Below are 72,089 nucleotides of genomic sequence, written 5' to 3'. Positions count from 1 at the left end.
TTTGCTTGGTAACTGACATTCTTCCAAATATCTTTGTGTTCAGCAGAACAAAGAAATTTATACAGGTTTGGAACAACTTGAGGGCGAGTAAATGATGACAGAATTTTCATTTTTGGGTGAACTATCGCTTTAAGAGTGACAACTTACCATCTAACTGGCTGAGAGAACCTGAAAAGAGCGAGAAACCAAACAATTAGATGAACACGTACAGAGCTGATAAACTGGTTTGTGTAGTCTGAAACCTTATTCTTTCACCTATTATGTAAGTGTTGGCACATACCATTAACATGAATCAAGACAATCCTTTCACGTGAATTATAGTGTTTAAGGATTATAACCAGGTTGCTGAGATTATAATGTGACTTTACAACACACACAGCACAGGAGACTCAAGGAAACAATCTTTAATGAAAATAAACAATCACTCAGGAGAAATAACAAGTCCTAACACACTACAACATTAATGAGACAGAACACTTAACAGAGAAAACTAAGGATACATCCAGACTATCTGATAAAAATCCAATCAGATTTAGCAAGTGTGAACGGCCAATAATCACATGAAATGCGACTTTTACAAATCTGTTTCGAGCTACATTCATATGTCATTTGAAATCCTTTCAAATTGCATTTCTGGAAATCCTTTTGAGTCTGACTGCTCTTACATTACATTTTGTGTGGTTTTTCTGACTTTCTAAATTAATTAATTAATTTTAATTAATTAATTAATTAATTAATTAATTCAAAGTGCTTTACATAAAGAACCAAATACATAATAATAAACATGGAACGCATAAGAAATAGAGGTCACACTTTATATTAAGTGGCCTTAACTACTATGTACTTACATTTAAATTAATCATTTGATACAATGCACTTATTGTGTACATACATGTTTTTACATTGTACTTATATTTTAAAAACACCTGCATGTAATTACATCTGTAATTAATTTCTGTAATTACATTTATAATTACACTGTTGACCCATCCCTTAACCCTTACCCCTACCCTTAAACCCACCCATACCACCAAAGCTTTCCCTAACCTTACCCATATCCCACCTCAATAGCTGCAAATGTGTTTTGCAATTCAATATGAACCCAATAAGTACATTGTACTTTTTTTTGATGTAAGTACATAGTAGTTAATGCCACTTAATATAAAGTGGGACCGAAATAGAAATAACAGTAAAAACAGAGAATTCCGCTATCTGGATGGAAGAGTTAGGAAGTTTGAGGAGTTTTTTGTTGTCCGTCAGAGCAGATCTAAATGGATCTTTCTCACACGTCACGACCGCGGTCTAGCTCTACCTGTTAAGGCACTTAGAAATGATACACAAAGTTTCCTCTTTTGCCAAGACACCTCAAACTGCACCACACAGATCTCTTAACTATGCAATTTCCCGTTTGGAAAGTGTCCTGACTGGAATCCAGAGATATCTTAACTATGCATCACAGCTCAAATTTCCCCTTTGGAAACTTCCGTCAGGTAAGAAATTGCCCCAACTAACGTGTTTTGATTTCCGGAATGTGTTAATCATGTTGCCTTTGCAAGTGATCACAATTCCCCTTCCACGTACCACAGAGTCAGGTAGCCCAACCATCATGGTTTGTCCCCTTATCTAAATTTACCAAATTTTAACCTAATCACAAATGTTTACTTCCTAATTCTCCCAGCTCTTTCAACCAGACAGCAAGATTTAAAATGCATTAAAAGTCAGAAATAAAAAGATGATACATAAAAGATATAAAATGCATTAAAAATGAAATAAAAACAAGAAAAGGAATAAAAAAAGATAATACGTATAAAATAAAATGCAAACAATTAATAAGGGCTGTTTCACACCGTGTGAAGTAGCAGTGCAACTACAGCAGCAGATTCTTGTGATTTTACACTGATAGCATCTCTATACAGAAAATACAGGGATTTCTGGGTTGCTGCATTGATTATTTGTTTTAATAATGGCCATAAATCATAAAATGGTTATCAGGGATTGGCCATTGAGTGCTACAACTTGATTCAATCTAATTTATGGAATTAAATTGATATCCAAAGGGTAATTAATTTACAAAAAGGTTTTCAGGTTTTCACTTTTTCCAGACAGTGGGTGAGTAGTTTGTTAACATAAGTACTTAAACACACCCTATATACTTGCTTCTTACTTGTGCAGCTTTCAGGATTTTTTTTATTACCCTATACTACCCTATTTTTTTTTATATACCCTAGAGACATACTTTGACTCTACATTAAAAAATAATGATGCTTTAATACTATCATATTTCATAGATTTGACTTATAACCATTCAACAATCAAGCTACAATCTTAAAAATAAAGGTTCTTTATTGGCATTCCATGAGGAACCTTTAACATCCATGGAAACTTTCCATTGCACAAAAGGTTCTTTATAGGTTATTTAGATTATTAAACAAGTTCTTCGTGTTAAGAAATAGTTCTTTTAAAAACTGTTCACTCAAAGGTTCTTGGGGAACCAAAAGTTGTTCTTCTAAAGTATTGCTGCAAAACTTCCTTTTGAACCTTTATTTATGAAATATTTATTATTAAAATATTAAAATATCAAATAATTACTATTATTATGCTTAAAATAGTTGTATAATAGGCAGTTGAATGTTTGGACACTATTCATTCTTTATAATTTTAGAACAATACTGTTTGTCTAGATTTCATTTCTCACTTTGAATATTTTGCTCAACCAACTTCATGAGGCACACCCTGAGCTGCTGTTTAAACAGTACATTTATTCATTTACATTTATTCATTTGGCAGACGCTTTTATCCAAAGCGACTCCAAAGCGACAGTACTGAATGAGTTCATATACATTAAACTCATCCATTAAAATTACGTATATAAATAAATAAATCTTACGAAAGCACAATGTATATTTATCTCCAAATCCAATTTCAAGCATTTAAACAAACCTTTAGAGAAAAGGTATTTACAATCACTTGTTTGCAGTAACATCCATTTCAGGTATCAGTGTCTGTGAGTTACAAAGGTCCTTAGCAACAGGAATTCAATTGAATTGTCATTATTAAACCATTATTAAATCTACACTTAATTTTATAGATTTTAAGATTTACCTTCTATGCTGAGAAGTATGGTTCCAATAACACTCAAAGCTGTGTTAAACTTCATACTTGTGCTCTGGTCTGTGTTCTGACTGCTGTTTCCTCTCATGAGTCCCTGACTCATCTTTTTTCAGATGCCTTTATTCTGTCAGTATTTACAGAACACATCCTGGTTACCTTAACAGGAAATGTTAATGATTGCGAATTGAGCGGCTTTCAGTTCAAGGTCATTTCACTACACATTACAACATTTCAAGTGTCTCTAATTTGATTTTTAAGACTGTTTTGTATGCTTACAATTTAGCATACTGAATGGGCATGACCTGGCAGACCTACAGTATATTAAATATGTAGTCCCCCTGTAGTCATTTTATCCTTTAAAGCTCATCTTTGATCACCAAAATTACACATTTAAACATTTTTTTTTTCCTGTGGAAAAAAGTTGTGTTCCTGTGGGAAAAAAAAAAAAAATCATGCCTTAAAAATAGCTTGAATGTAGCTACATCCTTGCTTCATATAGCATATGTGGAATCATGAATATGCAAATTTGCCCCACCTCCACTCAGTCACATAAGCTTGGGATACCTGATCCACTTGGTCAATACTGCAGTAAACATTGCATAATGTTAAGTGGAAATACTGGTTTAGACATATATCACTGCATGAAAATAGGTGTTTACGGACCACCACAGATTTTTTTGGACGAATCCAGGAGTATTACTAACCAAATATAGGAAATTCCACATGTCTGTATACTGCCGAAAATGTACCTATTCGGATGTATGTTACTGAGGTATTCTTCTGTGTAACAGCCATTTGTTGCCATGGTAAGTAATCCTCTTTTTTTTTTTTGAATACTGTGGAATAATTGTTAAAATAATTTTTGTGATTGGTTTTTGCAAAAAAAAAAAAAAAAATCAAATAAATAGTTTTAAAGGGAACCCCTGGTATTAAGACATGTATGGCTTAATATAACATAAATGATGTCTCTTACAGAAATATGTAGTAGAAAACCCATGAAAGATTTATGTTACTTAAAAAAATCCATGACATATTTGGACAATGGGCAGCACCATTTTGTTTTGGTGCACAGTGCGTTCAATGTCGATGACGTCAAATGGTTGCACTCGGTGAGCTACTGACACTACCCTGTTGCTATTTTTACCGCAACACAACTCAGAATATAATATACGTGTACTAGAGCATTTAAATAATCATTTAAATATACATTTCATTAACTTAAAGGTGCAGTATGTAGGATTTATGTCCGCTAGAGGTCACTAGAGGCCTGTTCAAAACAAAGCCATAGCTTGATGACGCCAAGTTTGAGTGTGGAATCTTGGGACATGTTGTCTCCACCTCAACAGCTGGTGGAAAAGAATAGGGATAGGACTCAGAAAGAAATCATGTTCATGGATGCGATTATCAGCGTTACTGTAGTATGAAGCCGAGCAGGACCGAGTGTTGTGGGAGCTAAACAAGGCTGCTGGAATGATTGCGCAACACACGCCGCGAGCAGCTGAGCTTTTTTTATGCCACAGTCGCCCGCGCCGCTTCCGCTTCTGCTTTTCCGGTCATGAGTATGAGGTAACGCAGCTCTGTTTATCATATTAGATACATTTGAGTGTGAAAATTTTATAACGTTACTCTGTGCATTCACTCAAAGAAACTTTTTTGAGACACACTGCAGTAAGCTAAATCGATTTTAGAATATCATATTAAATGCTGGATGGCTTGTGTTGATAAATGGCATACAATTCATTTTAAAACGTATTGTATGATGGAGAAAATTCTGTATTACTGTTACTAAAAATAAAGCTGCATCTGATTATGCGATTATATCTGAGGCATGGTAAAGCATGGTACTCGCAAAAAATCTGATTTAAACAATAAGGCTAAACGTGTTGAGATATAACAACAATTAGTTTTCTGTCTATAAATATATCAAAACAGTCGTTCCTGTCACAAATGTGGCTCCCACGGCCCTTCCTCCGGACCGCCGGAGGGAGCCATCACCGGAATACTGATCAGTTATCATTCGGACTACATTACCCATAGGCCCTCATAGACTGTTTATTCTCTGAGACCCTTTGCCGCCTGCCCTGATCTCTGCCTGTTTCCTGGACTTTGATTGTGTAGCCGCATGCCCTGATCCTTGCCTGTAACCTGATACTGTTTGTCTGCCGCCTGCCACGACCACCGCCTGTCCCTGTTTACGCCTCTGCCTTTGCCTTGTCTGCTTTGTTAGTCCTTTTAATAAAAGCTGCAAATGGATCCACATACTGTCGACCCATCATTACAGTTCCCTTGTCTATTAAAATGTGTAATATATTAAAGCGTCTTTGGTGTTTCTATGGTTTCTAATTAAAACCAGAAACCGAGGGCAACGCGGGTATGACGCAATTGACAGGCGACTCCTCACACGTCCCGGAGCCTTGGTTAAAATTGCAATTTTCTCACGATTTACAAATAGTTGCAAACATTTGGGATATTGTAAGTACTCAAGTGAACAAAATATATAACACTGGCCTAGTGTTTTTTGGATATTTTACTGCAAAAATCTTACATATTGCACCTTTAAGATTTGATGTGCCACACCAATAAATAAATTCTTTTAAAAAGGGTCCATGACTGTCCCCATCCCCTGTAAGGATAGTAACCAATGCAGTGTCATCTGCAAATTTGATTAAATGTCTCCCTTGACAAGTGCTCCTGCAATTGTTTGTGTATAAAATAAACACAACCTTGTGGAGAACCAACATTCATAATTTGTTTTTCAGACAATGGAGGTACCAACACATACACGTTGAACTCTATTACTTAAAAAGTCCTGTAAACACAAAATCAGTCCTTCATCTAGAGAGAAATCTACAGATAGTCTTTCAACCAATACAGATGGCAAAATGTTATTAAAGGCAGAAGAAAAGTCAGCAAAGAGAATTTTTACATGATTTCTGGGACCCTCAGGATGTGAATACACAATATGCAACAGTGTTAAAATAGCATCATCTACTCCCTTATTGGGCTGATAAGCAAATTGAAACGGATCCAATAAATGTTCTGTGTTTTCCACTATATATCTCTCAACAAGCCTTTTGTAACATTTAAATACCAAAGACGTCAGTACAATTGGATGATAATCACCAAGTTCTACTGTTTTTTTAATTTTAGGAATAGGTACTATAGTTTTCCATAAGGGCGGTACTACATGCTGATCAAGAGACTTTTGAAACAAAGCAAAAACTGTAGATAATTGCTCAGCACAGGTTTTTAATACATAACCACATATATTGTCCGGCCCAGGACTCTTGTGAGTATTACATTTTTGAAACATTATTTTGACATCAACTTCTGTAACAGAAAAATTATTAGTCGATGTCAAAGTATTTTCTTCATTTTTATATCTCTCTGCATTATTCCCCTCAAAATGAGAAAAGAACAAATTTAACCTGTTTGCTTGTTCATCTGTAGCTATCATATTTATATTTTTCTTCCCTATTCTCTAATATGGGACATTAATCATCATCCTAATTCCCTCCCAGGCCTGTTTAGAGTTTCCTTGTGACATTTTAGCCTCAATTTTTTGTTTGTATAAGGCCTTATCTACTTTAGTTTGCCTTTTGATCTCTCTTTGAATGTCTTTTTTAGCTAAAACATCATTATTATAATAACCTATTTTCTTTGTAATTAATAGTTGTTTTAATTTCTTTGATACCCATGGTTTGTTATTAGAATATATTTTATACTTTTTTGTGGGTATAACTGACTCCACACAAAAATTGATATAGTCTGAAACCACAGTTGTATGAGTGTCTAGGTCTGGGGAGTCAAAGGTGTCCCACAAAGTACATTCAAAACAACCCTGAAGGCACTTAATACTCTCTTCATTACAAATCTTAATAGTCTTAACCTGAGGTTTCGCCCTTTCAAGAAGTCTTTGATATTTAGGTTGAAGATTAACAACATTATGGTCAGATCCTCCCAATTGTGGCAACCTGGAGGCAGAAAAGGCACCCTTAACGTTGCCATAACACTTGTCGGTAACACTTTAGAATACTGATCCTTCATTAATGAATAACTACACAGGAACAAATGAGTAATGCATTATTAAAACTCTAGTAACTACTATTAACTAACAAGAAACTCTGATTAATGAAATAGAAAATAATAGTGCTCAGTTGAATGTGGTACATCACTATTAGCTAATCAGTAACTACTAATTTTTTTTTCATACCTCCTAGAGAACTACTAAGAACTACTATATACAGGTTCATAATTAATGTGAATAATGTATAATTAATTTTAAAGTGAAGGTCATGGTAACCCACTAGTAATGAATGAAGTATTACCAAATCCTTCAGAAGGAATTACTAATTATTTGGATCAGTATTCTAAAGTGAAAAACATGATAACTCTCTAGTAACTACTGAAGTCATTGTAAACTTTTGATGTTTTTGTAAAGTATTGGATAGTAATAACTCAAGAGTTACTTCATCCTTCTAAAGTGAAGATCATGGTAACCCACTAGTAATGACTAAAGTGTTACTAAATACATCAGAAGGAATTACTGTACAAAACTGTACAAAAACCTCAAAAGTTTACAATTAGTTAGTTCAGTAGTTATTAACGTAAGACCGTTAATCTTCGGAATGCAAATTAAGATATTTTTGTTGAAATCTGATGCCGCAGTGAGGCCTGCATAGCCAGCAATGACATTTTATATTGACATATTATATTAACTGATATTTAAATCAGTTCATGTGAGTACAGTGGTTCAATATTAATATTATAAAGCGACGAGAATATTTTTGGTGCGCCAAAAAAACTAAATAACGACTTATATATTGATGGCCAATTTCAAAACACTGCTTCATGAAGCTTCGGAGCGTTATGAATCTTTTGTGTCGAATCTGCTGTTCGGAGCGCCAAAGTCACGTGATTTCAGCAGTTTGGCAGTTTGACGCGATTCGAATCATGACTCGACACACTGATTCATAACGAGAAAACAGGTTTGGCACACAAATTAAGATATTTTTGTTAAAATCCGATGGCTCAGTGAGGCCTGCATAGCCAGCAATGACATTTCCTCTCTCAAGATCCATTAATGTACTAAAAACACATCTAAATCAGTTCATGTGAGTACAGTGGTTCAATATTAATATTATAACGCGACAAGAATATTTTTGGTGATCCATTACATATGTACCTTGTGCTGCTCACTCACATTGAATTTACTACTCACCGATGGGGAACAGAGTTCGCAAAGACAAACTTAACATTTAAGCATTTGTCTAATACTTGGTGGTATTACCAATACTCAGGCTGATTCAGCCAAATCTCTTTGGAAAATTCAAGTAGTATAAGAGGCCTTAAGCAGTATAGCTGAAAATGAAACAGAAAAAAGGGAAATGCGCAACGAAGCATCAGGACTGTGTGCATTGATGGACAAGCTAGAAACTGCATTTATGGTGCAGTTCTGAAATACTATACTTGAACGTTTCCACGTGTCTACAAAAAAGGGATAAGGATCTTGGCACAGCAGTGCGACTTCTTGAATCACTGCACAAGATGTATCACCGTATGCTATTTGAACACACTGAGAGGAGTGCTTTAAGTATAGCAGGTGTATGCCAGTCTTATAAGCATAAAGTACAACAAATCAAGAAAAGAAAAACTTTTGCTGACGAGACAACAGATGGTGATGTAGGTCTTAGTGGAAGTCGTAAATTTCAAGTGGACATATTTAATGTTACCATTGACAATCTTGTCAGTTGCCTTGATCACAGACTGGATGCATAAACACATGAACAGTCTTTTTGGTGTTCTGTTCATGCCAGATGCAACATTATTACAGGAGCCCATAACCTTTCTTCTGCTTACCCTGATGACTTGAACAGCTGTCTTGCTGATTCAGTTCAGATCTTTATTTCAATGGAGCCGGACAAATCACCATCAAAGATGCTAAAAAAAAAAAAAACAATTATTGATTATGGACTGCCTTTGGTTTTCCCCAATGTGTATGTTGACCTTAAAGTGTTAAATTATTCCATGATTTACTCACCCTCAAGCCATCCTAGGTGTATATGACTATCTTCTTTCAGACGAACACAATTTGAGTTGCGTTTAAAAATATCCTTAGTCCTCCAAGGTTTATAATGGTTGTGAATGGCTGCCCAGATTTTGAAGACAAAAATAAATTAATCCATTCATAAAAAAAAATTAATCCATATGACTCCAGGGGGTTAATAAAGGCCTACTGAAGTGAATCAATGCATTTGTGTAAGACAAACATCCTTATTTCAAACTTTATTAAGTAAAATAACGAGCTTCTGGCGTGAAAGCCATACGCATTTGACTTGCATCTTAAAAGCATTAACTTCTGTGACGTAGTACACAATGACGTGTACTGTGTCTGTGTTTTGGGGTTTCATGACCCTATAATGAAGACAATTTCTCCACTATTGAAGTACTCATTAATTATTTCCAGTCACAGAGAAGTGTACTAGTCTGTGGAGACCTAAATGCCAGAACAGGTGAACTGGACACACTTAACTCTCAGGGGGACAAACACCTGCCTGGAAGTGACTAAACAAACCCAGCTCCACGCACTTAGAAACACATATAAATGGAAACAAAACAGTAAAGATAGATATCCAAGTACTATTAGTCAACCAAAAATTCAAGCCCTATTAGATGAATTCCTCACCACTTCTTTCCTGCACAACAAGGAAGGTGTAAATCTAGCAGTAGATAAGCTGAACAGAATATTTGAGTCATGAGTAACATTATCCAATTTACAAACAACAAAAAGAAAACCAAACAGACCACATGCCAGTACCACTGAGAAATTGTTTCACAATGACTGAAAAAGACTATTCATTGTCCTGGCCTGTTAGTCTTATCTCTGTTCATGTTTCTTTAGGTGTGTTCAACATCGGCTGCGGCTGGATGTAACCGTTCGACGAGAGTAGCCGTTTGCAGTCGGGGAGGAGCTAAAAACAATGAGGTGAAGTCAGACACTTTCTGCTTCCTGCAGTGAAGCTTGCACTGCATTTGAATACTTTATCACAGCTGATGTGAAATAAACACAATATTTGACTAATACACAGATGTTTCAAACATATTTTCATTCAATACTTTATGTACTGCTTACAGCGTTCTGTTTAATTACCAATGTAGTGGGGTCTACGTTTTTTATCAGTTATCAACATGACGCAATATAACATTACGACTATATAAAAAGGGCTTTAACTGTTGTAAAAATACAGATTTGTGAGCATTAGTGGAACTGAAAGTGTGAGAATAAACATGAATCCGGCCAATCGTGAAACAGCTGTGTCTCATCAGAGTTTGTGCAGCCGCTCTGGAGAAGCTGCGCAGAATGAACCAGCCGGCTGCTCTCGAATCACTCTTGCGGTACTTTGATACCGTAAGTCACAGTCACATGGTGTCGCCGATGTCTCACGACGGACAAAATTTCTAACCGACATGCACTGCTTCAAGTCAGATACCGATCGGTCTGCACAGGACTGCATGAAGCCTATTTTTGTCTTGGCTGTCTCTGTTTGTGTTGGCCATGTGCTCCTCTTGTCCCGCCTCTTTGTTTCCAGTTACCACGCCCCCTCGTTTAGTCCTCATTTGCCTGAGTGTACTCACCTGTTCCTCATGGGCTCTTGCTCCCTTTATATTGGCTGTGTTCCAGTTGGTTTTTTAAAAGCTCTTCCCTCGTTAACTTCTCTCAGTCTCGTTGACTCGGATGTACTTCATTGCTTACGTTGCATGAGTGCCCACTTCTGACGGAACCTTTGCAATGGGCTGAACTGGAACGTCCTACACCCTTGATCACTTGGAATCCGCAATGGAGCTGATTTAGTATTTATTTTTTCCCCTTACAAATTCGTGTTGCATTGTGGCTATAGAGCTGCCTGAAGTGTACATATGAAGTAGACTCGCTCCCTCAATTTTAACCGAGTCTGTCCATATAAACTTCCCCTCGTCCACGTCATGAAGTGGAACGCACTTCAAAATGGCGGAAGGGATTCCCTCAAGGGGAAGTGCTTAGGGAAGTTTGCGAGTGCGTGTCTAAAATTCGAGGGGAACGCAGCCATTGTGCTCCATTCCCTCTTGTCCTTGCCGGTTCATTGCTTGCCTTGTGTGTTTATTTTAGGGTACGTTTACATGACAGCGATGTTCTAAAAACAGAATTTTTTTTCTTTATACAGATGACAACTTTATCAAAACTATCCCCGTTCACACGGATCTACGCAAATGACTAAAAACGCTGTATTATGCATGCCAGACAAGTAGTTGGCAATGTCACTTTGTAAAGAAAGACTACGCACCTGCGCAAATACACATTCTTCTAGAGCGCTCATCTCGCGCATGCCTATCCACCTTATTTTTACAGTTTATGCCACTTTGATATTCTTCTCGTTATTTCCCTATTGCGGCTAATAAGTCTCGAACATTCACAGAAAAGACCTTATTTTCATGTTGAAAAATAAGGTGGATAGACTAAACATGTAATACGCACCTTTTTCACAGATTTGTGTTTTTGCAGTTTACACGGCGATGACAACAGTGTCGTTTTCAAAAACTTGCGCTTTCAAACCCGGTTTCAAAAGTTTGCGCTTTCAGGCCACCAAAATGTTGTTGTCGTGTAAATGAACTGCCAAAACGCATAAAGTTTTCCATTTTTAGTTGAAAACGGTGGCGTGTAAACAGCCCCTCAGAGCGAAACCAAAACAAACGCAACTTCCCATGTGAGCACAGTTAACAAAGTTTCAAAGTAATGAGAACAGATCTAAAATCAAATGAGAAAAGCACAAAACACTTACAGTATGATGTTACAGTATGTTGTTCTTTCTACTAAAAGCTAAATTACAACTGTTTAAGTACTTTAAGGCCCATTCACACCTATAACGATAACTATATTTGCATCCGCACCAACGAATGATAACGGTCTGTTTTAAAGTGTGTACAACATGTTTTTGCTGTTCTTGTTGAATTTACATGGCTTTAGCCAGCAGATGTCCTCAGCATGCTATGTTTCGAGTGAATAGCTAGTGTAATCGATCTAATCTAACAGTGAATTTAGGTGACAGTCAAAAGTGGAATAAAACATCGCCTAGACTTTTTCAAAGGAAGCAAGACAATGTTGCCGAAACTAGTGCTGGACACCTGAGGTAATTTTATTTTAGATTGTTTGCTAGCTTGGCATAATGATCTCATCGTTAATACTTCCCACAATTTATTCCAAGGGTTTGAACGATTGTTTTACATATATCCATTTTATTTAAACTATCCTTTAAAAGGGGGTTTGACTTGTCAAACAGTGGTGTTTTTTTCTGGACCTCGGTGATTAACTTCTCTGCAATGTCGCAAGCCCTTAAATTAGAATGGATTCTGATTGGCTGCCAGTGTTTTATCGTTCAACTGCTGGAGAAAAAAAAAAAATTGCTCTAAAAGTGAACCCAACAATATCGTTTTTTAGATTTAGAACAACTATATCAAGAGTAACATGCATGTCCACTGGTCACATTTAAGACAAAGTGTACAACTGTTAATTTGTGGAAATGACAAGTAACTCCTTGAATTATAATCATGATGGTTTCAGTGGAGCACTGGTTATTTGGACTACTTACGCATTCAATCTGTCCGCTATTGTCTGCAGCAGCCGTACTTCCCTTTGTACATATTATATGTTTCACCTCTTATTATATGTTTCCATTAGAAGCTGTTGCTCAGTAGGAGAGAAGTATGCCGCACAAGTTTTAGCACTTTTTGCATTGATTCTGTGATCGATCCCATGGTCTGTTTAAGAATGCTGTGAATGTGAACTTATCCCAACTATCTACACCTGGCTTGACATTGCTGCACGTACTCAGCCTGGCTCAGCAAACGTGCAACAGACTAAGCCAGGATGCGTTGATTAAACTAGGTCAAGTCACATGCTCAAGCAGGAGATGCTTTTCTTAAATGTATTTCATCAGAGGCACCTGGACAAAGTTAAAGAGTGTTTTCTGCAGCTTGAAAATCCCTTCACACTCCTCAATACTAAGGGAAAAGAGACAGAAAAACTTTAAGAATAAATGGAAAATCATTGAACCAGTAGAGTAAGTTACTGGTGTGTCACGATGTGAGATAAAACTACTGATATATACAGCCAAATTCCTGTCAATGACAAATTTATGTTCCTGGTACGACACACTCAACAGTCACAACATAACAAGGACACTTTACAAAATGGGTTTCAATAAAGAAAATGTAAGTTTATTAATAAATTAAGAGGGCCATGTTGGTTCATCCAGGCATGGGATTTCTGGAATTCATCAGATCAAAAACCTGTTTAAATGTTTCCAAGACTTTATATGTTGGCTCACAGCCAGGAAACTGGTGGAGCTACAGGTGTTGCTTACAGAACCTGTGAGGATCTGCCACACTGGTGCTGAGAGTCTGTGCAGCAAGTTGACTTTAGCTAAGTCTGTCTGTCAGAGTTGGATAATGCCACCTGGTGTCATAACTATAAGGAAGGGAAGGGTGAATGCCATTATGCAACATAGGAAACAACACATGCCACGGGACAGAACAGGAGAGACTGTAATGAAGCTGTGGGCCAATTTTAGACTGATCATTTGTGATTCAGAACTAATTTTGGATCAGGTCGGTGTGTCTTAAGGCCCCCGATATACTTCAAACGAAGTTCTTTTTCATTCTTTGTTTAGGGGTAAACAAAAATTAGAAAACAGCAAGCATTTTTATAGAAAGCATAAGAAAAGTGTCTGATCACAACATGGGTATGTTAGCACGAGCTCTGTAAATTAGCACTCCAGTCACTACACGTTTATTTATACAGCATATAGAATAGATGTTTATTCAATAGATTGCTTAAAAGCAAGCAGCTTTACAGTATCAAACACGAAAAACAGTGTCAGTGGCTCATTTTATCAGAAGCACAACTTCATTTTGTACTATAAAGCGGCTATTCAGTGAACTCAACAGATCAAATGAGTCAGAGAACAGTTCCATGTGAAAGAAGGCGGAGCCTCAGCGCACACTTCCTATCACGTTATCGTCACGGACCAATGGTGGCATGAAGGTGTTTTGCAGCCTTAGAGAACTTTTCCTGAAAGTTTGCTTTTGGCAAGCTGTTTCGAACTTCCAAAAAGAACTTCGTTTTGGCCTGATTTTGTTTGAAATGTTCGATTGGAAAGAACATTTTCAATATCAGGTTCAAGTGTAAAATTGTACCGGACATGAAGCCACTGCATACTCACTCCTTATTCTACTACATGGAAGATCTCCCAGGTTGCCAATTGACCTGATGTTTAACCTGAAACCAGAAAAAGAGACACAAACATTTGCTCAGAAGTGGGCATCCAGAATGCAAGAAGCTTACAAGATTGCATCCAAAAATAGCCAAAAATCATCTGCTAAAGGAAAGAAGTACTACAATAGGAAGATGAAAGGAGTACCTTTTCAGCCAGGGTTTTAATATGGAATCTTATTGAGAGAGGAAGTCTTGGTAAGCTTCGTCAATACGGGAAATGTCAGTACACAAAGTAGTGGAAATAGACCAATGTTGGGCCTGTCTACAATATTCAACCTGAAACTGGTAAAAAGACAATTCGGGTGTTGCACAGAAACCTTTTTTTACCACTGAACAGCCACTTTTCCTTACAAAGAATGTTTATATAGATATATAGATAAATCTAGTTATTTGTATAGTGCTTCACAATTTTGCTTTAGTTTGGCTCATAACCACCTGAGCACTTTAAAACGTTTTAGGGCTGGGCGATAAATAACAATGATACAAATAATCATCCAGATTTACATCTACCTATATTGTATTTACAGTGTTCTCTAGGAGATGAAGCATTCACAGGCTTTGCTTTATGCATTCCTGTGGCATTGAAATCAGAATGTCAGTAAACCAGATTCCTGGCCACATGTCAATTAGAGATGCTCCAATCTAATATTTGTATGGGGTATAGAATACCTCAGGGATGACGTGTTTTTGTAGGCCAAAAGCCTATTCATTTTTCCCATAGACTTTTGGAAAATCGCAAAAAATAAGCTCTAAGTTTAACAAAGGGTTATGACACTTACACGTTTTGTCTATCAAGATAATTTTACAATTTGAAGCCTAAATAAAGTGGCCAGATATGAAAAGCTAACAGTATGCTATAAACGGACTACAGCACACCATGGTCGCGGATCAACGTCACCACCAAGCTTCCTCAAACTTTATTTAAAAAACAACTTTATTTAAAAACATGCTTGCTAAAATGATCTGTGCTGTGTATGAATACTTATCGACTTTTTCATGAGAAATGCTGTCCAAATGTCATGATGACGTCTAAAGTCCCCGCCAAAGGAAGTAGTCCCTTTTAGCAATTTGTTAGCAACCGCCATTTTTAAGACACAATAAAGGTTTTTAAAAAATCACAAGCGGGTTATAACTGGCGATTTAGCAAAACCCATTCAAAAAACCCATTGACTTCGGGGCGATGGAACCATAAGTCCTAAAATGCTATCTCGCTTCCGGGTTTTGCCTACAAAAACATGTCATCCCTGAGGTACTCTATTGGCTCTGATATAAAATTCTAGAGCAGGTATCAGTGACAACGGGGCCAATCCATAGAGGCCATTCTATTCAGTCTAAAGGTGTGTTCAACTTCAAGCGACGTTGTGAAGACAGATTGGTGTATTACATAAAATTTAATTCTAAACATTGTACATTGGATTTTAAATTTCTATTTGCAATAAACCGTTATAAAGAGATTTTATTTCTGTTTATTTTTACATGTTGTTTTACCAAGCTAGTGATGGTGTTGGTTTATTCAGTTGCTTTTGTATTGGATGTCAAATTCTTATTTACACTAAACCGTTATAAAGAGCTGGTTCCTGTTCATTTTGAATGTCTACCAAGCTAGTGAAGCTATTGGTTTATTTAGTTAATCAATAATTCACTACTGTGGCAAGGGGGGCGTGGTTCAGCGAAGTCTGCAGCGGGAGAGAGAGGCAGGAGACGCGCGGTGAGTGGATTAGGCGCAAATAACGAATACCTGTCTCTTGTTTCAGTAATTGGCGTGGAGAGAGTATTTAACGCCAGGAGAAGCAGGAGCGAGCGAGAGAGAGAAGGACTACTGGCTGTTCAACACTCCTGGATACCTGCCTGTTCGTGTTGGAGTGAACTGTTATTGATTTTGACTGTTTTGTGCCGGTCTGCACACCTTTCTGTTGTCTTCACGTTATTAATAAACAACCAGTAGTCAAAGCCGACCCAGTCCTCTTCCTTCCTCACATTTGAACCCTATTACAACTACATTTGTGTCTGTTTGTTATTTTGTTTTCACAAAGTAATGTTTAAGTCAAGCCTGATCCAAGTCTCCACACAGGCATACAGTTTATTAGGTAATTCAGCACTGTTTTGTTTTATTTTTTTTATTGTAGTATCAGATCAGTACTTGATAAATTCTGAATCCCAGGTATCGGAGGCGGAAAAGACAGATCAATGTCAATGTCCATGGACCACTGGTTCTTTGGTAAATTGTATGGTTCACTGTCGAGTCCAATCTGATAATCCTTTGTTTTACTCCCATTTTAACAATTCCCCCTACTATAGCCATCATGTTTTGCCACTCAGTCTGGCTGAGGGTGCGTGTCCCAATGGGAAAGTGACATCAAAGCATACCATATATTAAAGGATTAGAACACAAATTAAATGCTTCCATATTCTTCAAAAAGCTTACACTGTATGTCCTACACCTTCCCTATTCAACTTATGGAACAAGCGTGGCGCCAGTTCCGTTTTTTCCGTAAGTTGAAAATAAATATCCATATTTTACAAGTTATGAAGTAAAATATCTAGCTTCCACCAGACCGCCTTCCGTATTCAATGTACGAAGAAAGAGTAAAACTCTTGGCGTTCAAAAAACTTACGCTACATCCTACGCCTTCCCTCTTCACCTTACGGAAAAAGCGTAACTGATGCAACACCAGTTTACACTTCGTAACTTCAATACAAAAGGTGGTCTTATCTATACTTCTCTCGTATGTACACCTTGACTTTCAAATACATTGGGATTCACTGAAACACTGTACTTGTATTGAAGTCCACTAAAGGCAAGTTGCAGTGAGAACCCAAGTGCAGTTTTAATCCAAGAAATAAATGCAAAATAAACAAAAGACTAGGGTAAAACTAGACTGACTTGACAATATGGGTTACATGAACAAAGCTGGACAAGATAACAAAGCATGAGGGCTATATATACAAAGAAACTAATGACAAACAAGGAACCCCTGTGAACAAATGAACCAAAGCAAAACACACGAAAACAAGGAAGCACATGACATGATCGCATGAGGAAAAATGAATCGCATGACATGGGAGCACATGGTAAACCAGGAAACATAACAAAAAAAGCAATGAAACATGAACAACAAAATAAAACATGAACATGACACCAAAACAAGACATTACAGTACTGGGCAAGTTAAATATTGATCACATCATTAAAGAATATGTAATTAAATAGGATATTCAATAATAATTGAGGTGTAGAGCATCCAACAATTGAAATGCAATGCATTTGGGTGTTTACATTTCATTTGTGTGCAAATTATCCCTAAAAAAGCAGATTCATGTACAGTGTTTAATAAAAAAAGTGATATAAGACAACATTGCTTTTCACTGTGGAATGATTTCAGTAAAAAAGTATTTCAATAAAAAGTATTTGTTTTGCACAGTATAGAAAATAAGACGGATGGTGGAAGTTAAAAGGGATTCAGGAGAAGCAGTAACTGTATCAGATCCGGTGGCAGGAACACACCAAGTTGGCCGTCAGGCAGTTTTTGTTTGTCGGCCAACTAAGTTTTCTCAGTGTGTTTCGCACCGTCAGCTGAAGTTGGTCCTCGTCAGCTTTTTTTCAGCCGATTCGACATGTTAAATCGGCGTCGGAGCTCGTCGGTCCATCGGGCCATCTGATCATTCTGATTGGCTCTTCAGCTACTGCCACCTGCTGGTTCGGAAAGGCATTTCATCTTGAACAAAGCATCTTCCTCCTTATCAAGAATGACTGGAGCAGCAAATAAAACATTTACATTGTGCGCTCATCAAAATACATTTGATGAAGATAATTTAATGCATAAATAATAATTTACTTGGACAAATGTTACAATGACAATGTAGGTACTTACCTCGATATTTTGTGAAACAACACTCCAGTTGTCTCTTGGTTGTCTTCTTGATCATTGTTCTTGTTTGGTGCTCTCCAACTGGATTACTAGGTGAATTACATGTACTAGGTGAATGTTTGTTCACCCTGGTAAAGAAGTACTGTAACAGCACCAGACTAGCAGTGATCAGCATGGCTTGATGTTTGTTGAGAACCAGCTCAATCTTCTAGACAACCGTGCAAACCTACTCTTGCAGACAATCTTGCAGATTGAATATATCAGCTGAATTGTATATGCAATTGAACAGAATGAAACTTGTAGACTGAATATTGTTGTCAAGCAGAAAGAATCTTGCAATCAAGTAGATGGACTACTGTATTCAACTGATTCAGAACAGAGTAATGGAGACAGCCAAGCAGACTGAGTATTGTATAAGCTGTGTCTCATTTCGGAGGCTTCGTCCTCCGGAGGTCGCATTTGAAGGCTGCATACATCATCAAAGATGTCTTATTTAAGAAAAGTAACCATAATGAAATTGACTGTTATTCCTCAGAAAGTGTCAAATACTGTAATTTCTTTCTTCGCAATCTAATGATTACTTTTCTTAAATGAGGCCGCTTCGATGATGTATGCAGCCTTCAAATGCAACCTCCGGAGGACGCAGCCTTCGAAATGAGACGCAGCTATAAAATATGAACATTCAAATCTTTTTAGCCATGATGTCACTGCGTTTCAGAAACTATCACCGTCTACACTACACGGCTGAAAACGCATGTCACATGACTGTTCATGCACACTGGGCATGCGCGTACAAGAGTAAACAGTTGCCTCTTGCACATGTGGGCAGCTGCAGTATTAAAAAATGCAGTTTAACTGCACAGTGGCTGCTAAAAATTACAACAAAGCCATCAAAGATTGCAGTTCAGTCTCCATGTTATTGTTTACACAGTCGTCAAGGATACGCAGAGCGAATGTGTGCAGCCACGCCATTGTTTTTAAAAGTCTCCAGTTTGACCCGTGTTTTCAAACTAAAACGTGGTCTGCAGCTGTGGCAAGGGGGGGCGTGGTTCAGCGAACGCTGCAGCGGGGGAGAGCGTCAGGAGACGCGCGGTGGATGAGCGGGTTAAGCACAAATAACAAACACCTGTCTCTCGTTACAGTAATTGGCGTGGAGAGAGTATTTAACGCCAGGAGAAACAGGAGCGAGCGAGAGAGAGAAGGACTACTGGCTGCTGCACTCCTGGAGACCTGCTGAAACTGCTGGAGTGAATCACAATATTATTTATGACTGTTTTTGTGCCTGTCTGCACACCTTTTTGTTTAATTGTATTAATAAAGCAGCCAGTAGCCACCATAGACATATAATAAACACTAGACGCCCTATTGGCCGCTTTGGACTGTTGCTGCGATACGTCAACGAGTCCGCCATATTGTGCGGGGCAAGACTGCGCTGTTAACAAACACAAGTAAACGGACGAGCTGCGGTTTTTCTGGATAAAAACAAAAATAACGTTTACATTTATCAACCAATTTCAGTGGTTTATAATGTACGTGGTGTACAAAAAGTTCTAGTTACTTAAGATCTCTATAGTTAGACATATAAAATATTTATTTTAATAAAAAATAGTCAAAGCTCAGGCTTGTCATGTATTTGACTGCTTCATTCTTGCATAAGAATTGTGAAAACGCCCATACTAAGATATAATTTAATTTTCACATTAAATTAAATAAAGTTTTCTTATTGTAAAAAAGGGATTTTCTGTATGTAACGCAATTTGAGCTTTTCTTGAACTTAGAATTGACCACCATTGATAAAATGAAACAAAAATCATCAAATACAAATCACACAGGCTGCTTTCTGTATTTTTATAGCACTAAAATGATACAGATAGATACTCCAAAAACATACAACAACAAAGATAACTGATGGATCCTTTATGGTAATACATATGATATGGTACATCTACAGTGCAATGCAAATAAAGAAACTGAGAATAGTAAATAGTTTGTTATACACTATAAGAAATAGATTATGTAGTATATAATATAATAATATAGTCAATAATAAAGTATATAATATTGTCAATAAACAAACAGTATACAACAAATAAAATAGTAATGAATAGAACATTTATAAAATAGTATAAGTACAATAATATAATATCATAATATATTGATAATAGCATATAGTATAATAATATTATAATAATAGCAATAGAACATGTAGTATCATTTACAGAATATAGACAATAATATAACAGATAACTATAGGCCTAATAGATTGATAATTATAGTATTGGTATAATAATAATCGCAAATACAATGTAATATCAATTGCAGAATAATATAGACAATAATAAAAATAGTAAATTAAATAGTGACTTGTACAATAACAACATAGTATTGGTATAATAATAATAACAACAAAAGGCTATATATTTTCCATCAGTCTCTTGGAAATGGTGAGAACAGTCCACTGACAGGCTCTCAGCTTTCCTTGAGGCTTGTGTAGCCCTGGTTGCAATGGGCTGAAAAAGAAATAAAAATATAAACAAATCACCATTTAATGGCAAACTTTTAAATAATGTAGATGAGTCGGGAAACTTCCCTTCTAGCTACTTACCACTGTCTCCTCAACTCGTTGTCTTTGTGAAACCTTAAATGTGTGAAAAGCTAGCCCACTAACTAACCTTAAAGTATAGATTAAGATTAACAAAATATCAGTCACCTAGCCGTAACGAGTAGGCTACTTGTCATTAAAGTCGGTTTTAATAAAATAGAGATGCATATTTAAACTTTAGTTTATAAAATAACATAAGCTAAAAATATATTAGAAATCATGTAAACTCACGTCTCAACTTTCACAGCTAATTAGTGACATCGCTAGCTATTTTAGTCTGACTGACTCCGGTGGCCAACTACTATCAATTATATAATGACCAAATACAACCAGAAACAAATGTTCAGTCTTACCTGTGAAAGGTTATTCCCCGAGACCGGTTTTCAATTGTGCAGCGATTTGTACAGCCCCAAGCAGCACACGAAGCAGGCATTTTTCTCAATTCCAGTTATGAGCGTAATGCGAACGTTGCCCCGCACAACATGGCGGCGCCGTTGACGTACGGTCCAGCGGCCAATGGGGCGTCTAGTGTTTATTATATGTCTATGGTAGCCACAGCCGACCCTTGTCGTCTTCCTTCCTTGCATTACGAACTCTGTTACAGCAGCGTTTTCAAAAGTCTCCGTTTTCGAGTTTTGAAAACGCCAGTGTAGTGTAAACAACAGACGTAACTGTAGCAAAACACATTAGTGTAAAGGGGGTCTCAGAAGTTAAAGACTTCTAGCCCATCTAGGCCTCTATTTCTTTAAAAATCACTCTGATCTCCTTTATAAACTGCCCTCTCGTATTGCCAGTCTGATCTGCTTATAACACTGTATTCAAACTAATACACCAGTCATACTGTATCTATAAATTAAAGGATCATGAAACTCTAAATCAAGCACTTATGAGATGTATGTTGCACATTGATGGGAGACAATGATTGTATGTATTCAATTGTTTTATAAGTAAATAGAGGTAAACAGGGTTTCACTGAAAATTTAAGCCAACAAACACTTTTGCCTGAAAATTGTGGGTTTTTTTTAAGATTTTTGTAAACTTTTTCATTAGATGCATTTTTTTTGTTAACTTTTTGGTGAACAGGGTCTGATGACAAACAGCATCAGAGATTCAAACATTTAAAATGTGCAAGAATGCACATAAACATACATTTATGACTCAAAGTCATGAAAAAGAGAGCAAAGAGGATACACACACAATAACACTTACACAAGGATAACATACTGCAATATGTTACCTACTGATTGTAAGGATTTATTTTATTGACACCTTGTTTATTGTATAGGCTAGTAAGATAATATTTTTTCCTACAGCTCTTTCGAAAATGCATCAATCTATTTTTAAAAAAGGTCTTTGATCCATGGTATGTTTTTGCACCCAAACATGATCTTTTTTATTTTGATAAATTGTAGACATTAGATGTGGTACACAAGTTAGTTTGAGGATTTTACTTGACAACCGGTGACAGGAATTAAAACCCTGATAACATCTGACATATTATATAATTTGTATGTGTTTCTGCATTTAAATCGTTGTGATTGTGATTTACGAACGGGACTTTTATTTTGTTCTGGACGAAGTGACGTCAGCAGGCTGCGCCGCGATCCTGCGTCTGTGATACGGCTGAAGAACGGTTTGTTTTTAAGTCCTTAAATCAGACAATATTATAGGTTTTTATATGCGATGTAAAAGTCAATAGGATATTACTGAATGTAACATTGTAATGGTAATTCTACCGTTTATTAGCGTGTGAAGCGCATCCCACATGTGTAACAGTAAAGGTGCGTCTCATTTTCCTCCTCATTATTATCATGAATCAGTTTATCATAACCACGAATTCGGTCATTAGCGAGTAGTGATGGGAAAGAGTGAATTAAAGCAATTGTTTCGCAAAATGATTCACTGTTTTGAAGCGCTCGAATCATCGCACGGTAACGACACCTGCTGGTCAAAATACACTGATTTATATAAATGATTTTAGAGCAGTGGTGTAATGACAACTTTTACAAACCAAACAGCAAATGTTTTAATTAAGATTTAATCTATTAAATGTAAACTACAAATCATTACCAAATATAAATCATTAGTAAAGTTTTGAGCTAAATCATGCCAATTAAAGGATTAGTTCACTTTCAAATGAAAATTACTCCAAGCTTTACTCACCCTCTAGCCATCCTAGGTGTATATGAGTTTCTTCTTTCTGATGGAACATAATTGAACAAATATTAATAAATAATCCTGACGCATCTGAGCTTTATAATGGCAGTACCAAACGAAAGTTCCTCCATCCACATCCATCCTATCATAAACATACTCCACACAGCTCCCAGGGGTTAATAAAGGCCTATTGTGAAGCAAAGCGATGCGTTTGTGTAAAAAATACCCATAATTAACAAGTTATGTAGTAAAATACCTAGCTTCTGCCAGACCGCCTTCCGTATTCAGATTGACCCTTTGCAAAGACCCGCCCCCCTTAGTTACTTTTGCTTTGTCCGACAATTATGTTATGTCACGCCACACAGAGTGAAAAATACATCGCGGTGCAAAGAAGATACTGACAACACGTCAACAGACAAGACAGAGCAGGTTACTTATGATATTAAACAAAGTCCCAGCTATCAAATTGTATGTTTTTTTTTAAAGAAATTAGAACAATAAAAACCGATTTGTGGCTCTTTAATGTGTCGTGACAGATTGCTGTAGTGCCTCAGCACAAGCGGTTCATGAACCGATCATTTCTTCCTACTAGTTCATTTATTGCATCAAATAAACATGAATTAACATCATAAGGAATGTTGTTTCAACCGCAGAAACACGTCAGTACAAACCATTTTTCAAGTTCAAGTCCACCAAAGTTAATCTTCTAACTTCTGACTGCTTTGTTAGACAAAATGGCGGATTCGGCATTATGATTGGTTAGATCACTTGTCAATCAAACTCTCCCAGCGAAGGGTCAATTACAGGAAAAAATTGAACTGTCATTGTGTTAGTTCAGTAAGTTCAATCGGGATGGTGTAGAACCAAGCGGCAACCTCCCCCTTTCTCTCGTGAAGCCAATACGGAAGTAACTTAAACTGCGATTCATTGACTGGCCGCTAGGGACAGGCTCCAAAAGAGAGCAGAATCTCATAGAGTCCCATGTTAAATTGGCCAAGTTTATAGCAGAAAAAAACATGTTTACAAGTTGGTTCAAATTGTGGTTTTGGTCTATACTGCTATTTTTGCTATTTTTACTCTGAGGGGGGTGAATTTTTTATAACTTATCCGTTTAAATTATATTAAGCCTTAAAGTTCTGCATAATTAAGGGCGTGGTCACTTGAGTGACAGGTAGATTGCGCTGCCGTCTGTGAGCCGTCATGTTACCTCAGATGCCGCTGAATTTGGCATCTCAGCCGTTTTTGTGCTTTTTTTTCTCGATTATTTTATACACTTATAAAATATGGCTTGCTGCATAATATTCGAGACTGATGTGTGTCTGTGTAGATGTGCATGCATGCGGAAGAGACACAGAACACACGTTGTTGGATCGTGGCATTGGCTGAAAGTTTTGGTTGTGAGATTTACTACAATGACAATGGCGAGAGGATATCAAAATCCGACAGCACTGCTTGGATATTATAACTAAAACTGTTGCACTATTTTGAAAAAAATATACTTTGGACACAGGCTCATTTGTTTGTTAGATACGATCGTATACAGTTTTACAACATAAACGCTGCTCAGATTGCATCCTTTCTTGAAGAACGATGACAGAGAGCAGATCATTCAGAAGAAATGTGAAATGTTTTTTGGCAATGGACACTCATATTTTACCCAAGTGCCACAGATTGGATTCATCTCGCGATCTCTATTTCATTATAAAGGTATGAAGTCCCATTTTGATTTTCCTTGTTGTTATTTGCACACCTAACACAAATTACTGGTGTTGGAGCATCTATATCTTAAAGAAACACCGTAGATTGACAGTAAACTTTTAGAACGTTCTGATGATAAAACTTATCTTCATTAATATTTTAGATAGTATCTAGATAGATAGCTCCTTTGCTGCTAACATGGTCACGTCGAGCTAGGCGGGCGTGGTTTCAGCAACCAGTCATATCAGCTCAAACCACCTCCCCGCCTCTTTGCCCATTTTCAGTTATCCGGGAGTGACGTGCTGTGACGCGCAGCTAAGATGGCCGCGGCCTCATTTACGCTTCAAAACTGCTGTTCAGAACTCTATGGGTGACGTCACGGACACTACGTCCATATTTTTTTACAGTCTATGTGTAGAACATACAGCGTAAGCTTTTTGAAGAATACGAAATTCGGTCTGGTGGAAGCTAGATATTTTACTTCATAACTTGTTAAATATGGATTTTTTTTTTTTTTTTTTAACACAAATGGATCACTTTCGCTTCAGAAGACCCACCGGAGCCATGCGGAATATGTTTATGATCAGTGCTTCCCACAGGTTTGAAATATACTTGCGGTGTTAGCCGGGTCAAAAATCCTCCTATTACCCACGGCACAAAAATGGTCTACTACATGTGACAAACAACAAATAATGTGTGATTTTTAACAGTAATTTTATTTATTGAAATTAATTTTAATTACATAGCATATTACATTTAATTACATACTAATATTATGCCTTATTATGCATTGTAAATTATGCAAAATTACAGCATTTAAATGGTTCACCTTTTCCTATGTTCTCTTTGCTGTCATATAGTGTCTCTCTCAGTGAATGGGACACAGATTTTACTAGTAAAATTTATATAATGAATAATATATACATATATTATACATATACATATATACACGTGTCAAATAATGTTCTTAGTTTTTTCTTCCTGTGGGGGAGACTACAATGATTTACTATGAATTAAATGGAAATTAAATACAATTTATTGCGTAACCAAAATACCATTAATGGCCAAAAGAAAAAGAAAAAACGTAGCGTGTGACTTTTAATTATAAACAAGCCCGAAATACACAGGTACTCTTATAGATATAAAAGTATAAGAGGATAAAAATAATAAAAGCAAAAATGTGTCACCATATACTTGGGCGGCCGTTATTATATGTGGGCGGCCCGCCCAAGTAAAGTCTATGTGTGGGAAGCACTGGTGATAGATGGATGTAGATGGAGACACTTTCTTCAGCTCATACTCATTTAGTAAAGCATACTGCCATTATAAAGCTTGGTTGCGTCAGGATATTTATTAATATATCTGTTTGTGTTTGTGTTCATCAAGAAGAAGAAAGTTCATATAGGATGGTTTGAGGGTTATTAAAGCTTGGGCTAATTTTTATTTGAAAGTGAACTAATCCTTGCCGGTTCTCTGACTACTGAACTAGGGAACTGATTGAGACACACCCAGAGATTTAGTTTGGATTTATTTTTCTTGTAATTATTCTTATCTTAAACATGACAAAGTGTCCAAACACACAGAAAAACTCCTGGTCAAGCAACTGAGATCCACGTGACTAACTATTATAAAGATGGCGTTTATTAAAGAGGAGATCGAAGAGATCAGGATTGAAGAAGGATTCGGAGTAAAACATGAAGATACTGAGGAACAAACAGGTTGGTTTCATTCACAAAACTCAGTCATTTGATGCTTAATATGTCAACCACTACAGAAATTACTATTTTTGAAGAATGTAGTTTTATTTGACATGGAGCAGGTTGCCTCATGTGGACAGGCATGTTGAGATCACATGACCAGACAAATACTAAGGCTATGTTCTCACTGTGCATGTTTACATTCACACCAGTAAGCTGATAATTTTTTGAAATAACCAATTTTCCCTGTTTACATGCAAACCAGTAACCTGACAATGTAAAGTGCGTTTACATGACCTTTTTAATAAAAAAAATAATAATTTAAAATATTAATAAATAATAAAAATAATCAATTGCACATCTGACTCTTAAAGGTGCTTTATGTAAGAATGACAGCTAGTGGTTGAAATGGGTACTGCAGTCCAAATTCAAAATATTGTTTGCCCCGCCCCCTCCTCCTCACACTTGGCACTCTCGTGGGTTGCCAGTTTGAAGACACGCAACAGGAGTGAGCTCAATTGACACTGGAAGACGAGGAGACTTACACACTGTAAGATAATTAGTTGATTTATTGATTTATGATGAGTTGATATCGCGTTTTAATCATTCTAACTTGATTTGATACTCAGTTATCAATGTTAGAAACAGTTGTGCTGCTTATTTTTTATAACCTGTAACTTTTTTTCAGGATTCTTTGATGAATAAAAAGTTAAAAAAAGAACAGAATTTATTTAAAATAGAAATCTTTTGTAACAATATACACTATCATTCAAAATGTTGGGGTCAGTAATTTTTATTTCTTCTTTTTTTAAATTGATACTTTTATTCAGCAAGGATGTGTAAAATTGATGAAAAGTGATATTAAAAGACATGTATTGTTACAAAAGATTTCTATTTTGAATAAATGGTGTTCTTTTAAACTTTATTCATCAATAAATCCTTAAAAAAGTATCATGGGTTCCAAAAAAATATTAAGCAGCACAACTGTTACTAACATTGATAATTGAGTATCAAATCAACATATTAGAATGATTTCTGAAGGAACTGAAATAAATAACACTAATGATATAAATAATGAAATAATGTTATTTATTTTATGTTATGACAAAACAAAATGTTTTATATATATATATATATATACAGTACAGTCCAAAAGTTTGGAACCACTAAGATTTTTAATGTTTTTAAAAGAAGTTTCGTCTGCTCACCAAGGCTACATTTATTTAATTAATTAATACAGTAAAAACAGTAATATTGTGAAATATTATTACAATTTAAAATAACTGTTTTCTATTTGAATATATTTGACAAAGTAATTTATTCCTGTGATGGCAAAGCTGAATTTTCAGCATCATTACTCCAGTCTTCAGTGTCACATGATCCTTCAGAAATCATTCTAATATGCTGATAACAATATGATTGAAACATTTGTACAAAATATTTGTGTACAATATTTTTTTTCAGGATTATTTGATGAATAGAAAGTTCAAAAGAACAGTGTTCATCTGAAATCTAATCTTTTATAACATTATAAATGTCTTTACTGCCACTTTTGATTGATTTAATGCATCCTTGCTGAATAAAAGTATTCATTTCTTTAATTTCTTTTCAAAAAAATAAAAATAAAAATTCTTACTGACCCCAAACTTGAACGTTTAGCTTGAGCATTATACACTACTTGAACGGTAGTGTATAATGCTACAGAAGCTTTGTATTTCAGATAAATGCTGTTCTTTTGAACTTTCTATTCATCAAGGAATCCTGAAAAAAAAAGTACACAGCTGTTTTCAACATTGAAAATAATCATAAATGTTTATTGAGCAGCAAATCATCATATTAGAATGATTTCTGAAGGATCATGTGACACTGAAGACTGGAGTAACGATGCTGAAAATTCAGCTTTGCATCACAGGAATAAATTACTTTGTCAAATATATTTAAATAGTACACAGTTATTTTAAATTGTAATAATATTTCACAATATTACTGTTTTTTACTGTATTTTTAATTAAATAAATGTAGCCTTGGTGAGCAGACGAAACTTCTTTTAAAAACATTAAAAATCTTAGTGGTTCCAAACTTTTGGACTGTACTGTATATATATATATTTGTTTGTATATGATACATTTTATATAGAAATTTATATAGAAATTTATATAAATTTCTCAATTTCCAATGAATTCCCCAAAATTCCAACAAATTCTCATAAATTCACATAAATTCCTGTTAAGTTGAAAGAATATTTACAAAATTCCCTAGGTTAAGTTCCCATGGAAAATTACCCGGAAACTTTCCACCTCTTTGCAACCACTGTTTGCAATACAGATGCTGTCTTATTTACAAAATGAAAATGTGTAGCCGCCATGTTTCACTACTGCATCTTATAAGGCAGTGGCAGAAACCTAGGAGACATGTCTCAAAAAATGTCTCAATTGTATTGTAATTTTTTGCGTGACCGGCACTTTGCGACAACAACAGCCTTCATTTCTGCAGTGATTTTCAGCATGTTTCCTATAACAACATCTGACGTTTACATTTTTCGTGGTGTGAGAAAGTGACAAACCATGCAAAATCCAATTAGAGCAGTCAGACTGAAATGGATTTCCAGAAATTAAATAGGATAGATCAAACTAGAGCTTATTTCTATGTTACATATGTTAGAAATGTGATTATCAGTGTGATTACCAGGTTCTCTTTTCCATATGGCATCATGCAATATGTCATGTGTGATGGATTCACACATGACACACATAGATTCACACATGGCACACTTCTTAGAATTTAAATTAAAATAAAATGTGTTGGTTTTGATGCTTTAATGCTTTCAGGTTGGTCCTGGTGTGTTTCTTTGTGCCAATAAACTGGTGTTAACTTGTTTTTTAATGGCTTTAGACCCGGTGGCACTGAAAGAGGAATGTCAAGAACTGGATGAAATGGAAGGAGACAAATCAATATGAAAAACTTCATGATTTTGTCACTGGAGAAAAATCCACACAGACTGAAATTACTTCCCCACAAAAAACTCAGAAGACTGAATCTAACAGTTATTTCACCTGCCGTTACTGCAAAAAGAGTTTCAATCAAAAACAAAACCTTGAAGTCCACATGAGAATTCACACTGGAGAGAAGCCTTTCACCTGCCAACAGTGTGGAAAGAGTTTCACTCAAAAACAAAACCTTAAAGTCCACATAAGAGTTCACACTGGAGAGAAGCCCTTACACCTGCCAACAGTGTGGGCAGAGTTTTACACATAAAGGAAACCTTAATACACACATGAGAAGTCACACTGGAGAGAGCTCTTTCACCTGCCAGCTGTGTGGGAAGAGCTTCTCACGAAAAGAAAGTCTTCAGACTCACATGAGGATTCACACTGGAGAGAAGCCGTTCATATGTGGTCAGTGTGGGAAGAGTTTCAGATGTAAAGTAAACCTTAATTGCCATATGAGGATTCACTCAAGAGAGAAAAGTTTAATGTGTCATCAGTGTGGAAAGAGTTTCACAGACAGCGATAACCTTAAGAATCATGTATTAACTCACATCGGAGAGAAGCCTTTTATGTGCCATCACTGTGGAAAGAGTTGCTCAAACAAGGCTATCCTTGAGGTTCACATAAGAGTTCACACTGGAGAAAGACCTTTCACCTGTCCTCAGTGTGGAAAGAGTTTCACACTCAAAGGAAACCTTAATATTCACATGAGGCTTCATACTGGAGAGAGGCCTTTCACGTGTCTTCAGTGTGAAACGAGTTTCATATTTCACACAGACCTGAAACGTCATTTGCAAACTCATTCTGAAAATAAATTGTAGTGTTCCTCAATGTGACGAGGTTTACAAAGAGAACAGATTCAAAAATCTATTGTGATAATAGATGTGAGATCTTATTTGTGTTCTTTGTGTTGAAAGAGATTTAACTGTATTGACAATTTAAAATGGCACCAGAATTTATGAATCGTTAAAGTAATTTAGATTGTTTAAAGGTGTTAACTCATATTTGTGTCCCTGGACCACAAATCCAGTCACAAGTCGCACGGGTATATTTGTAGCAATAGCCAACGATACATTGTATGGGTCGAAATGATTAGACTTTTCTTTTATGACAAAAATCATTAGGATATTAAGTAAAGATCATGTTCCATGAAGATATTTTGTAAAATAAATAAATTTATTTTTGTGAGTGGATATGCATTGCTAAGGACTTTATTTGGACAACCTTAAAGGTGATTTTCTCAATATTTTGATTTTTTTTTTTCTGCACTCTCAGATTCCAGATTTTCAAATAATTGTATCTTGACCATATTGTCCTATGCTAAACCATACGTCAATGGAAAGCTTATTTATTCAGCTTTCAGATGATGTATAAATGTCAATTTCAAAAAATTGACCCTTATGACTTGTTTTGTGGTCCCAGGGTCACATTTGATTTTATATATTATTATTTTATACATTGGAATCAACATATTCGATAAATTAACTTGCATATTGCTGTAAAATTCCACAATGTAAACTAATATTTTAAATAAATATATAAACTGAACACGTTATATTGCAGCCTTCTGCTAAAATGCTTTAACTATGGTGTTAGAATAGTCTCAGAATTAATGTATTTACAAAATATTAACAAATGCCTTAGCTAATTCACTTTAATTAAAAACCTCATATATTTGCAAACAGCAATTCACAGATACAGAACCTATACTGTACACCGGACACTAGCGGCAAGACTCGACAAAAGACAGAACCCATTATAATCAGTGATGCTGTCTACACTGCACGTGGCATGATGTGACACAACAAATCCCCAACAGTAAACTGATGCCCGTCCTATTTCCTGATGTACTTCAAGAGCTTGTGCTACTGTTGACAAGAAGGACAAATTCATTTGCAATGGTAAAAAATGACCAAATGCAAAACACAGATCATAAATTGCACATTTCTGATTCTTTCCGCATGTACCGACTTATTGTTGAATCTGCATTTGCAAATCGTCACATGCATGAATCGCCTTGTATTTGTGTGTACATTTTTAGACTTTGACAGGGTTTAATTTGTATGTGGGTCTAATCAGAGCCGTAGAAAAAACAAAAAAACACTTGCAACAACCTTTGATCTCTGCCACACGGTTATGCAGTTTATGTGGCTCCCAATAGTTCCAAACAAAGCCGTACTTGTCCACCTCTTTGAATCTATTTCAGTGGGACAGCAGTGATTTTCAGTCAATATTCAAGGGTTAGCTCACCCAAAAATGAATAATCAATTACTCACCCTCATGTCTTTCCAAACCCGTAAGACTTTAGTTCATCTTTGAAACACAAATGAAGATATTTTAAATTAAATCTGAGAGATTTCTGTCCTTCCATTGACAGTCCATGCAACTACAAACTTTGTCGCTTCAAAAAGTTCATAAAAAGATAGTAAAACTAATCCATATGAATCAAGTTTTGTTTAGTTAAATTTTCTGAAAAAATAAACATTTATCAGCGAACATAAACAGAAGCTCAACTCTACTTGCTTGACGCATGAGAAGAAACCTCATTGGTTGTTGTGGAAGCCCAAACATGAGGCCTAACACAAGAATGAAACTCATTGGTTTTCACGCATCAAACGAACATGTTTGAGCTTCTGTTTACCATATCTGATGTTAAGGAATGTTTATATGTGAATAAAAGCCTAAATTAAATGTTCATCGCATTTATATGAAAAGCCCATACAAAATTTTCTTGAGAAAGTTTGTACTAAACCGCTCAATTCATATAGATAGTTTTATGTGTTTCAAAGATGAACAGAAGTCTTATGGGTTTGGAACGACACAAGGGTGAGTAAATGATGACAGAATTTTCATTTTTGAGTGAACTAACCCTTTAACGCGTACATTGATTTACTAGGGGTGTCCAGTCCTGCTTCTGGAGCGCCACTGTCTTGCAGAGTTCAGCTCCAACCCCAATTAAACACAATGAACCAGCAAATCAAGGTCTAATAGTAGAATACTAGAATACTAGAAACTTCCAGGCAGGTGTGTTGAGGCAACCTGGAGCCAAACTCTGCAGGACAGTGGCCCTCCAGGATGGAGTTTGGACACCCCTGATTTATTATTATATTTGTTTTTTTTTTCTTCTTCTGGGGATTGATGAAGATGGCACTTATCAGTTGTTCAACCAACAAATTACACAGAGTTAGAGGAACTTTATTTGTAGCATAAACACAAAATTTGTTAGTTGATTACTCCAAAAAAATGTAATTGTTCCAGTTTAAATTCATTTTAACTGAGATGTGGCCCTGGCCATGGAGTTTAACTCCAACCCTGATCAAACTTGCCTGCCTGTAGCTTTTTAGTAATCCTGAAGATTATCTTTTTAAAGTGTCTTTGATTAGGTTTGGAGCTAAATTCTACAGGAGAGTGGATTTCGGGGGCCAGAGTGGGCCACCCCTGGTATAGTGAACCAGACGAGTCATCTGCCTTATGGCCAGCTACAACTCCCCCTCCCATCAAATTCTGGCATGACGTATTCCCAATGTTCAACCCGAAGAAACCAACTGAAATATTCTGAATGATCAATCTACAATCTGACCTGTAATGCAGCCTGGAATCATAATCACACAATTTTGGTTCATTTAACCAGAGTTTGGTTCCTTGACACTGCCACCTTTGGCTTGCTTAGTTGGGGACTCTTAATAATCAGTAATCTTATTGATTTGACTGCACTGACACAAAACTTGAACTGAACTGAGCTGGGCAGAGTTTCCCAAAAGCATTGTAAGCTTAAGTTGATCGTAGCTCCATTGAAACCAATGGAGCAATGATCAACTTAGGATTACGATGCTTTTGGGAAACGCTACCCTGGATGATGGCATCACTGTTTTATGCAGAACTGCTTTATAGCTCATTCGACTGTTTCATAATTCATGTTTCTTGCAGCATCGCCAGTGTTATTGAACTGAACTAAATCAACACTGAACTGACTAATGACACTATTGTCTTTTTTTTAGATCTGCTTTTACAGCAGAATTGAATTCTGTTTGCATTGACTGAGATATTATTTTATTTCCATGTTTATCACTGTAAAGTTGTTTTGAAATAATCTGTATTGTATAAAGCACTAAATAAAGTTGACTTGACTAGTGTATACTGTCATGTTGCCACCCTACGACCTAAACACACAAACTACTCTGCAGCATATTAACTATAAAAACCAACATAACAGAAACTCTTTTAAATGTCAACCATAACGGCATTAAACACTAACATGTCTTTCCTTTACTTCATTTTAACATTTATCCAGGCCTATGCAAAGCATGCTGAGAATTGAAAATCAACTGCTACATTATTGTCAACAGAACTCATCAAAATAACGTTTTCAACTTTAATTAAATAAATAAATTAGAATTTTTTAACATGAAAACATGCTTTTATTTAAGTTGTGGTAATAGGTCCCCTGGATTTATTTTTAGTGTGAAGGGGGAACTTCCTCAGTAAACACACCCACAAATTCAGCTAACCCCACCGGAGCAACGACGCCGGAACTGCCATCCACAAAGACAGCCGGCTCCTGCGTCAGCACCACACATGAGTTGACTGAGCCAGCATTCTGACGTAACCACGGAAGTGCTACACTGTGCTTACTACGTCGATCAACAGCGTAGGTTGAATAAATTCGTTATTTTGTTTTGTTTTTGACCACAAAAAGTATTCTAGTTGCTTCATAAAATTAAGGTTGGAACCACTATAGTCACGTGGACTATTTTAACAATGTCTTTAGAGTCAGAGAGCTCTCGGATGTCATCAAAAAATATCTTAATTTGTTTTCCGAAGATGAACAACGGTCTTACGGGTTTGGAACGATATGAGGGTGAATAATAATTTTTTGGGTGAACTAACCCTTTAGGGTTAGATAACATTTAGTCATTTAAATAAGATGTTGTAAATAACTATTAAATCGCAACATACCCTAAAGTCTGATAAGACTTTGAAAATGGAAGAAATGATTGTTAAATACATCGCTAAACACGGCTCTCAGGAAATGTTTGATGGAATAGAGAATAATGTTGATAAACTGTATGAATGGGCTATCTCTAAGTTTGAAAATTTTCCAACAATTGAGAAGACCAACAGTAAGCCATTTGCGCTGGGGGTAGGGAAGGTTTGGGAAGAAGATTCTCATTCATTCAGTAGACAATACTCTAATTGTACAGTTAAATTTCCCATGGCACCAGTTCATGCTACTAAAACTATGTGTAATGGCGTGTTATTTGTGTTGTGTTATGGTTTGTCCAAATCACTCTCAAACGCTGAAACCTATTCCATCAAGTCCTCGTTTATTGAATCTGGGTAACAAAAACAGATATTTGAGGACTCGTGCAGCAACTAGAACAGCATGTGGTGTGTGCACTGTGAAATCTCATGCAGACTGGGGACAATATTTTATAGAAGCACTATTTAGAAACATATAACAATAGGCCATGTATCTGGGTAACACAAACGGATATTTGAGGACAAGTACAGCAATGTGTAGCAACAATGCGCAAAGCTGAGAAAGATAAGATTAGTGTTAAGAAAAAACACTACAAACATTTCAGGCATAGCACAGTGCTCAATCAGTAAATGCACAGCTAAAAAGATATGTTTTGAGTCTGGATTTGAATGTGGTCCAGCTGTGCGGCTGGCGTAACAGCTAAAAGCAGACTCTCCTTGCTTTGAGTGAACCCTTGGTATTTCGAAGTGACTTGATCCTGATGATCTGAGTGAACTGTTTATATTCAATGAGCATATCTGCAATGTATTGAGGTCCTAGGCCATTGAGTGATTTATAAACAAGTAACAGTACTTTAAAATCAATTCTAAATGCAACTGGAAGCCAGTGCAAGGACCTGAGGACTGGTGTGATGTGTTCATGTTTCCTGGTTCTGCTCAGAATCCTGGCAGCAGTGTTCTGTACGCAGGGGCGCCGTTGACACGGGGGACAGGGGGGTCAGGACCCCCGCAGTTTTGAAAAGAGAGAAATCGACCCCCGCACTTTTGATAAGGGCTTCAATCAGTCAAACTATATCATCTTTTAGCTTAGGATATTTTCTTTCAAATGAGACCATTTTCACATTTCTGTGAGCTTCCGTTCGTAAATAATCAACTGTTTTGTCGCAAATGTGAAGAAGAGGAAATGCGCTCTCTAACGGAGAAACACACGATCTCCAAGCAATCGATCAGAGCATGCTAACGTTTTAGGACGGGTCGATGGTATATAAATCATGCCCGAACGTTAGCATTTGTCAATCAAAGCCAAACTGTCCATTCAGAAACCGAGAAATTTGAAAGGAGGCTGATCTCTCAGGTTGATGTGCGAGCTGGATTGACTGAAGTTTTCGTGAGGATTTATAGTTTATGGACTGTTATGATTTCTTTAATTACATCTAGAAAGGTAAACGCATTGATGGCATCTATAAAAGAGATCTCTGAAAGCGAAACAAAAGTGATTATTGCCTCGACCAGCAACGCAGTGGGGAGGACGCACGAGAGGAGCGTTTAATAGGTATGTGTATGGGCTACTGTAATACTGCATAATGCTTATCAGTAGTGATAGATTTTATGTTGGTCTCAGCATTGAAAGTATGTGGACTGAGGCTCCTTTTTTTTTTCCTCTGTCAAAGTTGTATACTATGTCTTAACATATGGTTTTCTATGTACCAGAACCATTTCCATATAAGGCTCTACTAGGAGTGAATGTGAAACAGGGAATGGTCCCTGCTTAGGAGAAGGTCCTTGGGATGCTAAGGGACCTCATGGGTACCTGACCAATAGATGACCATATTTAGACTTGTTTTTCTATATGTATCACATTCCTATAACATGATCTATATGATGTATTCTCTTTCTCATTGGCTGAAACTATACTACACCCCTTGTACTCTTTCTATATATTCTCTCTTTTCTTATCAATAAAAGGAGACTATATTCTCCCTCAGCGCTGAGTGATTGCTCATTCAATTGCCAAATAAAAGGTCTGGGATGAGGCACGAATTAGGAGCAAAAACCTAACAATTAGCATGCACTTTGATCGCGAAAGTGAAAGTGCCCTTTGCGGTCGCATCGCGGTGCCCCCGTGTTCCCATTTCTCCCGATGTGAACCGTGAGCTCCAGTCCATTATGTAAGGCGGTTAAGGCCCGGGCATACTTCATTTCCCACATTCCGCTCAGCCTTTCAAAGAAGTTCCTTTGCCCATGAGCGTGGAAAGACGTATGCAAACGTGCACCGCCCGTGGTGATTTACATGTACATTTATTCATTAACAACCAAGTCAAGCAATGACTTCAGTTTTGTCTTTGTTTAACAGAAGGAAGTGTAGGCACATCCAATTTTTAATTTCATCAATGCACTGGCACAGGGAGTCAATGGGGCTGTAGTCGTTAGGTGAGAGGGCTAGGTAAATCTGGGTGTCATCTGCATATCTGTGATGGGCAATTTGGTTCCTTCTCATTATTTGGCTCAGTGGCAGCATATATATGTTGAACAGGAGCGGTGCAAATATTGAACCTTGAAGTACTCATCATGTCATGGATGTCCACTTAGACTTATGGTCACAAATACTCACATAATAACCTCTCCCTTCTAAGTATGACTGGAACCATTTCAGGACCATCCCATAAAGCCCAACCCAGTTTTCCAGCCTGTCAAGAAGAATGTTGTGATCGACAGTGTCAAACGCAGCACTGAGGTCGAGTAGAACCCGCACTGATAATTTACCTGAATCTGTGTTTAGGCGAATATCATTTATTATCTTTATGAGTGCTGTCTCTGTGCTGTGATGCGATCGAAAACCAGATTGAAAATTGTTAAAGTATCAATTCAAGCTTAAGAATTTGTTCAGCTGATTGAAAACAACTTTTTCAATGATCTTGCCTATGAAAGGAACATTTGAGATTGGTCTGTATTTGCTATATATGGTGTTATCCAGATTGCTCTTTTTCAGGAAGGGCTTAAAAACTGCAGTTTTCAGGGAGTTTGGAAAAGTCCCAGAAAGAAGTGAGGCGTTTGCCACTTCTAGGAGATCTGATTTTAAACAGTTAAGGCAGGAACACACCAAGCCAACGCCGACAAACTAGTGGCGACGAAAGCAGACTGCAGTGTTGGCTCACCTCTCTGATATTATTGATTTTCACAGAGCATTTGCTGTCTGAGAGCATTTCACTGGGAAATTCAATGACGGAAAATTTTCGGTTAACGTGATCTCTTATATATATATATATATATATATATATATATATATATATATATATATATATATATATATATATACAGTACTGTGCAGAAGTCTTAGGCACGTCAGTATTTTCACCCCCCAAAAGCCAGTAATTTATATCTTTTGCTGTAGTGTGTCAATAGGAAATATTGTTCACATTTCCATACATTCATTTTGCCATTAATTGTAATAATCCAGTGAGATTTTTGAATACACAATAAGACTGATAACAGCAGGTGCTCCACATGGAGATCAGAGCTCACCATCATCAAATCTGTCTGTGATTACATGAAGAAACATATGAAACTGAGACAAACCAAATCCAGAAGAACTGTGGCCGTGTCTCCAAGAGATTTTAAGAAAAATGCCTGAAAAATGATGCCCAAGTGTACCTGGACAAGAGCTGTTTTAAATGCAAAGGGTGGTCACACAAAATATTGTTTAGATTTAGTTAATATAAGTTCATTGATAAATAAAATCTATTTATAACAGTATTTTTTAAAAACATCCTCACTTTACAGCATTTTTACACAAGTGCCTAAAACTCTTCACAGTACTGTATCTTTGCAGGCAGGTTTCTTCAAGCATCTTGGAGACACGGCTACAGTTCTCCTGGATTTAGTTTATCTCAGCTTCATCTGTTTCTTCATGTAATCACAGATGGATTCGATGATGGTGAGATCTGATCACTGTGTGGAGCACTGGCTGTTGTCAGACTCCTTGTGTATTAAAAAATCTCACTGGATTATTACAATTAATGGCAAAATGAATGGAAAAATTACACACATCAACGAAGAGCTGAAAGACAACCTTGAATGCTACTCAGGTAAAATAAAAATATTACATTGAATATTTTGTGTATTTTATGTTCTTTATTGACTTCCTAGTTACTATTAAAAGGATACCTACTGAATCACTTGAATTGAATTTCAGATCTTCTGGTTCATCTCCTGTCGAGGCAGGGCGTAGAATACACCAAGGCCCAGAGAGATTTTACCCTTACGCTCCATTTGCATGGTCCAAAGGCATATCACCTGCCACATCCCAGTTCATTGCAAAGGTATTCTTCATGATGTCTAATTTTATACTGAATTACATTAAGCACTACAGACAATATTATCATGAATGGTTAAACTTACTGATCTAACAGCTCATGTCTCATGCTGATACATGTTGATATTATAGCTTTTTTTTTTTTTGTATGTCCAGTGTCCACAATAGGGATGCTTGGGTTAGTGGTTAAATGTCTACTTTTTAATTTTACTAAAGTGGCTGAGCTCTCTTGATGCCAGAACTGGTCTCAATAAAATGATGTTGGACATGCTGGAAAGACAGCATCAGGAAGATGAGGTCAAGTACGGATGTGTCACTCTGATGCTGGATGCCATGTCCATCAAAAATCACGTCCAGTATGATCCTCAGACACAAACAATGTTTGGATATGTGGACATGGGGGATCGATTGAATGAGACTGATATGGCTTCCGATGTTCTTGTGTTTATGGTGGTTGGTGGTTGTGTTCAAGGTTATTGGAAAGCTCCAACTGCGTATTATTTGACCAAGTCCCTCACACCACAATCACAGACAGTCTTAGTAGAACATGCATTAGAAGAGCTGCATCGTCGTCAGATAAGAGTGGTGTGCATGACAATGAATGGTCATGCATTCAATGTCAGTATGTGCACTCAACTTGGGTGCGATCTAAAAGCAGACCCCTGTGACCCCTCGAAGACCCATTTCCCAAATTCAGTAACCCATGACAATGTTTTTGTTATGATGGACGCTTGCCACATGCTGAAGCTGACACGCAATATGTTGCAGGTACATGCTCATTGTTGCATACATTATTGCGTATATTTGCTCTGGTTGACCCTGTACTGCTTTTTATACATTTTGATTGTATTTACATAATTGTGCAGAATATGGTGCTTTACATTTGATGTGCGCAGTGAAAAAAAAAATCTGATTCTGCAGGCATACAGCCCAATTGGAAGCATAACTGGCAGTATCGATTGGAAGTACATAATTCATCTGAACAATGTCCAAAAGAAAAGTGGACTACATGCTGCCAACAGAGTCACAGATAAGCATGTGAACTTTGCTAATCAGAAGATGAAGGTATGTTTGTATGATAATTAATGCATAGAGGGCCGCAATAATAATGGGCTCTAGGGCTTTATTGTGTTTTTATACATTTTGATGATGTTTGTATCTTGTAGCGCTAATGTGCACTTCATTTCTCCTTATAAACTCAATCAAGGTCTCCCTGGCTGCTCAGACTTTGAGTAGCTCTGTGGCAGTGGCGCTCCGCACGTTGCAGCAGGTGGGCTATGCAGAGTTCAAAGATTGTGAGGCTACTTCAGAATTCATTAAGGTAATGCAGCTAGGGATTTGCATCATTGACCAAAATCATTTCTAACATTTGAGTGATTAATTGCTTTAACCCTTTAACACCCACCCTCCCTGTGGTTGGTCTGTTGGTCAGCAACCCCAAAACGAGGGTGGTTGTTAAAATGTGAATGCCACCAGGATGAACCCTTTATCGTTTTCTTTTTTTCAATTTGGGCATCGGGAACGATTAAATAATTATGACCATCCTCAAATTCAACAATATGCAAGAACTTGGATAAAACTGTTTATACCTACCTCATACTTACCTCAGAAGCACCCTTATTGTCACATGTCAGATTTACAGGTTTAAAGCAGTGCAGCAATTTAATTTTAAAAAGCACAGCCACAGAGGAAATGGAGAGAAATCAAACTATGTCTCATACTTGGGTGTTTACTATCTGATACCTGTTGACACTCAGTTATAGTGATGATTTCAGTGCTTCCAGTTAATTTAGATATTTGTTTATAGATAACAGACAGGCTGTTTGACATCTTGAACAGTCACAATCCCAGAGCCAAAGGGTTCAAAGCCCCCCCTTGGTTCTAGGAATTGGACAAGCACCAGGGAGTTCTTGTCAAAAGCCAGGGGGTACTTGCTCACTTTGAAGATGGAAGATGGCAAACCCCTTTACCGAACAAAGAGGTCTTTTAAAATAGTGACTGTTGTATTAGTGATGCACTGACAGCATTTGTAGTTGCCAATACCCAGTACAAATTCTTTATTATAGTTAAATTATCAGAATGAGGCGGCTGATTTAGAAAATATGGGTTTATTTTATTCTTCGTTAGATGTATACAAGTAGTCAACTTACAGATCATTAAATTATCTAAGGTAAAACTCTACCAGTTTCAGTGCATCCATCAAGTCCATGATATAAGTTCATGAGATGCTCTGTTCTCTTGTTTATCTATCTTCTGCATCGAGTTCAGATGCTACTAAGTACCAGACGATCACAGCCCATCAAACTGCTAGAGGTCGTGTACATTGTATGGAAGAGGATATGGTCAGAAGATGTGTTTGTGCTCGGGGAGCACATCGGCGAAACGCAGTATGGCATAGACAACCACCACCATACGCAGTTAACATTAGTTGTGTCCCTGTTTTTTAAGCTAAGGCTGCACCACATCGCTAAAATGACTAACCTTACCTTACAGAGCAACAACATACGACAGAAGCTCAATAAAACCGTCCTTTTCAAAAGGCATTAGCCCAAGCTATGTTTTTTGGTTCATTTTTTTTTATCTCTGTCCTCCACAGTAGTGTAGTTCTCTCTACAGGGTGGGGATTTCAACATGCAGCATTTCTTTATGTATATTTGTAAAGGGGAATCTTGTACCTATTTTTTATTGCAAATAAATGTCACTTTTATAACAGTTTAAAAATAGAGACTTTTGTGTAATTATTCCATATTTTGTGTAGTCATTCTATATCAGAACCCCTGACATACAATCCAAATAGTCTACGAGAAACTTCAGAGTGTTACCTTTCTTTTGAGACCAGGATTATGCTTCTACACCAAGAAGTTGCCACACAGTAAGCCTTTTATTGTCAGTATGCATTTTGGGTAACCAAAATTCCTATGGGGAGTTTCCATAGGGCATTTTACAAAAGCATGAACATACCTTGGCAAATAAATGGTCTAAAGTACTCATATTTAATTCTATATTGATCTCTTTTGCACACAGCTTCACAAGACCTGGGGCCGGTTCACGAACACTTCTTAAGAAAGAAGTTAAGAAAATTCTTAAGATAAATACTAAGAAGTTCTTAAGATGTTCCTAAGGCAATTCTTGAAAAATTCTTAAGAAGATCTCAAATATTTTCTAAGAACATTTTTTTTTCTTCTTACGAATAAAATTAAAATAGCTATGGCTACAAAAAAGTATTATCGCCACATTTTAATTGTATCCTTTATTATAACACTTCTTTAAAGTAGCAATCGCATCCTGACATTAACCATCAAAAGAGAATACTTCAGGAAAGCTAACATGGATGACAAGAAACAATCAGGAAACGATTGATTAGAAAGTCCGGAAGCAAAGAATCGTGCACAACCATTATTGCAGTTCACAGGAAGTGGAGAGGACCTTTTTGTTTTCCACTGCAAATTACCAAAAGTCCAGATAAATTATGGTTTCCTGGAGCCTATAAAGTTAAGCAGAGCATGATCAGGAAGGGTGAGAGATCTGCTCGATCTCTAAGAGGCCTTTCTGGCTTTCTTTCCCCATTACAACCCAAGCACTTCCATCTGGAACACAGACATCTAATTAGCCATACCTGGTTTATATAAGTAAAATATTTAAGTAGTTACACAGTTTAATATAAGTTTTATAATTTTGTAAGGTTTAAATTTGAAAAAAAGCATAAATTTCATTAAATCGTACTTTTGGGGATTTCGAATATTTAGTTATCCTAACTTTAAGAAGTTATTTAAGATATTTTTAAGAACATTCTTTTCAAGAATTTGAAGTTTTCTTAAGTTTTGTTTTGAACAATCTTAAGAAAAAAGATAAGAACATTCTTAAGAAGATTTTTTTGGGAATACAAAATATTCTTATCTTTTTTCTTAAGTTAAAAAATAAGAAGAAATTGGCAGTTAAGAAGAATTTTATTCTTAAGAATGTTTTGTGAATCCGGCCCCTGGTGCTTGGGCTCAGTTGTGTTTCTAAAGTCATATCAAGTGACCTAGAGGGCTGAAATGTGGTCAGTTAAGATGCTTGTTATCCAGCAGAAAGAAAAAACAATATTCTAGCCTCTATAACTCTGTGCCAGTACTTCACACAATTATTCTGATTGTTTCCTAAGAAACTACAGGGTCTCAACTTTCTAAAGAGGTCAGGCATTTGATGGTAGGCAAAAATAGCTGGGAACAGTGATCTCTGAAGTAGGCACAGTGCAATGTCGAGGGGAAAAGCCTAGTAAATGGCCCAACCCTGAAGAAGTTAAAATAAACATGTAATAATTAAAATTATTTTATTATAATAGCAATATTCATATTATAAAAGTGTGTGTGTGTGTGTATATATATATATATATATATATATATATATATATATATATATATATATATATATATATATAATCATGTTGCCATTCTGTACACTGAGTTGTAGTAGCCTATATATTGATTTAACATAAATACTTGTGCGTGTGTATATTCATTGCACCTGTCTGTTCTGTTCAGTGTTATTGTCATATCGTTAGCCTCATAGCATAATTGCCCAAAATAATTTGGCCAAAAAATGACCCGGCGGCCGGACGTCTACCTCCATTGGCCAGCAGCGCGGACGAGACATCTAGCCTTTATTATGTATATCTATGGTATTAGACAACAGCGGGACTTTTATTTTGTTCAGCGGTGTGACGTCATAAAACTGCGCCGCGCGACTACCTACTGCATCTGTTGTGAATTGGCTAAAGAAAGGTTTGTGTGTTTACTTATTTAAACTCATTTCATTTGCAAATTCAGTCTATTTTAATAGACTTTTCATCAAATGTATCAACCTATTTGGAATATTTTTTACAACTTGCTGAAACTCTTTAAATGGAATGGTGAAATTGTAAACAAAAGGTGCATTCACGCGGCCTCGTAATTCCTGTAACGTTAGTTACGAGATTCCTGCTTGTAAAAAGCGTTTACGTCCTCGTAGAGCTCGTAATTACAGCTTGTACGATGGGAGTTTTCTGAAAGCTCCCAGATGTACTACGTGGCTGCTATACCACCTAACCGCTGTAGATTCATTAGGCGGTGGTTGTGGTGCCATAAAAACGCATAATTCCCAGTCAAAGGACATGAACAGCTCCTAATACAACGTCACGCGTTGTCACCTCAAGATTTCGGTAAATACGAGGGTGCGTGAATGCAGCAAAAGTCTTTCCGTTTTCATCAGACATGTTTATGACAAAGTTTATATTCTTTCCAAACTATTTATGCAAAAATAAAGACTCATTCCGAGAGGTAATAAGACAATTGTTCCAGAGAAGCATTTTATGTGGAGAGTTTAATCTCAGAAAAGATAAGCCTCCAAGATAAAAAAAAATATATATATATATTTGTAAGTATATGTGTGTGTGTGTGTGTATATATATATATATATATATATATATATATATATATATATATATATATATATATATATATATATATATATATGTAAACATTTCTAAGCCACCATCAACTCTTTTGTCTGCTATAATGTCCTATTTTTACTTGTAAGTTTTATTTTTCCAGATAAAATCCAGGAAGGTTTTATTGATTTCTTTTTTGAAGTTTCAGTGCTGATATATATATATATAGAGAGAGAGATTGGTAAACAAATCTAGAAAGGCCCTTAGCTTTGGAAAGCAAAACTCTCTCAAAACATAGTTAGGATCCCTTTGTAACCAGTTATTCAGAATAGTTTTTATTATTATTTTAGGCATAAAATTCAATTGTTCATAGGAATACTTATTTTTAGAACTATGCCAAGGTATTTTACTGGTATGTTTTGAAAGATCTATAGAATTTTGTATAAATAATATTTCATATTTTTTTAAGATTTAACATTAATCCAGAGGATTTGGAAAATATAGATATACATTCCAAGGCCATTTTAACTTTGTTTTTCATCTCTCAGAAATAATGCAGTGTCAGCTGCCAATTGAGAAATTTTGAATTCTTTGTGAAATATTTTCAGGCCCAGAATGTTTTGATTATTTAAAACCATGAATATAGAGAAAAACTATGAATCCCAAATCTTTTGAGGTTCCCATATTAATTATATAATTTCAATATATTATTCCCAAAACCAATACCTTCCAGAAGTTTTGGTAGAATTCTACTGAAAGTCCATCTAGACCTGGACATTTATCCTTTTTCATATATTGGAGAGCTGACAGCAATTCCTTCCTAAGGTCAGAGTTCACAAAGATTTTTAAAGGGAATGACAAAATCTAATATTAGCTTAGGATCCTTGCATGAGGTGTTGTTAAAGGGTTAGTTCTCCCCAAAATGAAAATTCTGTCATTATTTACATGTCGTTCCAAAACCCGTAAGACTTCAGAACACAAAGATTTTTTTTGATGAAATCAGAAATCAGATCAGTTTTCTGTTCCTCCATTGACTGCCGTTTCAACTGACAATTTGACGCTTCAAAAAGTTCATAAAGAGATCGGAAAACTAATCCATATGAATCGAGCGGTTTAGTCAAGATTTTTTGAAGAGACTTGATAGCTTTTTATGATGAACAGATTTAATTTAGCCTTTTACTCACAAGTAAACATTGATCAGTGAACATGAACAGAAGCTCAACCAAACTGGAAAGATGCACAAGAACAAACTAATTAATGACAGAATTTTAATTTTTAATGGAAACTAACCCTTTAATATATAATGCAGACAAAAAAAAAATTCTAAAAATTTGTTTTTTATATTTTCTATCTATTCTAGCTCTTTAATGCACAAAAGCTCCACTGGCCTTGCTAATTAGTCCATCAAGGACTGAAGCTTACATTCCTGTAAGTGTTTGAACTTTCCAAAGATTATCAATTTTGTCTAATAGTTCTGTTTTTATGCAATCTCTATCCTTTTTTAATTCCTTTGTCCTATTATCCTTTGTCAATTCTCTAGATTTGAATTTAAATAACTCTTATTCAGATGCATAGTCTGACTTCTGTGAAATAAAGATATTGGTGGCTAAAGTTTCAATATTTTCATCAAGTGAGACATCAATATTACCTTTTTTCCTTTAATGACTTTTGCTGCATGTAGCAAGACATGTGATGAAATCCTTTTCATGATGAAATTCCTTTTCATGAGGCTTCTCGAGCATGGAAAAATTCATATTTGACTTCCATGTTCACGAGGCACGTAGGTTCCTATTAACTTGTTTTTTTTGCCCATTAAAAGGTGGGTTCCAGCTCTTTTTTTCTTTCTTTCTTTTTTTTTGTCTTTAGCGAGTAAAAACCTCCACCTGTAAATGCAAAGTAATGACCTATTGATTAAAGTTCCTTCTTAATTGGAGCAGGTGCAAAAATGCAATATTTTATATATCTGCAGTGATCATAAAAACTCTGTTAAAAAGTCATTAAATACCAAATATAAATCATAAATATGAAGTTTCTGTTAATGCACTGACTACTGAACTAGGGCTGATTGAGACACACCCTGAGATTTAGTTTGGATTCATTTTTCTCTTTGTTAATTATTCTCATCTTAATCATGACAGAGTTTCCAAACACACAGGAAAATCTGCTGGCGAGGCACCTGAGATCCACGTGACACAATTATAAAGATGGCGTTTATTAAAGAGGAGAGTGAAGACATGAAGATTGAAGAAACATTCAGTGTGAAACAAGAAGATACCTGGACACAAACAGGTTGGTTTCATTCTTAAAACTGAACTCAGTCATTTGATCCTGTTTAAAAATGTTTACCTCTAGAAATTAATTATATTTAATATATAAATATCCATGTCCTATGTGGACAGACATGTTTAAATCACATGACAGATATTAATGCTGCATCAAATGCATCTGAGAAGATCCTACTTCCACTTTGGCCTTCATTAGTACAACGTTAATAAAAAGGTGCTCTAAGTGATCCTGGGTGGAGTAACTTCCTGTTGACGTTCGAAGTGTTGTCAAACAAAACAGAGGCTAGCTAGACCCTCCCTCCTCCTCCCCCTCCCCTCCCCTCCCCCTCGTGCTTCCTGAAACAGTCATGAACGCGCATTTAAAATCATTCTTTTCGGTTATTGGCTGGAGCATGTTTATTATGTTTTGTAGTCCAGGCTGCACCAGTTTGTTTTTATTGCCGTTTTCGGAGCTTGTGGCGACTACAGAGACTGTGTTTTTTTAGTGAGGAGATGTTTGCTGTACGTGACACAAAATGTTTTGGCCTAAAAACGCATGACATCACTTAGAGCACCTTTAAATTTGGAAAATATTATAGAAGTAGCCTAAACTAAGTCTTGCAAACACAACAGTTTCAGAGATGAAACCGTATGACAATTTTTATATCATGATTAAAGATGCTGACGATTAATTGGTGATCGATTAATTGTCAATAATAATTATTCAATAAAAATTATCAATGCTCAATTAACCCTTTCGCACGTAAGTTTCAAATATTCTGTCTGACCCCCCAGCGTGAGTTTTTTAAGGCGACCGTTATTTAGAACGTATCACTTTATGGTTTCCATGGTGACGCGTCATTGCTTGTTACGTGACACACCGCAGCACTGTATGAATGATGATCTGCTTTCATTTGATTTTTCCTTTTTTATTCAAAATATTCACAAATTTGTTAACTATAGCATGAAATATCTAATATTCCGATTGCCAAATATGTGCAAGTGGATGTGTTTTGCTGTTTAAACACCTTTATAACGATCGCGTTAGTTGAGCCATATGAGCGATGGGCGCCGCCATGTTAGTTTGTGCCGCACAGAGAATCGGATCTATTGGATTTACAACCCGTGAATTTATCCACTTCTCCCGAAATACATGAAAGTAAGTGTGCTGGTGAACTGGGGAAGAATAGAGTAAGCTTTTAAGTTACTTTCACAATGTGTATCTGATATGAATTAAATGTGTTGTCAAGTTATAATGGAAAGGGTTGTTATTTCCGCTTCTATAGACATCATTGTGTATTTTACAAACTCTAAATATATTGTTTTGTTAGTACTCATGTGTATTTAAATGTCTGAAACCTGAAATGAACATTATTTGGTTGAAAACACTGCATATATGTGATGTATGAAAAGCGCTGCACGCGTCCGTCTCTGGTTTAGCGCCATTTAAAGCGTGCACACACATTTGAATTTGGCAGTTGATCACGTAATGCGCTGAACGTTCTAATCACACCGGTGTGATCGTACGCTCCTGGGGCCATCCAAGACTGATCACACCGGTGTGATCGTACGCGTTAAAGGGTTAACCAAGGTGCGTAGTTTTGTGCAAGACGCATCTTGCAATATTAAAGGTGGGGTAAGTTTTGTGCAAGACGCATCTTGCAATATTAAAGGTGGGGTAAGCTGTATTTCAAAAACACTGTTTGGAAGTTGTTCGGACTGACATCATCAGCAAACGTGTAACTAGTCAGCATTAGGGGGCGTATGATGGTCTAGGAGACAGAACGAGCAAGAGGAAGATTTGAAGAAAAGGTCATTGGATTTTGACAAGTAAGACATGTTTCAAAATCAACATATTTTGTTGATCCTGGAACAACATTCCAGTCTGAAAATTTTGTCTCTATTCCTCTATACCCTATTCCTAGCCCTAAACCTAAACCTACCCATAACTTATTCCTAAAATCAGAGGGGAAGGATAGGTGAATAACATTGATGTAGAAACCAAACCCTAGTTGCAAGCCTAAACTTGACATAAACGGTAAACTTGTTCCTAAAATCTGATTGGTTGATTGGAATGTTGTTCCAGGATCAACAAAGATGTTGATCCAGGAACATGTCTTAATTGGCAAAATCATGGTGACCTGAAGGAAAACTGCAGAAAGAAAGATCAGAGACAATACAAAAGAGCTCCAAAGAATATCACTGGAATGAAGGTTTATGACTGGGCAAGCAATTTAGGACCTGTGTTAAGAGAGAGAGCTAAACGGGAAGGCCATTGTTGAGGGAAGGCTTGTTCGAGATGCACGGACTGATCAATGTGTGACATCGGAGTGCCGCGGGTCCACGGGAACGTTTGTAGAGCATGCAACTCCTTGTGCTTTTGGATCGCTCTCGCGGTGCTTTGATGTCATGTACCGATCGCTCTGCGAGAAGCCTGATGCATCTTGAACAAGCTTGGTGTGTTTGTGTTTGGCACATCTGTGCTAGTGTTGCTGTGAAAGATGAGATGTATATGCTCTCTAGCCCGTGGAAAGGCAAACGGTTCTTAGAGGGCTCGTCAATTGAACAAACTTCGAACTGGCAATATCACCAGCTCTGAACTAGCACCCGGTTTGTGCTGGTGGAAAAGGGGTATTTGTGTACTTCAAAACAAAGAAATGTATACAGGTTTGGAACAATTTGATGGGGAGTGAATGAAGACAGAATTTTTGAAAATGTCAACAAAAAAATTCCGTCCTTGATAATAATTTTTTTAAACAATTCTTCCAAAGGCAGATTGCATTATTAACCAAGTCTAAACAAACAACAAGACCACTGTGATACTTGGTACCATGACACTTAACCCATGGTGTGACCGTTATCTCACTACAGAGATCGTCTCAGGTTACTTATGTAACCATGGTTCCCTGAGAACAGGGAACGAGACTCTGTGTTTACCGCATATGGGGAACGTCACATGTGAACTGATGTCTGAAAGCCAAGTATCAAACCTCTCCAATCCTACTGGCCGGTGACAGCCTATGACATCATCATAGCGCGACCCGGAGGTATATAAGGAGCGCCTAGAGAATCAGTCAGTATCTTATTGTCTGAGGGACTGTTCAGCAGGCAGCCCCAATCCATGGCTAGGTTCTCAGGGAACCATGGTTACATATGTAATCTGAGACGTTCCCTTTTGAAAGGGAACTCTACTCTGCATTTACTGCACATGGGGAACGATATATCCACGCCGCCATGCTTGAGGGGAGTGCATGCCACAAAGGCTAGACAAACGTAAAGCAGTTTTGAAAGAAACGCCAGCAACTCACCCTCGGGTCACAACAAAGGCTGTCGGTGTTCCCTATGGCCAACAGCCCAAGCTATAAGCCTCAAAGAGGCCTTCCGCAGAAGGCCTACCAAGGCTGCTCCAAGGCCTCTGGGACCAAATCTTCCGCAGAAAGGTCCCTTTAAGGGAATGTGGCCGGGGATCCGAAGGAACCCCAGCCAGTCACTAGAAGTTGGACATAGTCACCCCAAATGCCACCAGGGAGGCCTACCTGGTCTGACAGAGGACAAACTTTGGCCTCTTTGGCCAACCCTGTCTGAATACAGTCTCAGCAGTGCGTACTTCAGAGAAGACAGCAAGTAAGAGCGACCTCAACAGGCAGTAAGCAACTCAAACCCGTGTGTAGAGACGGGCATCCTGGAGAGCAGAACTCAGCTGAGTGCTCTAAACCCTCTTATTTGCACTGAGGAGGCTGTGCACTAGAAAAACCCTGATAAAAGGGGAGCACAAACCAGCCTGGGGGCTGGTCTTCAAACGGGGGAGGCCTCATGGAAGCCTTCAAACAATGACCAGCTTAGGGAGCTAAGCACTATACATGACGACCCACAGGGGAGTACAAAGTTCAACCTAACAGATAGACTATATTGTAGGCACATAATCATGGAGGCCAGAGAGGAGCCTACAACATGACAAAAGATCTATGTGTTATTCTGCTTCAGTGACAACCCCAGAAGTGGGAGTGGGAAAAACCAAGGGCGGCCTGTCAAGGCCACGCACCTTGAACACCAATCTTGCTGGAAGCAAGAATCAACCACATGACAGTAACAGCAGATAAGACTGTAGAGTGCCCACATTAAAGTCCACCTAACACAATCCACTCAGTAAAACCACCTTTTACTCTTTAAAAAAAAAAAAAAAGAGTACAACATATGCCATCATGATCTAAAGGAGGCCCAAAACCAGGCCTACAACTTCAGAAAGACACGTGGTGTCAGCTCCTGGCAGTCATTCAAGCTCCAGGGAGGACAACAACCAAACTACAGAGAGGTTCACTAAATCAACTCAACCTGGGGCCATGGCCACCCAGCAGTGTACTCAGTAAAACACCTTTTAACTCTCTAAGCGAGAGGAGTACACATTACAATACACTAACATGCTCTCAAAGAAGGCCCCGAGGGCCTACTACTTGTAAACACGTGGCATTAGCTAGTGGCCACTAAAGTTTTAGGAGCAAAATAGAACCAACCTACTTATGAGGTAGCTATTTAGCTCAACTAGAGCTAATGGAAACCAGCACAAACCAACAAGCCATATACTCAGTAAAAAAAAACCTTACTCTCTAAGCAAGAGGAGTATAACATACGCCTTTGCATCCCAAGGAGACCCCAAGACAGGTCTATGATTCCAAACAGACACGTGGCATCAGCACGTGGAAGTGCTACCAAGCTCGAGAGCAAATGTAGAAAACCGAACCGCAGTAACGTTTACTAAATAAACTCGCCCTGAGAGGCCAGCCACTCAGCAATGTACTCAGTAAACACTTTACTGTCTAAGTGAGATGAGTACGAAAAACAAACTTGCTTAACAGGAGGCCCAGAAGGCCTACAACTCACAGACACGTGGCATCAGCTAGTGGCTAATATGTCCACACAAGCCATCAGGCCATGCACTCAGTAAAACACCTTTAGTCTTTAAACAAGAGGAGTACACACTCCGCCACAATACTCTGCGAGAGGCCCCACATAAGGCCTACTTCTAGCAGAGATGGGCGTGGCCAATGGCGGTGATAGAACAAACCAGCACAGAAGTGTGTCAACATGCCATTAGAAAGGAGGCCTTAGCAGGGCTCCAAACAGCACATGGTGCCAGCTAGTGGTTATAAAGGGAACCAAGCTTAAAGGGGACCAGCTCTAAACCCAACAAACAGTTGTGGGTAACTAGCTTAAAACAACCTGAGCTAATTCTACACATTCCAACAGGCAATGTACCAGCACACAATTACAGGGGGGCACAATAACATGCTACCATAGTATAAGGGAGGCCTAAAGATGGCCTACTACCTCAAATAGACACGGGCATAGACCTGTGGCAGTATTAAACTAAGTGAGCAAAACTCATGACCATCTACCAACAATACTTGAAAACACAAGCTGCTATATTAGGAGGCTCAATGCATTAGAGCCTACAACTCCTATAGTACAAGCAATATAACTGTCGTGGCAGTGATTCAGCTGGAGGGACCTAACAGAACCAAACTGAATGTGAGGTTCTCTACACTCAACCTGAGTGTGCAATCCAACAGGTGCTAACCTGTGGCAGCACTAGAGTAAAGCTCACATATATGTAGGGCAAAAGCTAGAACCCAAAGCAAACGTAACGCTTTGTATACACATGCTATCCATGCCCCTGATCCAGATCCTTCAGCAGATCGGCCTGGTAGGCTTGCAACACCGCCATCGTGTGCAGAGCCACACCGGCCTGACCCGCTGCCATGTATGCCCTGCCGTTTAAGTGTGATGTATTTTTAAGGGCCTTAGACGGCAGGACCGGCGCTTTCAGTGTCGGTGCACTCCCCGTGATGAGAGAGTTCGCAAACATCTCATCAATAGGGGGCATCGACACATACCCATGCTGGAAAGGAAAGGAATGGAAGGCTCACGGGAGCTACCGGGCCATGGCTGGAAAGGAACCGCTCGTCAAGCCATCAGCGTGCGGTTCCTTTCCTAACGCACTCCCAAGGCAGCTGCAGCCCGCCAAAAGCGCATTCCATAACCTCCAGTAGCTCAGCATACCCTGGGCAGGGAGGCTTCGAGGAAACAGCAGACTCACCTGCTTCTTCCTCAACCTGCCATCTCCTGCTCTCTGGGGATGGCCGCCAAAAGAGCACTCGCTCCCAGATCCGATGACGTCAAAGAAAGGATGTCATCATCATCCAGCACTGCGCCCTCAAGCACTGTCTGTGCGTGCTCCTCGCCTAGACAGAAAATGCACAGGTTGTGTGTGTCCTCCAGTGTCAAAAACCTTGGACAGGGGTCAGCACACTTCCTGAAAAGTTTGTCAGACATTTTAGAAAAAAAAGTCTTTACTGGGTTCGATAACAATAGCAAACAGACACAACAGTCCCGAAAGACGAAAAGAAACTGACTGATTCTCTAGGCGCTCCTTATAAACTTCCGGGTCGCGCTATGATGATGTCATAGGCTGTCGCCAGCCAATGGGATTGGAGAGGTTTGATACTTGGCTTTCAGACATAGGTTCATGTGTGACTTCCCCATATGCGGTAAACGCAGAGTTCCCTTTCGAAAGGGAACAATGTGGAGCTGCTCTGAAATAAAATTAGTTTTTAAGGTCAGACAACAATTTCTTTAAAACAGGGCCAGACTCAATACCTTCCATAGTACAGGACTCCCAGTGATAGGCAATGGCTAGTTGGTGTTTTTTGTAAGCGATTTGGTCAGGTTTTTGAAATTTATATATTTTTTTTCTTTAAAAACCTGTTTCGCTTTGTACTGCATCATCCATACATGGGCCATTTTGCCTGATGCATTCAGGGTAGTGAATCATAGATGTTTTGAAATCAGATCACTAAAAGGATACAACTCCCTGAACAGTGGGTGATGCTCTACTATCAGATGCTTCAAAAATGTTGTCAATTCCTTTATAGATGTAAGGAGAAAATACAATATTAACAATCTGTAAAAGGAGCAGCATCAAATGCCAGTGCTTATCTCCCTCTGGGACTACATCTCCAAATATGAGAGGGATGTTCCTAAATGGTCAGACTTGGGTGGTTATTTTTTGTCCAAATAGCCATAGTTGAAGGCATACAGTCTTTAAGGAATGGAATTGCCAGAAATTAGATTGCAACTCATATATTCAAAAAGTAGTTTCACTTCATACTGTGCAGCTCCTTCTAGGATATCATGCATAATATCTAGCACAAAATTCTCAGATACATTAAAGTAAGTCAAGCTATTGAGTATGAGAGGGCCAAAAGCAGACCTGACTCAAGCTGTGTTTGATAAGGATTTTATAAGTGCCAGCTTGAAGGTTTTTAGGAAGTCTCCAAAAGAAAGTAAAGTGTTAACAATAAGACATTCTAAGACTACAGGACACACCTTTAACACTTTATTTTACTGTGTCCTTGTTATACCATCTTTTTTTTGTTGTTTGTTTGTTTTTAGACCTGGTGACACTGAAACAGAAGAGCCACAAACTGAATGAAATGGAAGAGAAAAATCAGAATCATCATGATTTCACAAATAGAGAAAAATTCACACAGACTGAAAAGACATCCTCACAAAAAACAGATCAGAAGGCCAAATTTAACTGCAATTACACCTGCCCTCAGTGTGGAAAGAATTTCACTCAAAAGAGACAGCTTGGAGACCACGTGAGTATTCACACTGGAGAGGGCCTTTTCACCTGCCAACAGTGTGGAAACAAGTTCACTCGAAAAGGAGCCCTTAAAAGGCACATGAAAATTCACACTGGAGAGAAGCCGTACATGTGCCAACAATGTGGAAAGAGCTTCACAACAAAACTAAACCTTAAGTATCATATGAACATTCACACTGGAGAAAAGCCTTTCCCATGTGAACAGTGTGGAAAGTGTTTTAGCCGTAAAGAAACCCTTAATCAGCACATGAAGATTCACATAAAAAGGGACTGTTTTGTATGTCATCTGTGTGGAAAAAGTTTCACAGACATGAAACGTCTTAACATACATGTAGAAATTCACTCTGGAGAGAAACCTTTCAAATGCCAGCAGTGTGGAAAGAGTTTCCGATTAAATAAACACCTTGAGAGTCACATGAGAATTCACACCGGAGAGAAGCCTTTCACATGCAAGCAGTGTGGAAAAAGTTGCAGTCATAAAGTTACCCTTAAGAATCACATGAATCTTCACACTGGAGAAAAACCTCACATATGCTCTGAGTGTGGGAAAAGTTTCAGATATAAGGTTACCCTTAATGCCCACATGACTGTTCACACTGGAGAGAAGCCTTTCGGATGCCCTCGGTGTCAACAGAGTTTTGCATATAAATCATCTCTTGAAGCCCACATGAGGAGTCACACTGGAGAGAAGCCTTTCCCCTGCAAACTCTGTGGGAAGAGCTTCTCCGAAAGAGGAAATCTTAAAACTCACATGAGAGTTCACACTGGAGAGAAGCCTTACACCTGCCCTCAGTGTGGAAAGAGTTTCACGGTTAAAGGAAACCTTAAGAGTCACATGAGAGTCCACATTGGAGAGAGGCTTTTCTCTTGTCTTCAATGTAAGAAGAGCTTCACACAGAAAAAAGACTTGAATTGTCATTTGCAAACTCATTCTGGAAAGAAATTGCAGTGTTCTGATTGTGGTAAGAGGTTTGAAAAAAGGTGTTATTTCAAAAATCACATTTGCATTCACTCTGGAAGAAGATTTAATTGTGATCAATGTAATAAAAAATTTATTTTGCCATTACACTTACAGATACACCTGAAAAGTCATGAAAATGTGAAACCCTATTTGTGTCATTTGTGTGGAAAGAGTTTTAAATGGCCCAGCAATTTAAAATGGCACAAGAAAATACGTATCTGTGTAAAATCAAGGCTACGTTCAAACCGCAGCTGAATGTGGCCGAAATATGATTTTTCCTCTTCATTAACCCTTTTATTTGCATCTTTCACATCTTTATACTTTGCCTTGAGGCCTTTTATTTTCGTTTTTCATGTACATATGTATCCACCTGTATCTATACATAACCACCCCTATAGTTTGATTGGTTACGCCCTTTAATTTCGATTGTATAGAGACGTCACTCCATTCCATGTATTGATACCTCAGAATCAAATATTATTTAAAGGTGCCCTTGAACGCTCTTTTACAATATGTAATATAAGTTTCAGCTTAAAATACCCCATAGATTTTTTTTTTTTTAATTCAGTTTTTTAACTGCCTATTTTGGGGCATAATTAAAAATGTGCCGATTCAGCGTGCTTCCCCTTTAAATCCTTGCGCTCCCCGCCCCCAAGCTCGCAACTCTATAATACATTGCATAAACAAAGTTCACACAGCTAATATAACCCTCAAAATGGATCTTTACAAAGTGTTCATCATGCAGCATATCAGATCATATGAGTAAGGTGTTTATTTGGATGTTTACATTTGATTCTGAATGAGTTTGATGGTGCTCTGTGGCTAAAGCTAACATTACACACTGTTGGAGAGATTTACAAAGAATGAAGTTGTTTATGAATTATACAGACTGCAAGTGTTTAATAATGAAAATAATGACGGCTCTGGTCTCCATGAATACAGTAAGAAACAATGGTAACTTTGACCACATTAGCAGTACATTAGCAACATGCTAAAGAAACATTTAGAAAGAGGGTTTACAAATATCACTAAAAATATCATGATATCATGGACCTTGTCAGTTATTTTTGTTCCATCTGCCATTTTTCACTGTTGTCCTTACTTGCTTACCTGCATAAAGTCTGTTGATTTGGCTCTGTGCTGCTCCAGACGTTAATACTGGCTTGTCTAATGCCTTGAACATGGGCTTGTATATGCAAAAGTGTGTACATATTAATGATCCTGACTGTTGCGTAACAGTGTTATGTTGAGATTCGCCTGTTCTTCAGAGGTCTTTTGCACAAATCAAATTTACAAGAAGGAGGAAACAATGGTGTTTGAGACTCAGTGTATGTCATTTCCATGTACAGAACTCTAATTATTTAACTATGCCGAGGTAAATTCAATTTTCAATTCTAGGGCACCTTTAAACCTTTGCTTTGCTGTGTCATGTAAATGAAAGATTATAAATAAAAGGACATAACTTTAATGAATATGAACATTACACTGCATTATTTGGTTTTTGCACTCGTTTTCAATCAGAACTTGAATATGGTTACTGTTTGGGGCTCATTTGGTGACATCTGGAAGCTGGATCCGGCTGTGGGTTGTGAAATTGCTAAACATTTTAACAATCCTTTCACTGATCCTTGGTGATTCAATAGAGACCTCTGGCTAGGGCTGGGCGATTTTTCTGATTAATTTGAAATTATGTTTTGCCTCGATTTTATTTTTTTTAAATCAAGAAATTGCGATTTTGAATAAAAATGTTAGAAAGGTTACAACTAGACATGTTGACAATACAGCAATGATAACCGTATTAGAAGAAAATGATCTGACCTCAGGAATGGTGCCGGCATGCCTGATTAACCGCTCTCACGTGACGCTCTATGAACATAGAACACATCACTATTATTTGTAGTACGCATAATTGTTTCACATTGGTAAATATTTGAATTTTCACTAAAATCTTTCGCTAACGTCTACGGTTACACTATAATATACAATTATAAAAACCTCAGATACATTAGAAGTAAACAATTAATGATAACTTACCATGCTGTCACAGGCTGAACTTGAAGTATCTTTTGTATTTGAGTTGTTGGTTCATTATCCTGCAATTCGGGATTATACTCTGGGTCAAACATGTATGGGCGAATCATTCCAATTGCCATTTTTCAACATTGGAAGTTTTCAAAACAATTTTCCCACCTGTACTGATGAGTTGAAACTCATTATAACATGCACCGCGACAATCTGTCGTCCTTTTAAAAAAGTTGGACACCCCTGGTTTATCTGAACATGCTATTTGTCACCATTGTTGAGATTCATACACTGATTCTTGATGTGTGTGTGTGTAAATGATAGAATACTACTTTTTTTTTTTTTTACCAACTTCTAAAAGTCCTTGAATATTGAAAATGCCGGGTCTTAGGCTGTAGACCAGGGGTGTCCAACCCTGCTCCTGGAGGTCTACCTTCCTGCAGATTTCAGTTCCAATCCTGCTCCAACACACCTTTCTGTAATTACACCAGGATTAGCTGGTTCAGGTGTGTTTGATTCGGGTTGGAGCTAAAATCTGCAGGGCAGTAGCCCTCCCGGACCAGGGTTGGACACCCCTGCTGTAGACTCACTGCACTGCTGTAATTAATGCAATAAAGTAAATTTAACTCAGAGATTAGGTTCTAAATGAGATCAGAGATATGATCATAACATGATGATTGTCAAAACATAAACAACACCTGACCACATTTTTTCTTTGCTTGTCTTAAAGGTGCTAAAGAGGATGTTTTGTTTTATACATTTTTGCAATATTACTTGAAACTGTCTTTACTAACTGATAAAAGACTATTTATTAGGTGCACTGAAAGTAATAATATTTACTTCATCGCGTAAATGATTGGCCCTCTGGCTTGCCAATCACTTCCATGACGTTCCTTGTGAGAGATGTGCACGGCTGTGCGCTCCAGTAACTTTCCACACTCTACAGGCGCTGCATGCAATGTTTTTGTCAGGAGACAGGAGTAACAACTGCAGATTATGAGTTACCTGTGGTAAGTCCGACATAATGAATCCACTAACACGACACAGCGAATGCCGGTGGTAAACACTCGTGTTCCAATACTCGTGCACGAGTTTTGGGAGGCGTTCCTTTGAAGTGAGCTGTGAAGGAGGGGGGCTGTTCTTACGCATGCGCTCATTTCAAAAACTCAGTCTTTGGATTCTCAGTCGACGAAAAAATCCTCTCTATCACCTTTAAATAAATTACAGTAGCCAGACAAAATGTAATGTTACAAAGTCAAGAGTCCAACTAAAGTAAACACAGACACAGGAAGTCTGCTTTCCATTTTGCTTTAAACTTAGACACAAAAACTTCCATTGTGTAAATCCATTCACTTTGTCAAGTGAATGAGGAAATTTTATATGGACAGACCCTTAACCCATTGGTTTTGATCTACTCATATTTAAGCCGTGTTCCTTGTTGTGGACATACTGTGCCGCCGTGTGCGTGTGTCCGTTATATTCACAAGACCGGGGTGTCCCATTTGTAATTTCAGACTGAAGGTGTGACAATGTGCATCAGACAATGTGCTCTATTGCCGAGCCTGCACTGAAGTGAGCTCCACGACAGCCTTCTACCTGATGATCAAAGTGGCAGTATGTCACAAAAGTGAGGTATTAGAAGAAGACCACAAGATATTAGGGTTAATACCTATTATAGACTAACTGGAACTTGTCACTACACCAATCACCACAATGACACAATGAACAACATCAGTAACAGTCAGTAAAGCTAAAATCTAAAATATTCAGAGAAATTGAGTTTAATTAATTACACTTAAATATGTATTTTATTTACAGTTGATTTCCATCTAAGTCTGTTGCTGCAATTCTGATTTAGTTTCTTCTCTTTTTTTCTGCAGAAAAGAGAACAAACTAAAGCAGAGTTGCTCTCTTGTTCTTCCTCTTTTCTTCAGTATCCAGGTAAAAATAAAATATACTTAAATGCACTAAAAAAAAGTAAATACAAGCAAATACATTTGTAGTTCATTCTTAGATTTTGTACTAAATAAAATTGTAAAAGTTATACACTATAAATACACTTTTTAAAAGTATATTTCTACTTCAGTAGTACTTCAGTGCACTTGAAAAAGTATATTAAATATCACTAATACTTAAATTGATTTCTAGTGCATTTCATGAGTTCGAGAGATGAGACAAGAGCAAAAGATCGGAAGCGGTCTGCTGAAGAGGCTGTCTCCTTTATTGATCAATAAAGTATAAAAAATTCTGGAATCAAAGATCTTTAAGAAGTGATTTTTTTCACATATAGTTGGCGACGAGGATGGGATTGGCTTGAAGCTGAGGAAAACCAAAGAGTGGGGCTTCACTGATTGACCAACACAAGAAAAAAGTGGCCACAGGTGAGCAGTTTTATGCTTATTTAAATACTTGTGTTGGTCATCAGAGATGCTCAGTGTGGTGAGATACTGAAAAGCTGCTTCACCAAATTCAAAGAACTAAAAAGAAAAAGACTCTTTGATTCTAGAATGATTGCATGCAATGTATGAACAAAATGCCATGATGATATCATGAAATGAGTAATAAGTAATAATGAGTTACTGATAAGGTTATCAGTGAGATCTCTGTTATCAATTAAGTGGGACTTGAACGATAATTGATTGGCATGTACACAGATAAAAGTAAAGTTGATTTAGAGTTACTGATAAGGATATCAGTGGAATCTGTGTTTATTAGTTAAGAGAGCCAAGATGGTTAACTAATAATGCATGCACACAGATGAATTTTAAGTGCACAAAAGTAATAGAGTTTGTGTTGAGGAAGTGTATCGAATAGTTGATCTGGCTGTATTGGGGAAGTGTATCGAATAGTTGATCTGGCTGTGTTGAGGAAGTGTATCAGCCATTTTTTAAGTCGTGCAGTGTTCGTGTTGAGGAAGTGCATCAAACTTGGATAAGTATAAGGTTTTAAGTTTATTTCACTGTTTTGATGGAAGTGTATCAGTGAATTTTTAAGTTTATGTGGCTGTGTTGAGGAAGTGTAGCAGCTATTTGTAGTGTATTATTTATTAAAAACAATTATTGAGCAGAATGGATACTGAGAGGGAGAATAGTCTGTCTGTGTATGTGCATCTATGGGATCTGGTGTCTTGCTTAACTGTGCTTGTGATTAAAAATAGTGACCCCCTCCCTTGTCACTTGAGAAGAGTGGTTGAGAGAATGTGCCTTGTTTGAATGTTGTTTAGTAAAACGTAAAGGAAATTATTATTAAATTAATAATTAAAAGATATTGACTTCAAAATATTGTAGCAGAAAATAAATTAAAATAATAAATAATTTTGATATAAAAGAAGTAGTGAATTTAGAAAAAGAGCTGATTGCTCAGATACTACTTAGATTAGAATTTATAGAAGTTCAATTTGATTCATGCAGATCTCTGAGTGTTCAAGTTTCAGATGGCTTCAGTGACAGTGCTGTGACAAATGGAAGCAACAAATGGAGAGAGGGCAAAGGTCCCCAAAGACATGACTGCAGAGAGACAAAGAGAAATGTGGGTGATGAGCTTCAGCTCCCCTCCTGAAAGGTCACTTCTACACTTCAGCATGGAGAAAGACTGATTTAATGCACGAAAAGGTGAAATGTTCACTTGAGACTTTTCCTGAGGACGAAGAAAATATCCTGAGATATGAAACATGAGAAGAGGTAAAGAAACAGCAGAGCCTCCATCCATTCCAAAACACTGTGCCTTTAAGTGACATCATAGACTGACGACACATGCAGAGCAACAGCCAAGCAACTTCAACAGACAGATGGTCTGGACCAAAGGACTTGTGACAACCCTTCTCTTACGGGCACAGGTGTGGCATCTTCACACAATCACTAGAGACCTTTTCAAATTTTAAGTATTGTGTAAATAGTTCTAGTTTTAAAGACCAGATAGAAGATCATACAGGACATTCAGAGGTAAAAAAAAAAACAAAACAAAAAAAAAAACACATGCATAACTTTGTGCCTGTAATATCCTAACATTCTGCACAGCCTTGCTTTACCCAACTAGCAGAATTAAAAGATCTAACAACTGTGTGTCAGTTAGCAAAGGGACAAAGAAATATTTTGGTCCCACTTTATATTAAGTGGCCTTAACTACTATGTACTTACATCAAAAAATAAGTACAATGTACTTATTGGGTTCATATTGAATTGCAAAACACTTTTTCTGCTATTGAATTGGGATACGGGTAAGGTTAGGGAAAGCTTTGGTGGCATGGGTAGGTTTAAGGGTGGGTTAGGTTTAAGGGATGGGTCAACAGTGTAATTATAAATGTAATTACAGAAATTAATTACAGATGTACATGCAGGTGTTTTTCAAATATAAGTACAATGTAAAAACATGTATGTACACAATAAATGCATTGTATCAAATGATTAATTTAAATGTAAGTACATAGTAGTTAAGGCCACTTAATATAAAGTGGGACCAATATTTTTACAATAGCATAAGCTCATGGTGTATGCCATTCACTTAAAGCAGTAGGTAAAAGAAAAGTGTAAAAAAAGTGAGTGATGGAACTACTAGTCAGTATGCTGAATAAATAGGTCAAGTAATTTCTTATATGATGCTACCAAAACAATTAGTAGTTATCGCATTTCAAGCACATAAAAACCAAAACCTCACTTAGATGAAATGAATTCAGCAACAAGCAGGCCCTTGCAAACTCTCTGTGTGGCATCAAAGAGAGGCCAAAACAGAGGCATAAGATAATTGATGGTTACATGAAGGACAGATTGTTGCACCACCTGCACTTTTAAATATTTTTATTCCAGGTGCGCGAGGACTTCACCACTGCACAAGGGGGGAAGTGCTTAAGGGAACACCACATGAAGTGCTTACGGGTCGACCCATGCCTGTCCTGTATTGCAGAGGTTCCTATAAAAGGAAATTAAGATGGAAATGGAATTAAGATCTTATATGAAGAAACTAACTGCCATACATAAAGCTATATATTTACAGGAAACTAGAAAGCAGCCTAGTGAGGAGACAGAGACCTTGTGTCCAGTTGTTCCAGGGGACCAAGTATATCTGAGGGTCTTCAGGAGAAAGTGGAATGCATCTAAATCATTGCACAAGAGTTCCAAAAGAAAAGAAGGAAAGAGAAGGGGAAAGGAGTGAAACAAGTATGTAACACAGTTCGTAAATACGGGAAGAAGGAGGTGGGAACTGGCAAACATTCAAACAAACTTTAATAAACAAATACAATACGAAAGGAAAATGCCACACTAACATAACAAAACATAAAATAAATTCCAGGCCTGTTCCTCTCTTGTCCCTCACAGGTGAAGATCGTTAACACTCGCGTCACCGGCGCCATTCCCTCACGGCTCTTGCCCGCCCTGCTCGTCACATACCCCCATCGCCCCTCGCAGGCCGGGGGGTACTCCCGAGACTGCGCTCTACTCCCCCCGGAGCCTGTCTCGGCGGCCACAGCACCTGGGGGTAAGGACAGACAAGACGAGAGAAAAGGAGATGGAAATACAGGGAGCGACAGAACGAGAGAGGGAAGAGAGGAAAAAAAATTCTTTGTCCGGTTCCTGGACACACTGCCACTCGGTCCTCAGCCAGCCGAGAGTCTCTTCCTCCTGGTGCCATGCGATGGTACTGGACGCTCGGTGGATGGCTCGATCCTCCAAATGAGGGCAAACAGCGGCGACTCCTCCACTCCCTCTTGGATGGCAGCCACCCCACCTCGTCCCAGGAGCACGGCAGCGAACTCTTCTTCCCACCTGTTGATAGGCTCCAGCACCACCGCCTCGGGCAGCCTCTTGCAGTCTTCACACTCCCACGCTGCCCGACCTCCGTAGCACCGTGATCCCCCTCAGCAGCGAGGGCTCTCCGACAGCATGTCCTGCCTTCCTCCCGGGTTTCGGCACCAATGTAACACAGTTCGTATATACAGGAAGAAGGAGACGGGAACTGGCGAACGTTCAAACTTAACTTTATTATAAAATAAACAAATACAAAACAAAAGTAAAAATGCCGGCAGTTGTCCGCGAGAAACCACACAAACATAACAAAACATAAAATAAAGTCCAGGCCTGGTCCTCTCTCCTTCACTGTTGTCACTCCTCCTTTTATGCTTCCGGAGCTTCTCCGTGAGAGACTCGAAGCTGGTGCGACTTGCAGGTGAAGATCATTAACACTCGCGTCACCAGCCTCGCGCCGTTCCCTCACGGCTCTCGCCTGCCCTGCTCGTCACATACCCCCATCGCCCCTTGCAGGCCGGGGGGGTACTCCCGAACTATGCTCTACTCCCCCCGGGGCCTGTCTCGGCTGCCGCAGCACCTGGGGGTAAGGACAGACGAGACGAGAGAAAAGGAGATGGAAGCACAGGGAGCGACAGAACGAGAGAGGAAAGAGAGGAAAAAAAATTCTTGGTCCGGTTTCCAGACACACTGCTGCTTGGTCCTCAGCCAGCCGAGAGGCTCTTCCTCGCAGTGCCATGCGATGGTACTGGACGCTTGGTGGACGGCTCGATCCTCCTTCTGCCCCCTGGTGCCCGGCAATGGCTCCTCCGACTGAGAGCAGTGGGCAGCGAGTCCGCCGTTCCCTGCTCCTCACCTTCATGGCGGACAGCAGTAGGCTCCGGCCCATGGCGAACGGTGGCAACTCCTCCGATCCCTCTTGGATGGCAGCCACCCCACCTCATCCCAGGAGCATGGCAGCAAACTCTCCATCCCACCTGTTGATAGGCTCCAGCACCACCGCCTCGGGCAGCCTCTTGCAGTCTTCACACTTCTGCACTTCCTGACCTCCGCAGCACCGCGATCCCCCTCAACAGCGAGGGCTCTCCGACAGCATGTCCCTCCTTCCTCCCGGGTTTCAGCACCAATGTAACACAGGTCGTATATACGGGAAGAAGGATGCGGGATCCGGCTAACGTTCAAACATAAATTTATTATTATATAAAAAAAACAAAACGAAAGTAAAAATGCCGGCAGTTCCTCGTGGACAACCGCCGGCCACACAAACACAACAAACATAAAATAAAGTCCAGGCCTGGTCCTCTCTCCTTCACTGTTGTCGCTCCTCCTTTTATGCTTCCGGAGCTCCTCCGTTAGAGACTCGAGGCGAAGATCGTTAACACTCGCGTCAGTGGCCTCGCACCGTTTCCTCACGGCTCTCGCCCGCCCTGCTCGTCACAAAGTGATACAGAAGAAGACAAAGAAGAAAGATTAAAGACACAGAATGTAGGGATGGACAATGCTGAAAGTTCAAGAGCAGGGAGCTGGGAAGAGCCGAGAAAATGAGCAAAAAATATCAAATCTCCTTTTAAGAATGTTTAATAGTTTAATGCATTGTTTGTTGTTTAATATATTATACATGACTGTAACAACCACAAGCAAGGTTGAACAAATTACACGCTCACACTTATAACATGGGGTTGGTTTGAAAGTAGATTAGGAAGCCTAGAAATCTTTCACTCTCTTCAGAAAACAAAAATCAAAAATATCTAAAAAGAAAAGAGAAAAACTGGGGAGAGATGTTTGGTTCTGTGGCTTCTCCGGAGGATGGTAGCATGATTCAGTTATTGGTAATGGACTAGATTACTTAATTAAGTCACTAGGTAACATAACTAAGAATGCTGGATTTTGAGACTACCCTCTGGGAAAAGAATAGTTGAATGAGGCATTTAAGCCTCAGAGGGGGGAATGTAGAAGATTTAATTATTGTAAAATGTAGTATATTATAGCATAATATAATGTGTTCTACTCCACAATTATAATCATATGACAAGTTATATTGTGTGTAGCCTACATGACAGTATGAGGTCTCTACATGCATTAACTGTGACATGTGAAGTATGAAACAATGTGTTTAGCTTGGAAAATTCTATTCCAAGCTGGAGAATGTAAAAGGACCTTGCCAAGAAAATCTATAGAATGTTATGGCAAAGGGCGTTTGCCTGGATATATAATGAGACGAGCAAAAGATCAAGAGCGGTCTGCTGAAGAGGCTGTCTCCATTATTGATCAATAAAGTATTAAAAATTCTGGAATCAAGGATCTTTAAGAAGTGATTTTTTTTCACATAAAGTAGAAACCACAACAATTACAGACTATTTTTTGTCATAAACTTGCAGTTTTGTGCATTTGTATTTATATTAAATATGTTTATAGACTAAATACCATAAAGCCATTCTAGATGTAGAAATAACATTCTAAAAGTCAATGAATATTGAAAATGCCGAGTCTTATGCTGTAGACCAGGGGTGCCCAACCCTGCTCCTGGAGAGCTACCTTCCTGCAGATTTCAGTTCCAACCCTGCTCCAACACACCTTTCTGTAAATCTAACTCAGAGATTAAGTTCTAAATGAGATCAGAGATAAAGATCATAACATGATCACTGTCAAAACATAAACAACATCTGACCACATTTTTTCTTTGTTTGTTCTGACTGTTATAAATAAATTACAGCAGCCTGACGAAATGTAATGTTACAAAGTCAAGAGTCCAACTAAAGTAAACACAGATCACCATAATGGTGACTTAAAGATTGATACTCTTCTCCTTCGATGATTCTACTTGTTAACATCAGGTGCCTTCAATAATGGTTAATTTTCACTTTAACACTGCTTCTGTGTTAATAATAACACTCTTGAGTGTAGACTCAAATAAGCTCTGAGGAGGGATTAATTTAACACTGGTTTTTTTGCTGTTTATCTATGGACTTTTAAGGTAATCAGCTAATCTACCCTTCTTTTTTTGTAGCTACAAACACATAAATGATAATATCTAGACATAAGTCTAGGAAGTCTGCTTTCCACTTCACTTTAAACTTGGACACAAAAACTTCCCTATAAACACTTCCCCTTGGGGCAATCCCCACTGCCATTGTGTAAATTCATTCCACTTCGTCAAGTAGATGAGGAAATTTCATATGGACAGACATTTAAACCATTGGTTTTGATCTACTCATATTTAAGCCGTGTTCCTTGTTGCGGACATACTGTGGCCACCGTGTGTGTGTGTCTGTTACATCCACAAGACCAGGGTGTCCTATTTGTAATTTTAGACAGAAGGTTCAGTGTGCACTATTGCTGAGCCTTCACTGAAGTGAGCTCCACAAGTGAGCTAAGATCTTAGGGTTCCATTTGAGACAGGACCGTACACTTCAGGCAGCTGTAGCTCCCAAAATGCAATCTGTTGTCACAGCAGCTCACGTTTAAAGGGGCTCGCACACCGGACGCGAAGCTCAGCGCCGCGCCACGTCTTAAAATTCGAACGCATTGTTTTCTATTGTTTTCCGGTGTGCGTACACTCATAGAAAACAATGCATTCGAATTTTAAAGATGTAGCACGGCACTGCGCTTCGCGTCCGGTGTGCGAGCCCCTTAATTTACCTCCATGTAACCTGGACATAATCCTGTTTTTTCTTTTTTGACTTGCTACACCACCGAATACAATGGAGAACAGAGTAGCAAGCTAGAGCAAAGAAAAAGGAAGAAAAATTGCCTGATGTTTGATTAAAAAAATAAAATAAACTTATAGCAATATTACAATGTGGAAATACTTGATGTGGTCAGGTTTTTTTTTTTAACCCCTTAAGCCCTGAAGGCATTTTTAGGGTTGTTTTTCTGAGTGACATACACAAAAGTAAAGACTCATAACTTTAAGTCAAAAGGTAGGTATTATTTGATAGAACACTTTTTAAAAAAAAAAATATTACATTTGGACATTCTAATGCTGAGAACTGCTGATAAAATACTATATATATATATATATATATATATATATTTATCATATACAGTAAAATAACTCAGGAAAGCAATAATCAAATTTTGTGGTGATAGAATAAAGTAATAAAAAGTTACAGCATCTGGAACCAAGGTAACCTTTTTGTTTAGCCCTTGACGCCCTCTAATGGGCATTTTTTAAATTGTTTCCTCCATGAGGAATATCTTGTGATTGACGCAAGGGATTTCTTTGATTTTGGACTCAGTGGATTCAATTGGAAGCATCCACTGTAAGTAATGATGTGCCATTTTCTATGATCTATGCATGTTTTTTGTTCTTTGTTTTTTTTTTGTTTTTTTTTAAAGGTTTAATTTTGGTGTTTTTGCCTTTATTATGATAGGACAGTTACTAGACAGGAAGCGAAGTGGGAGAGAGGGGGACGGGACCGGGAAAGAACCACAAGCCGGGACTCGAACTCGGATCGCCCGAAGCGTATTGGTGCTACAAGTCGGCGCGCTGCCCATGAGGCCATCGGTGCTGACGATCTATGCATGTTTAATGAAGTTATAATCGAAAATGCCATGTGAAAGCTACATCTGATTGTAGTTGCCATCTTTGCGCCTGTGGGGTTTTATGTGTTGTAATTTTGTGAGGAATATCTCATAATTGACTGGATTATGTTGATTTTGGACTCATTTTAATCATGAGAATTTGCTGTAAATAATGATGTGCCATTTCCACAATCGGAGCATGTTTCTTGAAGTTATGAGTGAAAACGTGACATAAATGCAGCATCGATATATTATTTACATATGGGTCTTGCAAGCTTCATGTACAAAAATTTGCTCAAGTTTAGTCAAAACAGTTATGCTTGTTGTATTCTACTCTGTAAGACCTTTCAAATGACATGACACATGATTATCTTAACTGTATGGTGTTTTTGACACATTGCAGTACACAGTATAGTTTCATAAATTATAACTTTTTTTTTTTTTAGCAAATAACTCGGCACTACTTGAGTTAATCAAGTTGGCTACATTCATTGTAATGTTCAGACTTTAAGCTTTCCAGTGTTCGCCTATTTTGTGTTGATCAAGGCAGTAGTTTTGACAAATATGATTGTTATTATTATTATTTATTTATTTATTTATTGTAACTAGGTGGTGCCCGCGGGTGGTACACTCCATTTTAGTGGGATGACTCAGCACTCATTAAGAGTTGAACAAAATGAATGCATTAAAAAGCTGGGTTTCTAAGCTATAAAATTATAGCTATTTTTTGTTATTCTTGTAAGTGGTTGCTTAGTAATTTGATTATGAATTTTTTCATTGGGGGTATTGTACCTGACTGCGTTACACTTCGGGTTTAAGGGGTTAATTCATTGGGATGTACTGTTGATGGCAAGCTATCCAGTTGAATGCTTGGAAGAGAAGAAGAGTTATCAAGAAAATTAACAAAGACTGAAATGAAACATATTTATTGTCAAAAGGAGAAGGACTTTTTGGATGGTGGTTGCATCGTTGGATCAGAGACAAAGTGAACATTAAAACAGAACCTAAAATCAGTGGTTGATTGAACTGAACTGATTCTTTGAAGAAAAGTGGTTTATTTTTTCACACAGTGAACTTGAGTTGTAAATCTGATGTTTACTGGTTTCAGTTCATTTTAAGGGTAACAGGTGACTATATGCCAGTGATAACTGAGTCTTTCTGAGTTTTTTCCCTGTTAACATTGGACTAATGCAATGTATGTTGATTTCCATTGTTATACTATTTGAATATTTGTTATTGTTATTCTTTTAAGAAATGCCTATTAGTTAACTTGGGGGAATTATTATTAAGTAAAATACTTAACATGTTACTGATTCCTGCATTGACCATTCCTGTAACCTACATCCTGATACTGGCACAAACTCTTATTTCTTGTCTCACACAGCTCTAGAGCATAATGGATTATTTTAACATTTAATTGCATATATACTTGTAGCTACCTCAAGTTTACTGTATTTTTATTCATTTAGTTTATTGTATTCATAATTCATAATCCAGAAGTAATTCAACTCCATATATAGCAAAGTAATCAAGGTCTTAGAGGCATTACATCTAATACTTATTCATGGGTTCGTCAAAAAAGGGCGGGTCTGTACTAAATAAATAAACAGTGCTCATTCTACTGCAGCTCATCTGTTAACTGTAACTGTAACTGCAGGAATCAGGAATGGAACCAGGAATCTTTTTTGTACGTTTTGAAAACAAAGATACTGAGAGCATAACTGGTCCCAACACCAAGACACCAAATTGCTGCAAGGATGAAGAAAAGGCTCAAAAGTGCAGTAAGTATACATTTTATTCTGAAACAGATGGTGTTAATAATGTTTGAGGAACTGAGAAATGTTCTCTAAGAACAATATGTCAGTTCTTACATGAAATGTATTAACACAGAATTTTTCCCAGTAAATTCCTTGGTGTTAAATTAACACTGTTTGGTGTTAATATGGGAACCACCAGCAGGGTGTTAAAAGTAACACTGAAGCAATGTTAGAGTTATTTAAATAGGTAAGTGATTAATTGAGTGATGATTATTTAATTATTGAAGACACCTGAATCACAGCCAGGATCACTGGCTAAAGATCCGATGTTTACGCATCTGCGTTATTGACCAACAAAAACCTGGTCTAAAGTCAATGGCATAGTATTTTCTAAAAAAATTTTTAAAGGGCACGTTAGTAATACGCGCCTATAGGTGGGTTGCACAACGCACATACACTCTGCTTGTTACACACAGGGAATGCGCAGTAGCACACAATCTTTCTAAATATTAAAATAAAAGGAATCCTCTCTGGAGAAGTGTTCAGTCTTTCCGCTTGCAAATTCCGCCATGTATCCCTGACAGCAACATAATTCCGGCACAGATCCGGCCCACATCTGGTCTGCGTATAATCCACGTGTACCAGATGTGGGCCGGATCTGGGCCACACTATGTTGCTGTCTGGGATATAGCGAATCTGCCATGTTTTTTTTCCGTTGTTAAACAAGCAAAAGTGGATTCGGACACACCCTAAGCACACCTGCGCCATGCGCTTCAGACCATGCACTTAGATCATTGAAATAGGGCCACATGTCTGTAAAGGCTAATGTTTTATGTATTTGAACTGTGGGAGAAGAGGCTTAGTTGTAGGTATCTAGTTGTAGCCAATATTCTACAGTTTTAAATATTCAGCTTCATCTATTATATCATAAGATTTGGTCTAAATGTATTCAACAACAAGAAAAACTAAGCACCCATATAGCTAGCTACAATGAACATAACCTGTAAATTGATGAAAACGTATAATGCAAATGCACTGACTACTGTCTCAGATGTGGCTATTCCAGTAACAGACAAAATATGTTATTTACTGGTCAAAAACCTTGCAAAAACTTCATAAAATGCTAATATTATAATGACACATGCATGTGTTTGACCCAGACTGTAAAAAAATATGGACGTAGCGGGGGTGCAGCCGTCACCCATAGAGTTCTGAACAGTCAGTGTTTGACGCGTAAATGAGGCACGCGCCATCTTGAATGACTATAACTTGCACACAGCTTTTTTTTATATATATATAAATACAGAATCTGAATTAAAATGTGTTTGATCTAAGCCTACATTTCAAAATTGGTGTGTCATAAAATTATATCGCGCATACAGCTCAACTAACGCGATCGTTATAAAGGTGTTTAAACAACAATACACTTCCACTTGCATGTATTTGACAATCGGAATATCAGATATTTCATGCCATAGCTAACACATTTGTGAATATTCTGAATAAAAAAGGAAAAATAACATAAAAGCAGATCATCTATTAATTACCATTTGTGCATTTCATTCATTGCGCCTTGACACCAGTTCAAAACTGAGTCCCAAAAGTCTACGTGTTTTTTAAGATATATAATCACGTCCAGACACCATGTAGGCCTATGATTCTCTCTTTTGTTGTTCTGTTTTCTTTCAGGATCAAAAATACAACAAATCAAAGCGTTTATCTGTATTTCCGACTGATGAGAACTATGCATATACCTTTCATAAATCAGTCAATTTTAGTATTTTATCACGAGATGATTTTATTCTAATGTGATCCAGTGACTCAAGCACTGATGGTACCAAATAGCGTGCAGTGTCGACATTGCAGTAAAAACTTGAAATATAAATTCTCAGAAAAGGCACATTTAATACCAATATATCTGAAATGATCTGCTCTCTGTCATCGTTCATTAATCAAGAGTTCAGACATGGAAAAATATCAGTCCGCAGCGTTTTATGTTGTAAATGACTGTATAGACATGCATGTATCTGACACAAACAAATCTTTGAACTTTTAGGTCCAAAGTATTTTTTAGTAATTCTGTCAATTACTCTAAGGTTATTACATGCTGCTATATATTTGCTTCTTATTTATTAAATACGGGCAATTGATAAAACATTGATCAAAATTTAAGATACAATTTATACAAAACGAATATCTTTTAAAAAAGAGTTTCTATAAAACAAAACTTAATGAAGTCGTCAAAATCATGTTTTACCAAAAACAGCGCCGTTGCTAGGAGGGCGCCAGCGCCTCTGCCTTTCAGCGCCTATGCCTCGCGAGTGGATGATAGCCCTTAAGACGCACATCAGTCAATCGATATACCTTTAGTGGTAGTATAGCCTTTAGTTAAGTTATAACTGTATAAGAGTCTTCGTAGCACGCTAAGAGACAATGTTATCGGGAAACGCAGCGGCAGGTATGATGCGTTTCATGCGTAATGGAGATTCGGCAAAGCGCAATCTTCTTTGGTCAGAACCATGGAGAGCGATCGCGGATAGGTCTGTCCTATGCACCGAAACTTTTAACAATGCAACAAAATAATTTAAACGAGCATCAACCTATAAAAAAAATTCACCCCCTCATATTATGTCATGTACGCACAGAAATATAACAGTAGGCGTAACGCCTACAGACGTGAAGTGAACGAGACAGAGGCTGTCCTGTAAACATGTCTGAAATGGTTAACTCTGTGGCGATGCATGTGCAAAACAGATTTAACTAATCATAAAGTCAATCAGGATACATAACACAGCTCTACTGTAGGCCTAGCACTATAACCCTAGCCCCCCCCCCAAAAAAGTTAATCCCGCCCCCCCTCTCACGAGAGAATAGTTCCCACGTCCCTGCATGTGTTTGACCTATATAAAAGGCACAATACCAACTTTAATGACACAGTGTTTATTTTAAAAATACGAGGTTTCTGCCCAACAACGACAATATGTAAATTTGTTGTTTTATCATCATCACCAACATCATATAGCTACCTATAT

At 37.7% G+C, this 72,089-nt stretch overlaps 2 protein-coding genes and 1 pseudogene across 5 annotated transcripts in view; 2 read left to right on the top strand and 1 right to left on the bottom strand.

Annotated features, from left to right (window-relative positions):
- Positions 1 to 3,257, bottom strand: part of LOC125245866 (trypsin-2-like) — an 8,605-nt gene extending 5,348 nt beyond the window's left edge. The window contains exons 1-2 of the mRNA XM_048156676.1: positions 3,103 to 3,257; positions 148 to 168 (exon numbers count right to left, since the gene is read on the bottom strand). Of these exons, the coding sequence (XP_048012633.1) occupies positions 148 to 168; positions 3,103 to 3,214 (133 nt within the window). The 5' untranslated portion in view covers positions 3,215 to 3,257. The remainder of the gene's footprint in view (positions 1 to 147; positions 169 to 3,102) is intronic.
- A 22,902-nt stretch (positions 3,258 to 26,159) lies between these two features.
- LOC125245862 lies at positions 26,160 to 30,586 on the top strand (annotated as a pseudogene).
- Positions 30,587 to 43,387: 12,801 nt separating this feature from the next.
- On the top strand, positions 43,388 to 55,587 carry LOC125245815 (gastrula zinc finger protein XlCGF26.1-like). 4 transcript variants are annotated; one of them, XM_048156592.1, is made up of 4 exons: positions 43,421 to 43,484; positions 45,489 to 45,556; positions 46,284 to 46,417; positions 53,842 to 55,587. In XM_048156592.1, the coding sequence occupies exons 3-4, from the start codon at positions 46,333 to 46,335 to the stop codon at positions 55,269 to 55,271; spliced, it is 1,515 nt and encodes a 504-aa protein (XP_048012549.1). In that variant the 5' UTR covers positions 43,421 to 43,484; positions 45,489 to 45,556; positions 46,284 to 46,332; the 3' UTR covers positions 55,272 to 55,587. The 4 variants fall into 4 exon arrangements, with proteins under 4 accessions (XP_048012550.1, XP_048012549.1, XP_048012547.1 ...); XM_048156590.1 differs by having other exon boundaries at positions 46,267 to 46,417; XM_048156593.1 differs by lacking the exon at positions 45,489 to 45,556 and having other exon boundaries at positions 43,388 to 43,484.
- Positions 55,588 to 72,089: the final 16,502 nt, after the last annotated feature.

The sequence above is a fragment of the Megalobrama amblycephala genome, linkage group LG14 (genome assembly GCF_018812025.1).
Source record: "Megalobrama amblycephala isolate DHTTF-2021 linkage group LG14, ASM1881202v1, whole genome shotgun sequence".
Taxonomy (NCBI): domain Eukaryota; kingdom Metazoa; phylum Chordata; class Actinopteri; order Cypriniformes; family Xenocyprididae; genus Megalobrama; species Megalobrama amblycephala.
Note: the sequence above shows the minus strand (reverse complement) of the source record. Positions and strands in the feature narration are given on the sequence as shown.

Bases quoted from the DNA above. Each gene is read 5' to 3' on its own strand.
- LOC125245815 (XM_048156593.1), top strand. From the start codon at position 46,333: ATGGCGTTTATTAAAGAGGAGAGTGAAGACATGAAGATTGAAGAAACA. The intron at 46,418-53,841 runs GTTGGTTTCATT...GTTTGTTTTTAG, and splicing joins AGATACCTGGACACAAACAG to ACCTGGTGACACTGAAACAG.